Source organism: Clarias gariepinus, chromosome 2, assembly GCF_024256425.1.
Source record: "Clarias gariepinus isolate MV-2021 ecotype Netherlands chromosome 2, CGAR_prim_01v2, whole genome shotgun sequence".
NCBI classification, from domain to species: domain Eukaryota; kingdom Metazoa; phylum Chordata; class Actinopteri; order Siluriformes; family Clariidae; genus Clarias; species Clarias gariepinus.
Genome location: NC_071101.1, coordinates 47,315,192 through 47,381,077, shown reverse-complemented (window position 1 = coordinate 47,381,077; position 65,886 = coordinate 47,315,192). Strand labels below are relative to the sequence as shown.

General features: G+C 39.9%; 2 protein-coding genes and 2 pseudogenes across 2 annotated transcripts; all 4 read right to left on the bottom strand.

The window, feature by feature from the left end:
• Positions 1-15,247: 15,247 nt before the first annotated feature.
• LOC128517801 (E3 ubiquitin/ISG15 ligase TRIM25-like) lies at positions 15,248-23,243 on the bottom strand (annotated as a pseudogene).
• An 8,719-nt stretch (positions 23,244-31,962) lies between these two features.
• On the bottom strand, positions 31,963-38,200 carry LOC128517769 (tripartite motif-containing protein 16-like; annotated as a pseudogene).
• Positions 38,201-42,547: 4,347 nt separating this feature from the next.
• Positions 42,548-51,197, bottom strand: cfap206 (cilia and flagella associated protein 206). Its single transcript, XM_053491051.1, has 12 exons — positions 51,029-51,197; positions 50,749-50,832; positions 50,207-50,297; positions 48,382-48,570; positions 47,606-47,764; positions 46,772-46,977; positions 46,488-46,607; positions 46,182-46,380; positions 45,893-46,033; positions 44,762-44,955; positions 44,511-44,654; positions 42,548-44,363 (listed from the first exon to the last, which is right to left on the bottom strand). The coding sequence occupies exons 1-12, from the start codon at positions 51,134-51,136 to the stop codon at positions 44,094-44,096; spliced, it is 1,905 nt and encodes a 634-aa protein (XP_053347026.1). The 5' UTR covers positions 51,137-51,197; the 3' UTR covers positions 42,548-44,093.
• Positions 51,198-52,561: 1,364 nt separating this feature from the next.
• Positions 52,562-65,368, bottom strand: il20ra (interleukin 20 receptor, alpha). The gene is made up of 7 exons (XM_053511519.1): positions 65,323-65,368; positions 61,380-61,530; positions 60,582-60,787; positions 59,346-59,518; positions 57,875-58,019; positions 56,358-56,497; positions 52,562-54,422 (listed from the first exon to the last, which is right to left on the bottom strand). Exons 1-7 carry the CDS (start codon positions 65,366-65,368, stop codon positions 53,694-53,696), a joined length of 1,590 nt encoding a protein of 529 aa, XP_053367494.1. The 3' UTR covers positions 52,562-53,693.
• Between the last annotated feature and the right edge of the window lie 518 nt (positions 65,369-65,886).

Here is a 65,886-nt window from a genome sequence, read left to right as displayed (position 1 = left end):
AACGCATTTGTACCGGTCCACCTCACACACTGAACCGCGAGTCTGCTCGGTCACTCCGACACTTTAAGGAAGAAACTCAGAACAAATTCGGTTTAAACAGCAGAAATGAGGTGCAGTGTCCGGACTCTGGTTCTGTTTTATCCGTTACTGTATATGAGTATTTTTAACATGATTAAACACTGAGCACGCAGCAGCAGATGTTATAAAAAAAAAAGTGCGAAGTACTGTACTAATAACTAAAGCTATGAAATATAAAGATTTAGTGAAAATACAACATTTCTCTCAGAATTAGAATTGGGAGAAAGTAATATGAAATTAAAATATTGAAGTGAAACATTATGTATGTTCTGATATGTAAGTGAAAGAACCTAAAACTGATTGATTTTGTGTGTGTGTGTTTGTGTGAAACATGTTATATATTTTCTATATCTCTTTCACAGCACCAACACCACTAATGAAGAGAAGTTGAATAGAGATAAAACAGGAGGTAAATGTCAACTTTTTTAAATGTTACAGAAGTATTAAATGTGTAACCATTGAATCAAAGATAGAAATAGACTATTAGTCCTAAAAGTATGTATTTGAACAGAAGTACTATTTTACCAGTCTGGTAGACTTTACAGTAACAGTCACACTTGTACTTACTTGTATACTATTGTTCCTTTTTCAGGTGCCAGTTTATGGGATGGCGGTGTAAGCTCTGCACATTTGTCGTATCATCAAAAGGAATTTCGTATCATTACCGAGTGAAGCATGGTACTGTTGGTCATGGATATTTAGTGTCCTGTCTTCATTTAGACTGTCATTGCTTCTTTAAGACCTGAGAAGGTCTGCACACACATTTGTATGGATCCCACAGTTTGCAGGAAACTGAAGTGTGAAGGTGTGCAATCTTTCAGATGTAAAATGTGACTCATTAGATTATAATACAAAAGTCTACTTTCCATGTTTTAACTGTATAATACTGTACTTGTGGCAGGAGTATTGTTTCTGAAACTGTTTACTAATAACATAAATTCAGCTCTTTGTTTATGATCTTGTTGCATGTCATTTGCAAAGTAAACCAGGTTGAGTTTAGACTTCATGTCTTGTCAAATTTGGCAAATAAATATTTAATTAAAATGAAAATGTGTGTATTGTTTCTTTCATTCAGTTAAAATATTTAGTAAATGTAGCACATGTGTTTATTAAATAATAGTATAATTTTCAGTATCTTCTACCTTCCATTTCAATTATATCTACTCAATTATTTTACTCATTTTCACTTTTCATTAACTTCTAATTTTCATTACATTTACTCAATTTTGTACATCATTGTACTAAATATAGTTATTCAGGTCTACTTAATTTTTTTACTGACTTGTACTCAATTCATGAAGTATATTTTACATGATTTTTATATTTTTTTATATTTACTCAATATTTTTAAGTGTAAAAATGTTTCACCAAAAAAATTGAGTACAGCACAGTTTTATTTTTTAGAGTGATATTGGTGAGTCAATAGTTGCAAAACTAGTTTCTGCTGGAGTAGTCAATGTAAATGCTGAGAGCCAAACCAATTCACCAAGTCACACTCAGACCCCTACACGCACAGAACAATGCACACATACATTTATGACACCACGAGTAACAGTGCATATGAAGTCAGAGAATGACACATTTAGGGGTGACGACTCTGATAAGTACGCCATTGAAGAGTGGGTAGACAGGACAAAAGCTTGCTTAAGAAAACAAATGTGTCCCATTCAAGAACAAGCTGAGGAGATAATGAGTAGACTTACTGGAAAGGCAAAGGACGTTGTTAAAGTCAGTCTGCGTAGTGATTCTACGCTCAACGTCAGACAGAACCCTGATTTAATTTATGGAATTCTCATGCAGTACTTTAGTGAAGCGCCCTCCTGTTTACCACTCACAGACTTTTATGCCACTATCCCCAGAGCTAAAGAGAATCCTGTAGACTACTGGATCCGACTGAACAAAGCAGCTGATTTAGCAAATGAGGGACTAAGAAGACAAGGCAAGTGTTTAGATAACATAGGAGAGGAGGTAACAAGGATGTTTATTAAATTCTGTCCTGATCCCAGTTTAGCAAACATATTTAGATGCAAGCCTATTCAAGAATGGAGTGCGAAAGAAATACAGAGCAGAATTGATGACTATCAGAAGGAATTCAGGAGCCGGGGAAATGCCGGTGTGAACCTACAGAGCCACTCAACTACAGTGTTCAGCAGCGAACCAGGTCTGAATGATAGCCCCAAGGCGGGGTTGCCAGCTTTTCCAATGCGATCATTCTGCACTTTACCCAGCGCTCAAGTATGCTGCCAGCCAGAGTCTACATCAATGCCCAGTCAGGGACAGCATCAGCCTTCCTCCTGCCCATCTCCAATGATATCTCAAAACACACAACAGGCTGACAGTCAAGTGCTAACTCGTATGATGGAGATGATGGAGCAGCTGATGGACAGGGTGCAATTGCGTGATGTTTCCAGCCCCAGACGTGACTCTAGACAACGATGCAACTTTGTCAGAACTGCATGTCGGGTCTGTAACGACAACAAACATACCACGGTGACACATTGCATGACAGACAGATTGTGTTTACCATGCCTCTCCCCAGGGCACACAAAAAAAGAATGTCCTAAACAACCCTCTGCCCAGGCACAACATGAGGGAAACTAGCAGACCCGTATTTGGAGGGAGGACATGCGGGTCATCATTACTGTAACTCCCAAGTTGTTAATGATTGTGAGAATGTTTATCAGTCAGCTAAAGTAAACTGTGATCAATCAGAATTTATTTATCAGAACACACACGTTGTGGGTGGACGAGACAGCCTCTTCTACACTCCTGTGAAGATTGGAGAAATGGTCACGCTAAATGCAATGTTGGACAGTGGTTCGATGGCCTGTACTATAAATGAATCTGCTGAAATGGCTCTGAGATCAGCTGGGGCAGTGAATAAATGTGATAAAGTTGTCGTTGATGTCACCCTGGTAGGCTGTGGAGGGCAGCGTGTCAAACCAAGATCATCATTCAATCTTGCCATGGAGGTGTATGGTATAAAAATGATAGTACCTACATTAGTAGTTCCCGGACAACATGATGAGTTAATACTAGGGACTAATGTTATTAAGCACATTCTTAGATATTTCAAAATAAGTGAGGGATATTGGCAAGCAGTGTCTAAACCAACATCTTCAAACCCTGAGTGCGAAAGCTTCTTGTCAATGCTTGCGGGATTGAACCGTTGGAGAGGAGAGGAGATCCCTGAAAAGATAGGGACAGTACGATGCAACTCAGCTGTCCATCTGGAGCCAGGTTGTGAGTACTTAGTATGGAGGAAGTTGCCCAAATCTGCTGTTGTCTCTCCTGGAAGTGCAGTCATGATTGAGCCTACATCATCTCACTCTGCTCCCAGAGGTGTCATGGTAGCTAGACTGATCACATCACTATGGGGAGATGGATGGGTCCCCTTGAAGCTTATTAACACATTAGGCAGGCCAGTGTTATTAAAGAGGAATGCAAAAATTGCAGACCTCTATCCATGCATTGCACTTGAAGATTTTGATCACACTGATATTGCCACTCCTCTGCTGGTAAATTGCTCAGTAAGGTTGTCGGATGGAGTAGCTGATGCTCCACCCGTGACTGAACGACTTAAGTCAGTTGGTCTGGATACTCTTGACATTGATTCATGTGACATCTCAGATGCATGTAAGCAGTGGCTGGTGAACATGATTATGAGCTATGAAGACGTATTTTCACATAGCCATCTTGATTGCGGGGAAGCAAAGAGCTTTGTACACAGGATACATCTCTCAGACACCAGACCATTCAGGCTTCCATTTAGACGAGTAGCACCCAGCCAGTATCAAAAACTGCGGCAGGTGTTGACCGAAATGGAGGAGAAAGAAATAATTAGGCGATCTACCAGTGAGTACGCCTCTCCTCTTGTTTTGGTCTGGAAGAAAAATGGGGACATTGTATGCACAGATTTCCGCTGGCTGAACAGGAGAACACTAAAGGACGCGCACCCTCTTCCACATCAAGTGGTTTGTTTAGCAGCACTGGGCGGAAATGCTTTATTTAGCACGATGGATCTAACTTCCGGATTTTATAACATGCCGCTGCACGAAGACGACCGCAAGTTCACAGCTTTTACAACGCCCATGGGTCTCTTCGAGTACAATCGTCTGCCCCAGGGCCTCTGCAACAGTCCTGCCAGCTTTATGCGTATGATGACCAGCATATTTGGAGATGAAAACTTCCTCAGTCTCCTGTGTTACCTGGATGACCTAATTGTCTTCGGTCCAGATGAAACTACTGCTCTCAATCGCTTAGAAATGGTGTTTGGTAGACTCCGTGCATACAATCTTAAGCTGGCTCCAAAAAAATGTCACTTGATGAGGAAATCGGTGAAGTTCCTCGGCCATATAATTGATCAGACAGGGGTTTCCACAGACCCAAGCAAAGTTGAGAGCATCTCTAAGATGAGCAGTTTGGATTTGATGGAGCTAGATGGGGTTACCCCTTCCCAGAAAAAAATAAGATCATTCTTGGGAATGGTGAATTACTACCAGCACTTCATTCCAAACTATTCAGCTGTAGCAAAGCCTCTTTTTAGTCTACTAAAGGGCCAGAAGGCAAGTGGGAGGAATCTGGGTAAGCGGGGTCATGTTAATCAGAACAGAAGGCTGAAACTCAGTGACTGGACGGAAGCACAAGACCAAGCTGTCGAGAGGTTGAAAACATTGTTGGTCGAGAGCGTTATCCTTGCTCATCCAGATTTTAATCGCCCTTTTGTACTGGCGACGGATGCATCCTTAGATGGTATTGGGGCTGTGCTCTCACAGGTCCCAGAGGGGGAAATGAAAGCCAGGCCTGTAGCTTTCGCCAGTAAGTCGCTTTCTCGATCGCAGCAAAACTATCCAGCGCATCGTTTGGAGTTTTTGGCCTTAAAATGGTCAATATGCGATAAGTTCAGTCATTGGCTCAAGGGCCATGAATTTACTGTCTTGACTGACAATAATCCCTTAGCCCATATACTTACAAAACCCAAACTTGATTGCTGCGAACAACGCTGGGTGGCTAAATTGGCGACCTACGATTTTAACATCAAGTATGTGCCTGGTCCCCAAAACACTGTCGCAGATGCCCTAAGTCGGGTCCCATTTGTCAAAACTGACGTCAAGCAGAGATTGCTCAAAGAGTCATATGGAGCGCTTCTAGCTGACTCCAAAGGAATGTCAACAAGTTCGGTGCAGGACGCCTTCAGACGTGCAAGTGATTTGGACAAGAACCAGACTGTCCTTAATACGAGTCAAATGTATAAACACAACATCCAACAAATTGATGAACTATTGTTAATTCCTTCTGCAGAGGTCTCTGCCACATTGGATTCACATGCTGAGTGGGACATAGGTGCCAGAGCACGAGCTATGACAGTCATCGATCACCTGCCTCAAGTCATGTCTGTTGGGCAGGACGCGCTTCCGGCGTATTCAGAACGGGAGCTGCGTGAAAAACAACTCCATGATAATCATTTGTCAAGAGTTTTGTATTATGTCAAACGCCAACGTAGACCTTCCAGAAGAGAAAGGGCAAAGGAATCCATGATTGTCATTCGATATCTGAAGCACTGGGAGAAACTCGTTGTCCGAAATGGTGTGTTGTACCGAGTGTCATGTGACCATCTGTCAAGGATCAAACGTCATCAGTATGTTGTCCCAGAGTCTCTAGTAAATGTGATTCTAAAAGGAATTCATGATGACTGTGGCCATCAAGGTCAGTCCCGTACTATTAGTCTTGCAAGGCAGCGGTTCTTTTGGATAAACATGGATCGCACTGTAAGGGATAACGTACATAGATGCTACCGCTGCACTGTAAGCAAAACTATGGATCCTTCTGGGAGAGCCCCCTTGGAAAACATCTCAACAAGTAGACCATTAGAGCTTGTCTGCATAGACTTCTGGTCAGCAGAAGATTCCAGTAACAAGACTGTTGACGTCTTGGTAGTGACTGACCATTTCACAAGACTGGCACAAGCTTTTGTGTGTAGAGACCAGTCTGCCAAACAAGTTGCCAGGGTCTTATGGGATAGGTACTTCTGCGTTTATGGCCTTCCAGAACGAATTCATAGTGACCAAGGGCCATGTTTTAAAAGCAAGTTGATTCGAGAGCTTCTAAGGGTTTCTGGGGTGCACAAGTCACATACAACGCCTTATCACCCGATGGGTAATGGGAGCGTGGAACGCTTTAACAGAACCCTTGGAAATATGATACGAGTTTTGTCACCAGATGTGAAAAGAGATTGGCCTAGATGCCTACAGACACTGACTTTTCTGTATAACTGCACAATACATGAAACGACGGGTTACGCCCCCTTTTATTTGATGTTTGGGCGCGTGCCTCGTCTGCCCATTGATGCTCTTTTTCGTTCAGTTTTAAATGATCCAGCTGTAACCAGTTGTGACAAGTTTGTGACCACTTTAGTCATAGATCTGAAAGAAGCACAGCTTATTGCACAAAAACATGTGACAAAAGAACAGAAAAGGCATGCAGAGCTGTACAACCAGAGAGTGAAAGGACTAGATATCGGAATAGGTGATCAAGTGCTCTTGGCAAATAAAACCGAAAGGGGAAAAAGGAAAGTGGCTGACAGGTGGGAGTTGACAGTTTATACTGTTGTGGATCGTAAACCAGACACTCATACTTACAGGATCTGTAATCCATCTACTGGTCAGGAAAAAGTGGTTCATCAAAACCTGTTGATGCTAGTAAATTTCCTACCAGTAAATGTAGAGAACTCCCTGTCTGGTCACCTTTCAGAGGCATCCAAGTCTTGTCAGAGTCTGCCTTCAGTCTTTTCATCGTGTGCAGTGGAGGATGGATCTTTGGGAAGAGACGCAGAACTGTCAGAGTATGTGGAGGATGGCTGCAGTAGTGTTACGATGGAAGGATCAGTAATGGCAGGAAGCAAGTCGCCATCAGGATGTGATGATGTTGGCATTGGCCATGAGAACGATTCTGTGTCAGTCCAGGACTCTGGTGCCAGAGAAAGAACTATTGGTTGGGTTTCAGACCTGCCTGACAGATGCGTTCAAAGCGAGTCTGATCGAACCCTAAGTGGAATTCTGCCGGTTCCCTCAACTAAGGTCACTACTGCTGCAGCAGAAAGTCACCAATCTGAATCGCCAAGAGATGCAAGACTGTCTGCATCTGGTGACATTGGAAGTCACAGGTCAGATTCGCATGATTCAGAAGCAGAGACGATTCTGTCTGCCCAGCCGCACTTGCAGGCTTCTGCTAATACATATGCAGCTGACACTAGGAATGCACCATTAAGTACTAGCGCAGTCACACAGGTCAGGACTCTTTTTGGTCGCATTATTAGACCTGTTGACAGGTTAATACATGTTATGTCAGCACAAGATATGGTTAAGGACACAAAACATAGTGTTCAAGCTGTTTGTAAGTCAGTACTTAGGGCCTTTTCTGCTTAGATGTCATATTTGATTTCATGTCTCTTAGTATGTTAGTTTGAAATTTGTTTATTAGTCTTTTGTTATCAAGTTTGATTAAAAAAAATAATAAAAAATCTATAAAATCAGAAAGCACATACTTGATGAAGGGGATGCCTCCACAAACTCTGATGGGATTCTACACTTTTTTATTTTTTAAGTATATTTTTCTTTTTGCTTCCGCATTGTTAAGCAAGGTTAAGAATGGAAGGATGTTGTGGAATGTATGTAGATGTTTTACTGTCAGTGGCTGGTGGGGGAGCTTGGCGCTACTCTCCTATCACTTCATCCTTATGGGATAATTGTATTTTTGACAATAGGAACTCCTTTCATGTTGTGTACTTCTTTACTGAGAACTAAGGAGATATTCTGTTACCACTCCACTTATGATACATTTATTTTATGTAATTCAGAGGGGGTGGATGTAACATGGTAAAAAAAAAAAAAAAAAAGAAAAAAAAAAGAAGATTTTATTTAAAGAGTAAGGAATCTTGTGTGAATTTCATAAAATAAAGGTTTTGGTTGTATGTTTGTTGGTGTATGAATGCTCCCCTCCAGTGGCTGTTAATGGTACTGCAGATGTAGTATTTTGTCCCTCTTTTCTTTCCGTACCTCAGCAGAACTGAGTATCAACGCTGTGGGTATGTGTGCTTTTTCATGCTCTGGCTCATTAACAAAATTAATTGTGAAAATAATATGTTTTATGTGAATCTTTTTGACGAAATTGACTGAATGTATGTATTTGAAAGTGTATATAATGTATTTAACACTTTAGCAAAGTTGTTAAGGTCATTATGAATATATTGAAACACGAGTGGTAACAAGTGCATGTCACGTGGTCATCGCGTCTATCTTAAAATGTCGGACAATTAATGATAATGTGAGTTGAGTGAAAAAGTGCAACCTGTTTTGTGCCTCTTTATCTGTTAAAAAGATTTGAGTTGCACTGCTGTGGATAAAGAGGAGTTAAAGAGATCCCATGTGTGAGCGTGTCTTTCCACATCCGTTACACTGGTCGCAGGTTATGTGCTCATTGCAAAGCAGTGCGTGGCAAAAAAAACCTTGGAAATGCCATGTTCCCCTGTGTCTTCAGTTGAACAGAAACTGCTTTCAAGAGTGGCACAGGGATGTGACTGTAAAAATCATACACCCATTTTATCTTGCACTGTTCCTGTTTGCACAACTTGCCTTTAAATGTCTGGGTTTTCAGTTTTTATGTTGCATTGTTCCTGTTGGAGTTTAATCCTGCATGTATGTTTTTGCACAGTTTATATTTTACATTGTTTTTGGTTTGCACCATTTTACCATGAACGTTGTTTGCACTTTTTATTTATTTTGAACTGTTTCTGGAATTTTTGCAAGTGAATCTTAAGTTATTCTAAATAACCCAAACAAAGAAATATGTTTCTGTCTTTTAATTATTTTCTTGTAACACTTTCCTCTGTGTAACACTTTCCACATACCTGACTGAAAGGGGTAATTATACAGCTCATTATGCGGGTCTTTGTCTTCTCTGGCGTGAATTACAGCATTATTTATGATTATTCACGCCTCCTCGCATACTGCCTTTCTAAACATAAAGTGTCTTAAAAAATTTTAATGAATGTATTGTTTTCTGTACATGACTGAGGGAGGTGACTGTCACATAATTTTGAAGTAAAACCTCTAAATTATAAGATCTAGGTCACAAAAGTCTTGTACATAAATGTCATGAATGTGTTTTGTGGTCTTATTTTAGTGAGTTTTTTTTTTTTTTTTTTAATCACGCATAACTGTTTTTTTCTCCAATATACAAACTTACATACATACGAACATACATGCTGCTTATATATGATTGTTGCCCAGTTTGTGCTGAATAAAATGATTAGACTTTAGACATTTATATGTTTATAAGTAACTTGTCACACAAAATGTTTCTGATTATCAAACACATTTAACTATTAGTCAAAGATAACACAAGTAAACACAAAATGCAGTTTTTAAATGATGGTTTTTATTATTTAGGGAGAAAAAAATCCAAACCTACATGGCCCTGTGTGAAAAAGTAATTGCCCCCTAAACCTAATAACTGGTTGGGCCACCCTTAGCAGCAATAACTGCAATCAAGCGTTTGCGATAACTTGCAACGAGTCTTTTACAGCGCTCTGGAGGAATTTTGGCCCACTCATCTTTGCAGAATTGTTGTAATTCAGCTTTATTTGAGGGTTTTCTAGCATGAACCGCCTTTTTAAGGTCATGCCACAACATCTCAATAGGATTCATGTCAGGACTTTGACTGGGCCACTCCAAAGGCTTCATTTTGTTTTTCGTCAGCCATTCAGAGGTGGATTTGCTGGTGTGTTTTGGGTTATTGTCCTGCTGCAGCACCCAAGATCGCTTCAGCTTGAGCTGACGAACAGATTGCCAGACATTCTCCTTCAGGATTTTTTGGTAGACAGAAGAATTCATGGTTCCATCTATCACAGCAAGCCTTCCAGGTCCTGAAGCAGCAAAACAACCCCAGACCATCACACTACCACCACCATATTTTACTGTTGGTATGATGTTTTTTTTCTGAAATGCTGTGTTACTTTTACGCCAGATGTAACGGGACACGCACCTTCCAAAAAGTTCAACTTTTGTCTCGTCGGTCCACAAGGTATTTTCCCAAAAGTCTTGGTAATCATTGAGATGTTTTTTAACAAAATTAAGACGGGCCTTAATGTTCTTTTTGCTTAAAAGTGGTTTGCGCCTTGGAAATCTGCCATGCAGGCCGTTTTTGCCCAGTCTCTTTCTTATGGTGGATTCGTGAACACTGACCTTAATTGAGGCAAGTGTGGCCTGCAGTTCTTTAGATGTTGTCCAGGGGTCTTTTGTGGCCTCTCGGATGAGTTGTCTCTGCGCTCTTGGGGTAATTTTGGTCGGCCGGCCACTCCTGGGAAGGTTCACCACTGTTCCATGTTTTTGCCATTTGTGGATAATGGCTCTCACTGTGGTTCGCTGGAGTCCCAAAGCTTTAAAAATTGCTTTTTTAACCTTTACCAGACTGATAGATCTCAATTACTTTTGTTCTCATTTGTTCCTGAATTTCTTTGGATCTTGGAATGATGTCTAGCTTTTGATGTGCTTTTGGTCTACTTCTCTGTGTCAGGTAGCTCCTATTTAAGTGATTTCTTGATTAAAACAAGTGTGGCAGTAATCAGGCCTGGGGGTGACTACAGAAATGGAACTCAGGTGTGATAAACCACAGTTAAGTTATTTTTTAACAAGGGGGGCAATCACTTTTTCACACAGGGCCATGTAGATTTGGAGTTTTTTTTCTCCCTTAATACTGTAAACCTTTATTTAAAAACTGCATTTTATGTTCAATTATGTTATCTTTGACTAATAGTCAACGGTTTTTGATGAGCAAAAACATTTAAGTGTGACAAACATGCAAAAGAATAAGAAATCAGGAAGCAGACAAACGGGATAAAACGGAGATTTTTATTTTATATTTAATAAAAACACTGTCTTACACCAGCAGCAACTTACAAATGAGGTGTTAATTTGAAAAGATGTACAAAACATAAAAATACCAAGTATTAATCATAGATAAAAAAATATACACCAACAGAAACGTTTTGTACTTTATAACTGTACGTTATGACTTTTAAATATGACCGTTAGAGACGGTTGGTCAGGAAACTCCTGAAGTCAGATGCAGACAGGACACTTACACTCACAAACCCCTGTGAAAAAATACAGAGAGAGATTCAATTAAAATTCATAATACTTAATTGAAAAGCAAATGAACAATATCTACAGTATACTTTGTTTCTCATGAGAACAAACCGAAACCAGAAATGCAGATTAAGCAGGCGCGTATAACCGTTTGTATTTTAAGTGTGATTAAAAATACAAGAAATAGCTTAAACCAAAATAACGTGACTAAACATCGCGAAACAGCAGGTGACATTTATGTTCAGTATTTCGTTTCTATTTAGAAAGATGTGAATTAATTCCTGCTTACCTTGTATTGTGAATAATGACAATGTTTATTTTTGATAAAATGCTGAATGCATTTAAAAAGTAAAAGTTGATTTTTCTAAAAAGAAAACCAATTAATCTTTGTTTTTCTTATATATTAAATTTTTGGTACAATACTCGATTACTATATTCAATAGCTACAGCCCTAATTCCATGACTTAAATGTACATGGACAACTAGTAAATGGGCAGGGGTATGGGTGCCTACGCCCATATTAAGGATGCTTTAACCTATAATGTTTAAGTAACTGACATCTAGTTGATGTCTTTAAACCGCAACCTTTACACTGCCGCATTTAATACCTGTAACACAAGCACACACACACACCACAAGAAAAACAGTGTTTTCAATTAAAAAACTGAAGAGGTTTACACATAACAAGCTCTGCAGCACAGCATACAAAAACGAATGTTTGTCCATCACATTCAGACTCTTAAATTTAAGACTTTAATGGAATCTGGAAAAATAAAATGATCAATTGCTACAGCCAATTAAATCTAAATAAAATAAAAAAAGTAACAAGCTACTCAGAACTAACAAAGGAAATAATCGTGTAAGAAACAGTATTTCCATTAGTAGATGTAGAAGATTGTACCTGTTGTGAGTAAAGCACACCTTTTATTAAGGACCAGAAAAAACTGCAAAGGATAAAAAAAAATGTGTAGAGATGTTAACATTTTAATTAGCATCATTAACATTCTAGTTAACATCAAGTATAGAAAATTGCCCATTATATACAGAAATATATTTTATTTCAAGACCATTTTCATTCTGCACTCCATTATTTTAGCATTTATTTGTGTACGATACCCCTGTAAATACAGTCTAATGTTTAATTGATGGTACCTCAAAACTTATTATACAGTTTAAAGATCTATACACAAGTTTCAGATCAGTTTAAAGTTAATACCAGTGTTGCCAACTTAGCGACTTTGTTGCTAGATTTAACAACTTGTCAGACCCTGTTGACGACTTTTAAAAAAAAAAGAAAAAAAGCACCTAGCGACAAATCTAGCCACTTTTGGACAAACCTTAGCACCTTCCCAAACTTCGCCACTACTGTCCTGTAAGCGCAAGGTCTTGCTTTTCTTTTTGTTAATATGCACATAGTTCGTTTGTAAATTTACAAATAAGCCTAATTCAACCAAAGGTTTATCCACTATGGGTCAGATTCTAATTATTCCAGAATATTATATGCTGTGTGAGAGAATAAGGAAAGCATTCTGTGGCATAAATTATATCTATTTTCATTTTACCTGTAAATATAACTGATAATATCACAACACATATGCTGTCTTTAACTTACCTACAGTAGTGATTTTGTCCAACGCAGTCCTAAATCCGGGTTCTGGAATTATTTTAATTGCAGATAATGTAACTGCTGGTTAATAAGTTCCGTTGTGTTGTCTGATAGAAAAAATGTAACGTAATTGATAACAGTTTTACATTGGACACCTGAGAAAGGATTAGGGAAAACATGCAGAATGCAAATACAACGCAATTATGTCATCAATGTGCAAATATACGCATGATGTCATCTAGCGACATTTGGCGACTTTTCAAACAGACTTTAGCTACTTTCCATTGAAAATAGTTGGCAACACTCATTAATATTGAAGAAATATTGTGTGTGTGAATATTGTACCAATGGAGACTCGAACACTGCTTTTGAATAAAGATATCTTTATAATTACTGATGTACCACCAGCCCTTTTATCAAACATCTTATTACAATGTTGTTTTGTTCGAACCACAGATATAAGTTAAGATACCATAATAACTAACTATTACTATATATACTTATATACTTTTCACCAAATAATGTAAATATATATGCAGTGGACCGACATGTGACATGCGGCTAAATTCGTTAGCTAACTTCAGTCTAAAACACTAGGACTCTCTAAAACTACAGAAGCAGGCCAACGTTAAATACCATATATATATATATATATATATATATATATATATATTGTGGCGTGGGTGGGGCGGCTGCTGACGACTGTCATGCTTTGCGGGCGGTTTTTATGTGTTTACCCTGTTGGGGAAGTTTATTTGGGTTAGTGGCTTCGGCCATGTCGTGTGTTGAGTAAGGTGTGTGTGTGACCTGTTAAATGTGCTCCGGTTCATGATAAGGCTAAGGCTGAATTGGGTCTGTTTCTCGAGTGAATGTGTTTCCCATGCTGTAATGTGTAATGTGCTGTAAAGTAATAAAGTACTCCCAGCCATTTGCAGTGGGGAGCAATCAAGCCAACTCGTCTCTCCACCATCCTTTCCGGCAGTAAAACACTACATTGGTGTCAAAAGTGGGATGGAGATTATCGAGGGCGACCGAAGCGGAGCGGCGAAATGAAGATTCCGTCACTAAATTTTAGGACAGAAGCGGATCCTGGAACGGTCTCATCGAGAATCCCAGCGCCTTCCCTCCTACAACGGCGCTGTCAAACCCTACGCATTCTTTGCGCAGGTAGAGCTAGCCGCCGACTTCGCGGGCTGGTCCCTGGTGGAAACCGTGGTCAGAGTAGCACTCTTGCTAAAAGGCGAAGCGCTGCGGGCGCTGGAAGACCTCCGGGCCAGTGAGCGGAAGGACTGGTCAAAGCTATAAGAGTCGCTCCACCTCCGGTTCCGGAGCCCGTTGAACCCAAAATGGCAGAACATCACGGCGAAAGAGCTGAACGACCTCCCGCAGCGTTTGTGTGTGACCTGTTGAATGTACTCCGGTTTATGCTAAGGCTAAGTTGGGTCTGGTTCTCAAGTGAATGTGTTTCCCATGCTGTATGTGTACTGTGCTGTGAAGTAATAAAGTACTCCCAGCCATTTGCATTGGGAAGCAATCAAGCCAACTCATCTCTCCACCATCCTTTCCGGTGGTAATACGCTACAATATTATAACATATAAAAATATGTACTGGTAAAAAAAAAACAAATATCTGAGTAAAAATCTGCCCTTTTTCGTGTGTTGACCTCCAACTGTCAAAACGGACAAACCTGCAGGGGGTAACAACGCGGGCGGAGAGTCAGTTAACTTTGCACAGGTGTAGTTTGATTCGTCTCGCTCTTCTGTTCCTTTAGCGGTTCATGACAGCTGGCGTCTCGCTACTGCCCCCTGCTGTATGTATGAAATGTTAACATGAATGGTTTGTGATTAGACAACGGATTAGGAATTTGTACGGTCAAGCTGAGACATAATTACGTGAACCTTAATCATAAAAAAATTAACATTTTAAGTCAACAAATACAATTGTTATGAGTAAACTGAAAATAATTATATTATGTAATGTGCACAACCTGCCTTGTTCATTTCTTTGTGTAAATATGTATAAATTATTGTATATGTTTATAATTAACATTGGTTATGATTCATACCATTAACAGGCAAATGTGTTTGTTTGTTAATTTGTTTTGTTTTTATTCAGCTCTTACAGTGTTTTGGATATTAAAGCCTCTTTTATTACTTCAGTTAGAGAGTAAAGGGATTTTGTTCAGCCGGGAATGTTACGCAGGTGTTACATACATACAGTATAAAGATATTTATTTAGAAATTCACTGCATTACAAAAATTTACTTCTGATATTTTTTCACAGATTTTTTAACTGATTTACAAAAAAAGCAAAACAAAAGGCTTTGTCATAATATTTTCAGCTGTGTGTGTGTGTGTGTGTGTGTGGTCAGTTTTAAACATCTACTTTCAATAATGTAAATATACAGTTAAATTACTGAGCTGTTTGTGCAGCTGGATTGTGTGTTAGTGAGACAGATGACTGAGCAACAATGTGACAATGTGCAGGAATTTTACACAAAACACTACACACTTTATTCTGGATCACACAATCTCACAGTAGAGCCGGACCAGTCAAACCCAAACCCAGCGTACAGAGGCTGAGTGAATGTGGTGTGGACTCTGTGGAGGAGCTTCATCGTGTCAGAGACGCTGTAGAAGGACAGAGTTCCTGCACTGTGATCCACATACACTCCTATTCTGGAGGATGATGGAGCTCTGAGATCAGTCTTAATGTTGTTGTGATAGAAAGAGAGAGAAGAAGAAGAACACCACAGACACCAGGACTGATTGTTGCATCCAAACTCACACTCATCACCCCGTCCTTTCCTGCTGAGGTCTTTATATGAGACTGATATGGACACACCACCGCTCCATTTCACCTCCCAGTAACAGCGTCCACACACACTCTCCTTACACAACACCTGACGCCAGTAATCAAATCTCTCTGGATGATCAGAGTACTGCTGCTCTCTCTCACTGTATCTCACCGCTCTGTTCTTCTCAGACAGAATGAGGTCACGATGTGTCGTGTTGGGATCCAGAGTCAGATAACAGAAATCTAAAATAAAAGAGAAAAACAAACTGAACAATGTGAACATGTTGGGTTTAATTCACAGAATACTGTATATTCATGTGAAGAGTGAGACAGCTGTCCTTTGCGCTGATATCGGAGGGAGAAATGTCTCAATGTTCATTCAGAATTTTATTTCAATCTTACTTTTCAGCATTTAATATTTTCTAAACTGCTTTTGGAAGATATAGTACTTAATGAAATAAGACTTAATTAATATTACCATTATTATTAGTGTTTGTATTATATATTTTATGTATTTATTGTGTGTGTGTGTGTGTGTGTGTGTGTGTGTGTGTTTACATTTCAGAAACTCCTCTCTTTTCTGTGGCTCTGGTAGTGAAAAGATCTGAACTGCTGCAGCTGTGGAGAGAAAAATGGAAATGAAGACAAAAAGCATCATCAGGTTGTAAAAGATGGAAACAGTGTAAAGTGATACAGTCAGTTTATTCATTTTAAAACAAAAACGCCAGTGTAACCTACTTATAACGCTGTTCACCGGTCATTTTGACCGCCTATTGTTTTAAATGGGAAGCTGCTGCTGACACACAATGATCGCTAGATGGCGCTTTCACCCAAAGCAAAAAGTTTAGCTCCAAGATCAACTTGCACTTGGACAATGCGCCATTCATTCCCGCGTTGATAATCAGCGATATATATTTTTTAATATATTCAACTGAGAAAATATACCACAGAGTCTCTAAGGGGACAAAGGAAGAGGAAAAAAATAGCAGAAGAAAAAAAAAAACAAGTCATGTTTTGCATTACAACCCAAAGTTTTTGGCATGACTTTTTTCTGTCGTTTTTTTCTCCTCCCTCTGTTACATTTACATTTAGGCATTTGGCAGATGCTCTTATCTAGAGCGACTTACATTTTTATCGCCTTACACATTTGAGCAGATGAGGGTTAAGGGCCGTGCTCAAGGGCCCACCAGTGGCAACTTGGTGGTTGTGGGATTTGAACCTGGGATCTTCCGAACCATAGTCCAATGCCTTAACCACTGAGCTATCCCTGTCATCTAGTGTCTATCTTTCACCCCTTTGTCTATCTAGTAGCGTCAACAAAATTTTTTCACTGTTTATGCTTACATAAGCTCTTCAGCTCGTTGGCACTTGCAAACAATCTTTTGGCGAATAAAACCACCACTATTGGCACAATGAATAAAATCAGACGAGAAATGCCCCCTTGTACACAGGCACAGTCTGAACGATATTCGACTAGGTTTTTGAAGGATGGAAAGGCCACGCTCATGATTTACCAGGCAAAACGAAAGAAAAATCTATGCGTTCTGAGCACAATGCATCAGGCAGTGTCAATTAAGAATGGCGAAAAGAAACTGCCTAAAGTTGGCGTTGATGTTATGGATCAAATGGCTCGGCTGTATTCAGTAAAGGCAGGCACCCGGCGCTGGCCTGTGGCTGTGTTTTACAACCTCCTAGACCTGGCGGCAATTAATGCACATATTCTATATAAACAGTGCATAAATGTGACCATAAGCAGGAGGAGATCTATTCTGGAGTTGGTAAAGGAGCTATGTGCGCACCAGAAAGAGGAACAAAACCTCTTTTATCTGCCAGACCTGTAAACGGCTTGCCTGTGGCAAATGCTCAAAGAATGCACCAAAGCTATGCTTGGAATGTTAATAAAGCGATGCGAGCATCATAGGCAAAATTTACAATGTTGAAGGGAACTTGTGTTTGTAAGCAAATGAAAATCAAGTCAGCAGATGTTCAGGGAACAAAACTTATGGCATCTGCTAGAGATCTAAATTAAATGAATTGTAAGCCCTTGAATGATGATAAAAATACTTGCAAAACATCAGCATACATTGGAGGGAACTTCTGAGGTGGTCAGTGATTTATGGCACGGTCGTTCGAAGGGGGTTGTAATCACACCTTTTGTTCTAAGCTGTCGGTCAAATATCCCTCCACTTGAAATGGAAGCACAAAATGGAGGGGCAACATGCAAGGGATTTCCGCGTCTCGACGCACAGTATAAGCTGTTTATAAAGTAGACACAAAAATGTCGGGAAAGATAGTAATAGTAATATCTTAATTTTAGGAATATATTAACATGTGCCCCTGCGTAAAGCCTTTGCATTCATCATTCAAAGTTATATATATATATATAAACTACATATGGAATGAAACCTGAGATAGTTACATATACACACTGAATGACGCATAGCTAGTATGCGCGATCCCTTGAGCCATCTGCTGAGAGAAATGAGAATCGCAGGAAAAGGCAGGAAACGGCATGACCGGCGCGCAGCTGTCAGCGATTTCACGTAAATAAGAGCAAAATAGCTTCATACTAGCTTTTACTGGTGCGATTTTAAAAATGTAAGCATACAGGGTGATTAAGCTTACAGATCTAGGAAAAGTCATGAAAGGAGAGTCCTGGAATTTGATCGAGTGTGAAGTATTTTTTTTCCCCATAGCGGTCAAATGACCGGTGCTTGGCGCTTCTAGTGTTAAGCTCAGTATTTTAGTTCAAACTGTCTGCAGGAAGCTCAGCAGGAGCATTGCTAAGAAAGAAGACTTCACAGAGCGCGTAAAGATGTCCATCATTGTGTTTCTCCAGCAGGAACAGCTCCTCTTACCATGTGGAGGGATTTTGTTGAATTCCTCCTCACAGATTTCCTCGAGTCTCTTCTTCAGATCTGAGAGAGAATTCCTCACTCCATCAAATGAGAGATGTTGATAGACACTGATGCTGGAGGTCTGAAATGATGGTCTTTCAAATGTAGGAGATTGACGTCCAGAAGCTAAAGCCTACAGAAAGCAGATTAAATGTAAAACACACTTGTGACATCAGAGGACATTCACTGTTCCATTAACAGGAGGTGTTTTAGAGAGTGTGTGAGGAACAGCTGTGTGTGTAGATCAGACAGTGAGTGTTACCTGGAGGAACTGGATGTGATCGTGTGTGTGTGAAAGCTGCTCCAGCTCAGTGAGTCTCCTCTGAAGATCAGCAATCTCCTGCTCCAGTTGCTCCAGGAGTCGTTCAGCTCGACTCAGTTCAGTCTTCTCCTGAGCTCTGATCAGCTCCGTCACCTCCGAGCGCTTTTTCTCCATGGAGCTGATCAGCTCAGTAAAGATCGTCTCACTGTCCTCCACTGCTGTCTGTGCACTCAGCTGTTAGGATGCACACACACACACACACACACACACACAGGATTTATAGCTCATCTATCATTCCCTCTCTTACTGCGACTCTAAATGACTCCATGTTGTCCATGTTGTGTGTGTTTCTAGGAGCAGCTCTGTCTCTGCTCACCTTTATAGTGTTCACAGCCTGTTTCAGCTCCTGCACCTTCTTCTGCTTCTCCTGGATTATCTGCTGGGATTTCATCTGCTTCTCCTTTAACTGATTCTGGAGATAAATAGTTTTCTTACATAAAATTATAAATATGGGTAAATAAAATCCTGCTAAGCCTTAAAATAAATGAATGAATAAGGACATACTTAAGAGACTTTGATGATTCTTGAAGTGATTAATATATTTCAGATCTCAAAATATTTTGCCAAAATTCTAATTAAACTAATTTTTCATTTATTAAATTGCTAAGTGGGTGTAAAAAATATCCAGATCAATATCCTACTGTACATCAATAAAAAATAATAATAAAAAAAGAGATTGAGCCTAAAATTCCTGGCAAGATTGCTGCTAAAAGTAAGAACTGTACCGCATTATTAATAACATCTGAAAAAAAAAAAAAGCTAAGCCACCATCTTCAGAAAATTTTTATTTAATTTTTGTTTATCCAAAAAATTTTAAAAATCACGAAAATACCTGATATTTAGAAAAAAAGTTGTAACGGTCAGGTCTTGTTACATGGTTTGGTGTGTACAAGTGGAATGTTCATCCTGACCACTAGGGGCACCACTAAAATTTCGTTATTTTAAATGAAAGAGGAAGCAGTAGAACGAGAGGCAGATTCAGTCGTTACCTCATGGTAGATGCTACTTCTCTAGAGAATCCTGGTTTGGGAAACATTTGTTTGCTGCTCAACCATGAGTCTGATGTGCATCTTTCTACATTGTTTTGATTCTGTGTAGCAATCAAGAGGTTAATGTTTGAAAAGTTATTTATTCCAATGTTTTGTTGGAGAGTTTGGTTAATGAATTGTTTTCTTTTGTAGATGATTTTTGCTTAACCTACAAGTTTGTGCTACTGTGTGGAGAGTATGATTTTGGAGTTTGGGTGCAAAGTTGCAACTGCCCAAGAACTTTACCTAATGGACTTTTGACCTATCCCAAGGAAGACAACCATTTAAATCTGTGTTTTCATCACTTCATCAATCTACCCTACAACAGATAAGACTGTACCCATTGTCAATGGGTTTTATCTTCTAAGATCTGAGATGGACATTTATATGACCATACATTCATGTTGGACATTGATCATACTGTTTGAAAACGTTTCATATAATTGGATTTTGTATGTTCTCGTACTTGTGTAAAGATTCAAAATGCTGGCAAATGATTTTCATTAATCCTTGTGTATTATATATTTTGGTAATACACCGCCGTATAGGTTAATGCAAAGTTGGACCTCCCTTTATTTTCTTATAACAAAACTGGCTTAAAGAGCCGCAATGGTTATAAAGTAAGAATGATTTATCAACATTCTTAAAATAGGAACTCTACACACTAGTAGGTTCAGTCAGTTAAATTTAGATTTAGGAACAAAATGCATTTTTGAAATGTAATGTTAAAAGACCATGAGGTAAGTAATGTATCTGTACTTAAGTCTCATCAGAGTCAGATTAGGTCCTGTGTTAACTATGCATCTGGGAATAGAAAATCGCTCCTGGGTGGCCAAAATTTTTTCAGAATAATGCCGTTTGTTTTCTATTTTCAGGTGCAGGAATAAGAACTATTTATTTATCAAAATTCCTGAAAAAGGAAACTTGTTTGTTTGTTTGTGTTTGTTACCATGTGTGTTGTTTAACTGGTCCAATAATAAACATGGTATGCTGTCTCCACAGGTGACTGATACTGTACGTTTTTTTTTTTTTTTTTTTTTTTTTGGAACAGTCGAGATGCCGCTTTGAAACAGTAACACAGCCGACAGTGTTGGAAATTATAAATGAAACTTGCAGCACAACAGAATGTGCAGATTCATACATTTCCCCATTGCATTGGATTTGCGCATGCGCTCCCAGTAGAAAATGAGAACGAATAGTTCATGAAAGACCCATCATTAGCACACACTCACACTCACACTACTTCCTGTGGAAGAGATATAATGGGCTCATACATGGTTTTATGGTCTTTTTCGTTCATTTTATGACTATAAAACAATAAAATGTGTCTTTTTGTGATTTATATGGTTTTTGTGATGCAAAAAAATTACACATTTTTTAAACAATTATAACTTTTTTTTTTTTTTTTTTTACATGACATATCCGAAAACCCAACCAGTATGTTTTGCTTTATGTCTCCCTCTTTCAAGACACACTGCCATTACACCCATATATGGTGCTTTTTCTTTAAAATCAGTCATTAATTATTGTTGTGCTTCTGGCACAGATCCGTGCCGCTGGAGTTCTAAGTTTAAACAGGTGTGTTTTGAGCAGTCTAATTAGGATTACGTTATGCTGCTGAGTCATGCATCTATAAGTTTTGTCTGTGTGCATAAAGCATTCAAACAACTGCCGTTGATTTTATCATTTCACTTTTTCACCGTTTAAAACCTAAAAAACCTGACAGATGAACTACAAAAAAACCCACTATAATGTGCAGCCTATTCGCTTTGTTTTTTGGATTTTATTTACCTTTTGTGAGTTTTAAAATGTGCTGGAGAAGACTCTACGAAGTGGTTTGCCATATATACATATATGGCAAGTTTATTGTTATTTCACTAGATTATTGAAATTAGCATTCATCATTGTTGCAGATGCAGGAGACTTTTATTTTGAAATTTGTACCAGGAAAAGTTGCACAATGATGAATGGTCATGTATTCCCAATACTAGTGTTATTTTTTTCATATTTTTCTTTAAATATCTATAATTTTGTATTTTTTTGTTATTGGTTTTGCTTTTTCTTTGGAATGTAATTGAATGGTATGTAAGTGCCAGGGTAGAACTGATGTAATTCCCGGACGCCCTCTCTTGCTCGCGGGATGTCATTGTAACGAGAGGTTACGTTTTTATCAGCTTCCCAAAGGAAACAAAAAGTGTTAAAATACGGTTAATCACTTAGTGTGTATGGATTTTCTGCACCAAATGTGTTCGTTTGTGAGCATTTCATTATTCAGAGATTAGGAATCAAAATGACTTATGCTGTAAAAGTGTGCTTAATTGAAGCATGAATTCACGCACTGGCTGCGGTTCCATGCGTGGAGTGCACATTTATGTTTGTTATATTTTGACACAGTTATATTTATAGTAAATGTATAGGAGTAAGTCCTATTTTCAGAATTTTGATAAAAACTTAAAAATTACTCCTACTCCTAAAATTAAGACGAAAATTGCATCAATTACTCCTACTCCTAAAATTAAGACGAAAATTGCATCAATCTCAGAATTTTTCACCACTCAGGATCGATTTTCATTTCTCAGACGTATAGTAGCCACAGGCTCCGATCTGACTATGATGAGAACTAAGTACTCGTGGTCTCTTAACATTACATTTTAAAAATGCATTTTTACGCTTGACTCAAAATTTAAATACTGTAACTGACTAAACCTACTAAATATAAATGAGAATTATCATTAGGATGAGAATTTCACCTGTTTCTCAGCTCTTCCTGTTGCAACTGCTACAGCGTCATGGCCTTTATGTTCATCCAACATGCACAAGGAGCAAATACAAATCTGATCAGTACGGCAGAAGATTTCAATAAGCTTTTTATGTTCAGAGCAGATCTTCTCTTGGAGTTTTGCTGAAGCTTCAATTAATGTGTGTTTTTTCAAAGCAGGAAGTTCTAGATGTGGTTTCAGATGAGTTTTACAGTAAGAAGCCAGACACGTCAGACAGGACTTGACAGCTTTGTGTTTTCTCCCAGTGCAGAAATCACACTCCACATCTCCAGGTCCAGTGTAGCAGTGAGCAGGAGAAGCAGCTTGGACTTCAGTCTTCTTCTTCTTCAGTTTCTCCACCACTTCAGCCAGCATGTTGTTTCTGCGTAGAACAGGCCTTGGAGTGAAAGTGTCTCTGCACTGAGGACAGCTGTAGACGCCCTTCTGATCCTCCTGATCCCAGCAGCCATTAATACACACCTTACAGAAACTGTGACCACAGTGGATAGTCACCGGATCCTTCAGGAGATCCAGACACACTGGACAGATGAATTGATCCACTGAAAACTTATCTACTGAAATACTGGCCTCAGCCATTTTCCTGAAGTCAGACACTGAGAGAGAGAGAGAGACAGAGAGAGAGATCAGTTTGGATTTCTTTTTAAATAAGGAGTTCCTTCCTGGTTGTGTGTGTGTGTGTGTGTGAGAGAGAGAGAGAAAGGAGGAGAAGGAGCACAAATAAAAATAGCTATAAATCCTCTGTTAACCATTTTATTATTTTACCTCAAGTAGCTGTTTAATTTCATGGAATACACAATACATTTATTGATTCAAACATTATTTAAAAAATGTTATATGTAATATTTAAGTACAGCGATACCAGAACATCAAATCTTCTGGAAGTAAGATTGTGTCTTTGAGAAAATATCTACAGTATGAAGGAAGAAGTGACGATCCGTCTCATCCTCTGTACATTTTTTTTTTAGGAACATAAGGGTTTAAGACTTCAATCAATTCGAGACACGTACTTCATTGGAGTTTAACAAAGCATGATTACCAAAGTACAAAGAAACTTTATAACAGTCATAAATGTTTATAAAGAAATATTTTATTGATAGCATTGCCACATTTATACACATTTTAGAAACATGAAATACAAGCAAATGTGGAGTAATCTTTTCTGAAATACAGTATGTAAATGATTTATCATAATTGTTTAAATTATTTTATACTTCTGTATAACATTGCAAACAATTTTCTAAAACCCTTTTCTGGACAATTTTTATTTGACAAACTTTTCAGAGGACTAGATAGTGTGGAATCAGGAGATGTAAAGTCAGGATTCAACAGGAAGTGATTTTATTACATTGTTTATTACCTGCACAGATGCAGCCTGTGTAATCTAGTCTAAAGGTGAGGTATTAAATAATCGTACTGATACCGGTCTTCTTCTGAGGTGTCCATACATGAACCCAATGGCAAGAAAAGAGTAAACAATAGAATACAATGCTCTGTCTGTTAAGTGCATAAGCAGCCTTATTTCCTCTCCTGCTTTTCTTCTTATATGGGGCTGGTATGGCCGCACCTCTATCAGTTTCCCACCTCCCAGTAATGCGTCCACACACACACTCTTTACTCAACACCTGACACTAGTTAATGCAAATCTCTCTATAATAATAATCAGGATAATCACTGTACCTCTTATAGTGTATTATGTTGGGATCCAGAGTTAAATAGAAAATAGAAATCTGAAATAAAAGAGAAAAATAAAACTAAAGAATGATTAGTGTGTTGGGTTTAACTGGCAGAATATACTGTAATTATGTGTAGACGGATAAGAGAGAATTTATTGTGAGCTACTGTAATTATTGAACAAAAGGTTTTTTGTGTGTGTCTGAGTGTTTTCTTGTCCTCCATGTTGCAGTGTTCATAAACACATGACTCATACACTGCTCATGTGCTTCATATTAAACACAACCCCGATGTTAAAGCTGGCTTTCAGTGTTATTATTAGAGGTAATTTTAAATGGGATTAGTGTTCCTGTAGACAGATTTGTTACTTACACATCATTTAAATGGATTTCTTCTTGATCTGATTATTAAAAAAAACAGTAATTTCTCATTACATTTATTTACCTTTAAACATTACTACACAAATGGTATTTTTTACTTGGATATTAGTTGATTTTATCATACTGGATCTATGGATTTTTTTTGTTTATTTAAATGCATTTAATGTTTATTTAAAAGACACTTTTCCTTTCAGATTGGGTCTTTGCACCAAGCTCCAATCTAGTGCTAGTAGCCAATCTGAGGCTAGACTTTGCCAGACTGTCGCCCAACACTGCTCCACCTCGGGGTCGCCTCTTCTCACTTTCCCAGGATGAAAGAAATGTCATGGACCAATAAATTTCTGAGGCATTAGTCGCTGGCATCATCAGACCATCTTCATCACCCGCTGGGGCAGGGTTTTTCTTTGTGGCCAAAAAACATGGTACCCTTCGTCCATGCATTGACTATAGGGGGCCAAATTACATCACCATAAAGAATCGGTACCTGCTGCCCCTAATGTCTACAGCCTTTCAAAATTGAACCTTCACAGCGCCTATCACCTGGTTAGAATTAGAGAGGGGGATGAGTGGAAGACTGCCTTTAACACCCCATCGGGGCATTATGAGTATCTGGTCATGCCATTTGGGTTGGCCAACGGCCGGGCCGTGTTCCAAGCCCTAGTCAATGACGTCCTTAGGGATTTCATAAACGTCTGTGCCTTTGTATATCTAGATAATATTCTCATCTTCTCACATTCCTTAGAGGAACACAAGATGCACGTCTGTCAAGTACTCCAGAGGCTGCTTGAAAAACCAGCTGTTCGTCAAGGCTGAAAAATGTGAGTTCCACAGCTCTTTCCTGGGCTTCATTGCCGCCCTGTCCAGAATACAAATGAATCCCGCCAAGCTGACGGCAGTCAAACTCGCTTTGGAAGAGTGGAGGCACTGGCTAGAGGGCAGTGAAGTCCCATTCCTGGCTTGGATGAATAATAGGAATCTGGAATATCTCCGAACAGCCAAACGCCTAAACTCTCATCAAGCGAGATGGTCCCTGTTCATCTCACGTTTTAACTTCTCCCAGTCCTACCGTCCGGGATCTAAGAACACAAAGCCGGATGCTCTCTCTCATCAGATCTCTCCAGTCAATGACCAGGCACCTAAAGCCACCATCTTGCCCCCTCATTGCCTTGTGGGTGCAGCACTACTAGAAGTTGAATCGCAAGACTTCTTGGTCAAGAACGCGCTTCATTAACGGCCTGGTCCCTCACAGACACCAGAAGGCAAACTCTTCGTTCCAGAGGCAGAATGGCCCCACATTCTGGAATGGGGACATAGCTCGAAACTAGCCTGCCAACTCGGTGCGGCACACACACTGGCTCTGGTTCAACAACGGTTTTAATGGCCCACCATGAGAGAGGACACTTGCCACTTTGTAAAAGCTTGTGACTCTTGCGCCAGAAGCAAGACCAGCAACAAACCCCCCGCTGGCTTCCTAAGACCTCTTCCGATTCCTCGCAGGCCCTGGTCCCACATCGCCCTTGATTTCGTCACAAGTCTCCCTGATGGTAACACCTGCATGCTCACAGTGGTGGCCTGCTTTTCTAAGGCAGTCTACTTCATTCCACTACTTGGACTCCCTACAGCAAAGGAGACGGCCGAGCTCTTAATCATGCACGTTTTCCGGCTTCATGGACTCCCCACTGACATCACATCGGATCAGAGTTCCCAGTTCGGTTCTGGGTTACCTTTTGTAAGTTAATTGGCGCTACCTCCAGCTTATTTTCTGGCTATCACCCACAGACAAACGGCCAGGCGAAGCGAGCCAACCAGGACCTAGAAATGACCATTCGGTGCATGATCACAGAGGTACCCCATTCCTCGAACCGGATGTTACCATGGATCGAGTACGTCCACAACTCCTAACCCACATCAGCCACATGTCTCTCCCCCTACCAGTGCAACCTCTGCTGTTCCTGTCCCAGGAGGTGGAGGTGGCGGTCCCTTCAGCTCAAGCCTTTATTCGTCAGTGCCGAAGAACGTGGCTGAAGGCAAGATCTAGGATTTGCCAGACCGTTTTGGTCTTCAAAAAACAAGCTGACCGGTGTCGCTCCAGGGCACCGTTATACCACGTGGGTCAAAGAATGATGCTGTCATCTCACTACTTTCCACTTAAAACAACCTCACGCAAACTCTCTCCCCGATTCATCGGTCCATTCACCATCACCAGAATCTTTAACCTCTGCACCGTCAGACTTCACCTGCCCTCCACCATGCGTCAGATAAATCCTTCCTTTGACATATCCCATATAAAACCTCTGGCCTCATGCCCACTGAATGCCCTTCTTTCGTCCTCCCCCTTGCTTACCTCGCCTGATTCTCGGACTGATTTCGTGTATGACCCTGCCTGTGTTAGGAATCTGGTTCCGGACTCGCCCTTCGGTGACCGCGCACCGCGCTCGTACTCCTCAAATAAGTGAGTCCAAGCTCTCTGTTCTTATCCCCTTGATCGCAAAGCGGACCCACGTCAGGAATCCGCATAGCACTTGATCGCACAACTCACGCTTCTCACTACTATAGAGGATATCTTGTGTGCTCCCACTTCCGGGTTCGCAGAGGATTTTCTGACGTCTTCACCCAGTCCCCTCGCTACGTCACAAGGTATTTCCCGAATCCCCCCCCCCTGCGCGTGTCGAATCCATTTCCAACACCCTGAAGGAAACCAAGTTAGACCAGAAAGTCACTGTTTATCACTTTCAGAGATTTTTAGGGTGCATGGCAGCTGCGTCCACGGTGATACCTTTGGGCCTTCTGCACATGAGATTGTTTCAGTTGTGGCTAAAAGCAAGGGGGTTTTACTCAGGGCCAATCCCCGGAGGCAAATAAGGATTAAGCGCCTCTAGGAATCAGGGCTCATTTGACCAAGAGGATTGCCTCATCTATTGCGCTGGCAAGAGGTGTTCCCCTGCAGCAAGTGTGTGATGCGGCAGGTTGGTCCTCTCTGCACACATTTGTGAGATTCTATATTCTGGATGTTCATGCTACTCCGGGCTCACGGGTCCTCGAGTCAGCCTTCCAGAGCTAGCTCTGAGACCTCCTTGGCCTTTGTGCGCACACGCTACACAACCTTGGGGGTCCAGACACTTGCAGTCCAGCGGCGCTGGTGTTCTCATTCCCATAGCGTTTTCACGCAGCATTGAGTGGAGCTTTTGAAAGGGAATGTCTCGGGTTGTCATGCCGCAGTGCTTGCATGACTGGACGTCCTTTCAGACAAAATTGATCTAAGGAATGTTTTCGGTTTACTCCTATTTATAACCTGCAGGTGCATTTCATCAGATGACGTCACCTGACTGAGGTTATATACAGTGGTGTGAAAAACTATTTGCCCCCTTCCTGATTTCTTATTCTTTTGCATGTTTGTCACACTTAAATGTTTCTGCTCATCAAAAACAGTTAACTATTAGTCAAAGATAACATAATTTAACACAAAATGCAGTTTTTAAATTATGGTTTTTATTATTTATGGGGAAAAAAAATCCAAACCTACATGGCCCTGTGTGAAAAAGTAATTGCCCCCCTTGTTAAAAAATAACTTAACTGTGGTTTATCACACCTGAGTATAATTTCTGTAGTCACCCCCAGGCCTGATTACTGCCACACCTGTTTCAATCAAGAAATCACCTAAATAGGAGCTACCTGACACAGAGAAGTAGACCAAAAGCACCTCAAAAACTAGACATCATGCCAAGATCCAAAGAAATTCAGGAACAAATGAGAACAAAAGTAATTGAGATCTATCAGTCTGGTAAAGGTTATAAAGCCATTTCTAAAGCTTTGGGACTCCAGCGAACATTAGTGAGAGCCATTATCCACAAATGGCAAAAACATGGAACAGTGGTGAACCTTCCCAGGAGTAGCCGGCCGACCAAAATTACCCCAAGACCGCAGAGACAACTCATCCGAGAGGCCACAAAAGACCCCAGGACAACATCTAAAGAACTGCAGGCGTCACTTGCCTTAATTAAGGTCAGTGTTCACGACTCCACCATAAGAAAGAGACTGGGCAAAAACGGCCTGCATGGCAGATTTCCAAGGCAAAAACCACTTTTAAGCAAAACGAACATTAAGGCTCGTCTCAATTTTGCTAAAAAAACATCCCAATGATTGCCAAGACTTTTAGGAAAATACCTTGTGGACCGACGAGACAAAAGTTGAACTTTTTGGAAGGTGCGTGTCCCGTTACATCTGGTGTAAAAGTAACACAGCATTTCAGAAAAAGAACATCATACCAACAGTAAAATATGGTGGTGGTAGTGTGATGGTCTGGGGTTGTTTTGCTGCTTCAGGACCTGGAAGGCTTGCTGTGATAGATGGAACCATGAATTCTACTGTCTACCAAAAAATCCTGAAGGAGAATGTCCGGCCATCTGTTTGTCAACTCAAGCTGAAGCGATCTTGGGTGCTGCAGCAGGACAATGACCCAAAACACACCAGCAAATCCACCTCTGAATGGCTGAAGAAAAACAAAATAAAGACTGTGAGTGGCTTAGTCAAAGTCCTGACCTGAATCCTATTGAGATGTTGTGGCATGACCTTAAAAAGGCGGTTCATGCTAGAAAACCCTCAAATAAAGCTGAATTACAACAATTCTGCAAAGATGAGTGGGCCCAAATTCCTCCTGAGCGCTGTAAAAGACTTGTTGCAAGTTATCGCAAACGCTTGATTGCAGTTATTGCTGCTAAGGGTGGCCCAACCAGTTATTAGGTTTAGGGGGCAATTACTTTTTCACACAGGGCCATGTAGGTTTGGATTTTTTTTCTCCCTAAATAATAAAAACCATCATTTAAAAACTGCATTTTGTGTTTACTTGTGTTATCTTTGACTTATAGTTAAATGTGTTTGATGATCAGAAACATTTTGTGTAACAAATATGCAAAAAAATAAGAAATCAGGAAGGGGGCAAATAGTTTTTTACACCACTGTATGCCAAGATTTGGCGTGTTTGATACATGGGCCAGGGGTAGCTCAGTGGTTAAGGCATTGGACGACGGTTCAGAAGTCGGTCCCAGGTTCAAACCCCACAACCACCAGGTTGCCACTGTTGGGCCCTTGAGCAAGGCCCTTAACCCTCAATTGCTCAGATGTGTAATGACATAAAAATGTAAGTCGCTCTGGATAAGAGCGTCTGCCAAATGCCTAAATGTAATGTAAATGATACACGCCATGCTTCACAACTGGCACCACAGAAAGATGTTCCCATAGCGTTTTCACACAGCATCTCATTCCCGCTTTTTCAGGGAACAGGGTTACAGCAAAATAACCCGAGATGTTTTCACACTAGTGATTTTCTGTCAAAGATTAATGAAGACAAGAGATTGTCTAAAAATACAAAGAAAAATGAGGAAGTGATATGCTTCTGTCAGTTTAGAAGTAAGTGTGTAAAGACATTCATGCTACCTTCAAGTAAAGAATTTTAGAGATGGAGTAATGAACAGTGTGGAGTCATTATTTATTTGTTTGTTTGTTTGTTTGTTTGTACGTTATTTTTTAATATTTTTTTTTACTATGAAATCAAGTCTGCTAAAAAACAAAATCCACTTATAAGTAGTTTCCTGAGATGCAAAGTAATAAATTACATTTACTTGCATTGCTGTAATTGAGTAGGTTTTTTGTGTACTTCTACTAAAGTCGGTTTAAAATCTGTAATTTTACTTTTACTTAAGTATGTTCTGTTTAAAATATTGTACTTTGCTACAATTAAAATCATATTTGCTACTGGGGAAGGAAAAAACTGCTCCCCGGAAACCACTGCACTGATTGATTGATGGAGAAGAGACAAACGCGCTAAATTCACAAGAGCGATAGAGACGGACAAAACAGATGCCAGTGATGCAGACACAGCTGAAAGCAAAATGCCATCAAATTATTTTGAAGCAAACCCCTAGCCATTGTAACGGCCACTACTATGTTGGATACCACATTATGTATGTATGTTGCCCTTTTAAGAGTTGCCACCCCTCCTCTAGTGTGTGCACTGTGGAGGTGTGTGCATGAGAAGGAGAGAACAGAGTAGGAGCTCAGGTGTCCTGCTCACTCCCGAAATGATCTATTCTTTTACCCTTTTCTTTACTTTTACTTTATTGTGTTATAATTTTGTGATGCTAAAAGAGGCTGATTAAGGTTTTGTGCTAAACGTTATTCTTAGCGCTGAGCTCTTTTTTCCCTCGGCTATCCGGCACAAAGCATCACACCATATTAAAGTTACCATTTTGATTTCAAGCACAAGAAAGGCAACAGCTTTACTATGCAAAGGTGTTCCTTCAAATAAAAACAACTAGTTTGAGATTTATATTCTCCTGTTGTTTATTTAACTACACTAGAATACCCCATCCCACTCTCGCTGTTAAAAAAAGTAACCAGGTAACTACTTTTTACTGCTACTTGAGTAGATTTTTATAATAGTAACTTTACTTGTACTCCTGAAGTAATAGAACTTGTACTTGGGTATGAAAATTTATTACTCTTTCCACCTCTGGTCGCTTCTTCTTCAAAACTTCATTTGATAATCCAGGCGTAGTTATAAAACTAAAGTAAATGCATATATTAAACTTTAATTATAATAATGCATTTAATTTCTTTATTCACTTATTTTCAATAAAACAGCTAGAAAGTGAAAAGGTTTGAGATTTTCTATTTTTATAAATATATTATATTTTATGTAAAACATTATAAATGGTTTCATTTCAACAAAACACTATTAAAGAAAATGCAAAAAAAAAAAAAAAAAACATGAAATCAGTTTCCTTCCACCAAAGTTAATTTGTAGGAAATAGATATTTACAACAATCATATTCAAGACACTGGTGTCATTTCACAGACATTAAGTAGCAGAAATATAGGGTGAATTGAGTTTGAGGGAAAAGAATATCAAGTCATATTCCACTACACCAGAATGCTGAGCAATTATGACCTCTGTATTATAAGTTTCTATCTCTCTTTTTGGTAAAAAATCACTTCATTACTACATGAAACTTTACTCTGATGTGGTTTAAATTAATTTAATTATGCAAATATTAATATAAATATCAATAATTGGCAGCCAATTATGACAAAACATTATAACTACCAACAGATTCCTTCTTACAGAATAATAATGCTCTATCTGAGTTTGGTTGAACTTAAATATCTTCTTTTTAATTGTCTGAGAGTTTTAGTAATGTAAAGAAACCCTAAAGTGAAGCCCATGCTGAGCTCTAAAGAAACAAAAAAAAAACTTACTTTAGGGTTTTGCGAGCTGTAATGTTCATACTCTGATGTGCCATATCTCTCCACGGTTCTTCACCCAGATACAAATTTATAATACTGTAGATGAGAAACTTTTTCCACAGTTTTTCTTTATTGTTTCTCCTATGTTTGCTCTGTAATTGGAACCATGTTAAATTACTCAGCTGGATTTATGCAGCTGGATTGTGTGCTGGGGAGATGACTGAGCAACAATCTCACAGTAGAGTCAGACCGCCAGTAAAACCCAAACCCAGCGTACAGGGGCTGAGTGAATGTGGTGTGGACTCTGTGGAGGAGCTTCATCGTGTCAGAGACGCTGTAGAAGGACAGAGTTCCTGCACTGTGATCCACATACACTCCTATTCTGGAGGATGATGGAGCTCTGAGATCAGTCTTAATGTTGTTGTGATAGAAAGAGAGGGAAGAAGAAGAAGAACACCACAGACTCCAGGACTGGCTGTTGTTTCCAAACCAACACTCCTTACCCCGTCTTTTCCTGCTGATGTCTTTATATGAGACTGATATGTACACACCAGCACCACTCCACTCCACCTCCCAGTAACAGCGTCCACACACACTCTCCTTACACAACACCTGCCACAAATAATCAAATCTCTCTGGATGATCAGAGTACTGCTGCTTTCTTCCACTGTATCTCACCGCTCTATTCTTCTCAGACAGAATAAGGTGACGATGTGCCGTGTTGGGATCCAGAGTCAGATAACAGAAATCTAAAATAAAAGAGAAAAACAAACTGAACAATGTGAATATGTTTCGGTTAATTCACAGAATACTATATGTGAGACAGAGAAAAGTGAGACAGTGAGACAGCTGTCTGTGTACACTGATATCTGAGGGAGAAATGTCTCAACATTCGATAAAGAGAAGGTGACCAGCCAGTTAATTAATTAATTTATGAAATTTTGTCTTAAAATATGCTATTTTATTTATATTTTAGATTTAAATGAAACCCATGTAATTGCTTAATGTTTTATATCTCATATTTTTGTATTGATTTTGAAGCAAATAATGCATAGATACATCTCTGGATGCACTAGGACACATTTTTTCTGAAGTCCTTGGGTGTTTTAGGTCTCACAACATCAGACACCCTCTTTCAGGTGACCCAGCCCCGACTGATGTCCCAGCAGCACTGACCCACTTTGCAAACCTCTTGATCCAAATCCACCTTGAGGCTCTTTCTGAACTTTCTATGATGGAATTGAAGGCTCCCCTCTTCACAGCTCCTGTGATGACAAGCCTGGCAAAAATCTTGTACAGGGAGCAAGTTGGAAAACCTCTGCACCCAATTTCTTTGGGCTCACAACAAGCCTTCCAGCTCCTCTTCTGGCAGTCTTCTATGAGATCCTGCTACTTGTACCGCTTGCATTCATTTGCCTCTTCCATGCGGTCCTATAATGGGACTGTCAGTTCAAACAAAATAACTTGCTTTGAAGATGTGGATATCAGCACCACATCTGGGCTCAACAAGGTCAATAAAGTATGGAACCTTGAGCTGCCTGCCCAGGTCAACCCTGATGCCGATGATAGCAGGCTGGATGATTTTTGAATCAGAATGAGGTCCCTACATAGTATATGATTGAATACTCCTACTTAGGGATCAAGATGCCCTCCACCTGCCTCCACTGTTCTGCGATGATCCCTCTTCACCCAATCCAGAGGATTTAAAGGAGTTTGGGCAGTGTGTGTACACCTTATATAGTACTCGACTGAGACCTGGAGCAGAACTCACTCTGGCTGCTTTTACCACTTCTTGAAATTCTTGCCAGTTGGATTCTGAAGTGCTGAACTCCACTAGTAGTGTTGGTACCTCCAAAAAGGGCTGTCTGTGGCCCTAGCTCTTGCTCTCTGTCTGGATTGCTCAAAGTGTTGTGCAGGAAGTGATCTACCTCTTTATTGGGGAAATCCAAACATCTGCTGTGCTTCTCCCCCAACAGCCTTTTTGTGAAGCCAAAGTCATTAGCTACGAATGAGGTTCACTTCCTGGCTCTTTTAACTCTATGTCTCCTATGCCATACTGCTCTGCAAAGCTTCATGAGCTTTTTCCTAGTAAGCTGCCAAAGCTCAATAGGAAAGCTTCTCCTCCTCAGCTGCTCTCCTGAACTGCTTTTACAGAATCCACAACTCATATTGATGGATCATAACTATTAAACAATTACTCTGTGTGTGTGTGTGTGTGTGTGTGTGTGTGTGTGTGTACTGTATGTGTTTACATGTCAGAAACTCTTCTCTGCTCTGTGGTTCTGGCAGTAAAAAGATCTGAACTGCTGCAGCTGTGGAGAGAAAAATGGAAATGAAGACAAAAAGCATCATCAGGTTGTAAAAGATGGAAACAGTTTAAAGTGATACAGTCAGTTTATTCATTTTAAATCAGTATTTTAGTTCAAACTGTCTGCAGGAAGGTCAGCAGGAGCATTGCTAAGAAATAAGACTTGACAGAGCGAGTAAAGACGTCCATCATTGTGTTTCTCCAGCAGGAACAGCTCCTCTTACCATGTGGAGGGATTTTGTTGAATTCCTCCTCACAGAATTCCTCGAGTCTCTTCTTCAGATCTGAGAGAGAATTCCTCACTCCATCAAATGAGAGATGTTGATGGACACTGATGCTGGATGTCTGAAACTCTGGTCCTTCAAGTTTGGGAGACTGATGTCCAGAAGCTAAAAGCTACAGAAAGTATATTACATTTAAACCACTTGTGACATTGACAGTTCCCTTAACAAGGGGAAGTTATAGAGAGTGTGTGAGGAACAGCTGTGTGTGTAGATCAGACAGTAAGTGTTACCTGGAGGAACTGGATGTGATCGTGTGTGTATGAAAGCTGCTCCAGCTCAGTGAGTCTCCTCTGAAGATCAGCAATCTCCTGCTCTAGTTGCTCCAGGAGTCGTTCAGCTCGACTCAGTTCAGTCTTCTCCTGAGCTCTGATCAGCTCCGTCACCTCCGAGCGCTTTTTCTCCATGGAGCTGATCAGCTCAGTAAAGATCCTCTCACTGTCCTCCACTGCTGTCTGTGCACTCAGCTGTTAGGACACACACACACACACACACACACACACACAGGATTTAAAGCTCATCTATCATTCCCTCTCTTACTGCGACTCTAAATGACTCCATGTTGTCCATGTTGTGTGTGTTTCTAGGAGCAGCTCTGTCTCTGCTCACTGCTCACCTTTATAGTGTTCACAGCCTGTTTCAGCTCCTGCACCTTCTTCTGCTTCTCCTGGATTCTCTGCTGGAATTTAAAAAAAAGCATAAATCAATTTCTTTAATGAAATTATACATTACAACTGGATAAAAGTTATCTGCCTAGAGCAGTGCCCTCAACTTCACAAAAGAACTGTGGAAAAAGAAAAAAATAACATAAATGTGCATGATCACTTAAATGCTTGGTGAAGTTGCAATGCCAGTAGAAATCAGAGCTGTGTTTAATAGTGAAAGCAAGAGCATTTCCCCACACACAATCTCATGAGACCACACAGGTCTGGGACTAATCAGAAAAACAGGCTCTAGTTTTCTAGGGAGCATAAAATTTAGTTTTTGTAATAATGGATTGACCCTTTTACTAAGCAGTTATTCAGGTTTGTCACAGCTGACACTGTCTGTAATAATAAATTAAGAGATATATATCTATGAGGTTTTTTTTAAAGCATTAATGCAATCTGGCAGTTTGCAACATATACCCCTAAGGAGTGGGACAAATGGGGAAAGTTAAAATTCCATCTATAGAGGTTATGGAAAACATCAGAGTTAAGAGTAGGGCAAAATATTCCTTCAATTATTTATTTTCATTTTACTATCTCCTCTTATTTACTCTCCAGGTTAACTTTCTTGAAGTCATTTTCATCAGATTTATACAGCTTTATTATACAGTAGGGGCACACTGAAACAGTTGTGATTGCAGCAGTCTGATTAGGATAACTTCATGCAGCCAAGGCTCGCAAGTTTTGTCTATGTGCATAAAGCCTTCACCTAACTGGCGCTGATTTTAACATTTTCATTTTCCCCAGTATAAAATTACAAAACAAATGTCAAAACTACAACACCCATTATAATGTGCAGCCTACTTTGTGACTCTCAGTGTATATATCTTATACAAACTTAATAGGTATGAGTCCAGAGGTGGCGCTACCATTAGGCAAATGTATGCGAAAGAAAATGCCTAGAGCCCCGAACTGCCAGGGGCCCCTGACTTTAGCCTAACTACATATTTTTAGCCAGTACTTATGTTTAACATTTAAAAATAATTAAAATCCAGTTGCTGAAATAGCATTAGAATGCCATTACGCCACGCGAGTTGCTTCGAAGCGTTTTTTTATTTTTTTTTATTTTGGGGGATTTTTCCCCGATTTTCTCCCCGATTTTAGTCGTATCCATTTTCTCCCCGTCACTAGGTTGCTCCCACATTAAGCTTCTACTACACACACAACATGGACTATCGCGTGTTTCCTTCGACCCACGTGACGCCACCGACCGCATCTTTTCGAACTGCTTGCTCAGAGATGCCCCTGATTGTCTGTAAAGCCGTCATTAATGTGGGAGCCAGAAGTACCTCTCATCCCTCCCCTGTGAGAGAGCTCGGCCAATCAGCTCTCTCTAGGCCTCCGGCTGTGAGAGGTAACCGCATCACATAGGGATCGAACTTGCGATCTCCGGATGATAGGGCAAGCACTTTACCACTGCGCCACTCGGAGGCCGCCCTTTGAAGCGTTTTTAATGGGTTGAGTCTTCCACCCATTTGAGATAGCCAGTGACTGGAACTCTATGGAGAAGTCATATGCCGAGTGAGAACCTTGGTGGAGCTTTAGTAGCTTACATCCACCCTTTCTGCCATGGCATGAATGGTTAAACACTCTCTTCATCTCCTTGGAGAATCCTCAAAGTTGGAACAACAATGATGATGGACATACCAGAGTGCGGTGCTCCACTCCCAGGCCCATCCTCAGAGAAGTGTGATTGCATACGCCACCTTGGAGCATTCTGTGATGAAGGTGGAGATTTGCTGCTTAAGGAATCAATGAGCACTGGGATAGGAAGGAGCGATTCGTGTCTGGATACCCTTTATAGGAGGGGGGACAGGTAGGCATGGTTCTCAATGCATGTAGAGAGAGAGGAAAGAGTTGGAGCTGTCAGAGCTGGATCATGACATCAGCAAGGGCTCATTGGGTGGTAAGCAGCTTCTGCTGACTCCCTAGGACTGATCTCATGTGAGCACACTCTGCTGGATTCATTTCCCAGCTGCATTATTATAGTCAAAAGAGGAAGCGCTATGAAACAAAACATGAGAGAATTGTGGCAAGAAGGGCACCTTATAATCCTGTACTGAAGCATCATGCAGCACATGCTTAAGTGCTTGAGTAATCAGGATGGAATGTGAGAACGGTGTGCAGATGGGGTGGGAATGAGGGCATAGGAAAGGACACATGACAGGCTAGAGAAAACATGAGCATGTAGGAAAAGTGCCCATGTGGGAAAAAACAGGGCAAACATTAAAAACATTATTTAACTCATAATCTCTTAACATTACATTTCAAAAATTTATTCTTACCTCTGAATCAAAATATTTATATGGTAACTGACTAAACCCACTAAATTTTAATAATAAATATAATTAGAACAAGTTCTCACCAGTTTTTCTGCTTTTCCTGCTGCAACTAATACGATATCATGACCTTTATGTTTATCCAAAATGCACAAGGAGCAGATACAGGTTTGATCAGTACGGCAGTAGATCTCAATCAGCTTGTTATGTTCAGTGCAGATCTTTTCTTGGAGTTTTGCTGAGGCATGAATTAATGTGTGTTTCTTTAAAGCAGGAAATTCTAAATGAGGTTTCAGATGAACTTCACAGTAAGAAGCCAGACATGTCAGACAGGACTTGACGGCTTTGTGTTTTCTCCCGGTGCAGAAATCACACTCCACATCTCCAGGTCCAGCGTAATAGAGTGCAGGAGAAGCAGCTTGGACTTCAGTCTTCTTCTTCAGTTTCTCCACCACTTCAGCCAGCATGTTGTTTCTGCGTAGAACAGGCCTTGGAGTGAAAGTGTCTCTGCACTGAGGACAGCTGTAGACGCCCTTCTGATCCTCCTGATCCCAGCAGCCATTAATACACACCTTACAGAAACTGTGACCACAGGGGATAGTCACCGGATCCTTCAGGAGATCCAGACATACTGGACAGATGAACTGATCCTCATCAACTGAAATACTGGACCCAGCCATTTTCCTGATTTTCCTGAACTTAACACACTATAAGAGAGTGAGTGTGAGAGCGAGAGAGAGAGAGAGATGAGAGAGATTAGATTTCTCTGAAATGAGAAGTTACTTCCTAGTTCAGTGTGTATATGAGTGAGAGAGGAGGAGCACAAATGCAAATAGTATATGAATCCATTCTTAACCATTTTATCATTTTAACTCGTGTATTTCTGTAATTTAATAGAACAACATTAATATTTATCAGCATTTATCAATTCATCAAAATGTATCAACATTTGTTGATACACTGGAACATGATTTAAAAAATGTCATTTGTAATATTTCAGTACAGTAATAACAGAACACCAAATCTTCAGCAAGTGTGGATTTTAGAAAATATCTATAACGGCAGTAGACATCTCCCTTTACATCATCTTTACAATTTTCATTAGTAACTTAAGGGTTTAAAATTTTAATCAAGTGCTAACACATTCTTAAGAGTTCCTTAGAGATTAATGGGAGTTTGAGATGATTACTTAAGTACAAAGATCTTTGTAACAGTCAAAGTTTTATGAAGACCAATTTTAACACATTTATACACATTCAGTAACATGAATGATGAAATATTTCATGCTACTGAATGTGTATAAATGTTCATAAATATATGTGTATAAATATTTAAATGGAATATAAAAATTATTTATATCATAATTTGAGTTTGAATGATTTTATATGTCTGTACAACAGTGTAAACAATTATCTGAAATTATCTGCATAATTTTTTATAAACCTTTCTAGACAATTGACCAGAGGACTGGATAGTCAAGAATCAGGAGATGTAGAGCCAGGGTTCAAAAGGAAGTCTTAGTTTATTGCACACACCGAGGCAGCCTGGATAATCTAATTCAAAGGTGAGTTGTAAAACAATCGTATTTATACCACTTTTATGGTGAGATGCCCACACATAAACCCAAGGCCAAGAGAAGGGAAAACACTTGGCATGAAAAAGCATAAACAATGTGTAAGGGTTGCCCACTTGAGGGCACTGTGTTTAGTTTGTAGTTTTTATTGGTAGACTCAGTTTCCCAGGAGGCACCTCGGTCAGGTGATGTGGGTGCTCACCTGAACAAGGCAGCCAATTACTCTCGTTATAAATAGCTGGTTGTTCTGGAAAACTGGGTTGAGCATTAATTTCTGTTCTGTTAAGTGGGTCTTGTTTTCTCTTGTTATGTTCGGTTTTAGTTTGTTTAGTTGGCGTTTGGTTTATGAAGCTTTAAGTTTATATTTGTCATTATTTAGTTTGTCTCTGTGTCTCCTAGCAGGATTAGCCTCTAGGAGAATTAGCCATGTGTGTTTCTTCCCCTTATGTGTGAGTAAACTCCTTTGCATGTGTAGTTCTTAGTCTGTATAAATACTAACCAGTGCACTACTAACCTGCTTAGATCTAAGTCTGTTTAGGTACTAACCTGTTTAGCCACTAACCTTTAGAGTTCTTAGTCTGTTTTATACATAGTCTGCTGTGTACCTAGTCTGTTCATCCCTTGGGTCTCTGGCTACTAGCCTGTTCAGCAATTAGTCTGTTTAGCTACTAATGTGCATAACAGCTAGTAGGCCTAGCCAAGCCTGTCGTGTGTGTGTGTGTGTGCCCCCTTGCATGTATAATCCCCTGTGTTTAGTCCTCTAGTCTGTTTAGTGTCTTGTCTCGTCCGGTTTGTATCCCTTATCTGTACTATATTAGGTTGTGTAATCCCTCGTCTGTGTATGAGTGTTTAGAGTTTTGTTTATAGCACGATCCAATGTAAAGCCAACTTTCTTTGTTCATTTTTTTTTTTTTATAATTCAAAGACTGTTTCACCATCATCCCCCTCTGTGTCTATGCCTTGCCACACCATGCCCACAGTCCAACACCTGACAGTTCGTGACACAATGACATAAACAAAGACACATCACAATTATTTACAGGGGAATATATATATATATATATATATATATATATATATATATATATGGAACCTAAGATAGTTACATATAAACACTGAATGATGCATAGATGGTATGCCTTGCGCCATCTGCTGAGAGAAATGAGAATCGCAGGTTGGAAATGGCATGACCGGTGCAATTTTAAAAATGTAAGCATACAGGGTGATTAAGCTCACAGATCTAGGAAAAGTCATGATGGATGGATCCACCTGTAGTTGGGAGCAAAGTGGAACAAAACTTTACCTTGTGTTTAGCTTGGCTGACTTAATCAGCAGTACCTGGCCTCTGTGGGTTTTACTGTAGGTTCCTTCCTAGTGTCCTGTTCACTGGTGACAATGGTTCACCATTGAGCACAAAGTACAATGAATTTAAAATTTTAGGAAACATAAAAAAAAGGGGTGTTGGTTAGGAGGCGTAAAGGTGGTGTAGTGGTTAGCATTGTTGCCTTGAACCTCCAGGGTCCGGGTCATCATATGCATTGCCGTTTGCCCAAATTTGGGCCGATGTCGAGGGCCTGAAAAAAGGTTACCAGAAAATCATCCTGATGATCGGCCAACAAAGCAGGGATTCCTGGGATGTTTTTTATAGGTAAAAGATCTGAACGCAGGCAGGCCAATTCAGCAATCTGACTCTTCTACTACGAAGCCATGCTGTTGTAATGCTGTAGTATGTGGTTTTGCATTGTCCCGCTGAAATACACAGGACCTTCCCTGAAATGGACATTGCCTAAAACATTTACATACCTTTCAAGCATTCATAGTGCCTTCCAAAACATGCAAGCTGCTCATACCATATGCATTTATCCACCCGCTTTTGAGCTGAATGCTGATAACACGCTGGGAGGTCTTCCTCCTCTTTAGCCAGGATGACACAGCGTCCGTGATTTTTTACAAGAATGTCAATTTGGACTCGTCTGACCATAGAAATCTGACCACCAAGAAACCTGCCTCTGCCTGTACAGTATGTGTTCGGTCATTCAGCAGAAGCACTGAAGCTCAGCATTAACATTTACAATCCAGCAAAGTAAGATGTAAATGTATGTATTTTATGTACACAGTGTTTTAGTGGGAATACATTGTTGTTTTATAATCATGTCATAATTATTAGGAGTGATTAAATTTGCATGTAAAATGTTGGATAAAATGACTGTTTCAGTTGTATAAATTTCATGGTTATATGGTGATCTCTTGCTGGTCCCACAGGTGAAGATTGATACCATAATGCACCTGGAGCATTCCATGCCCTTTGAGGTCCACCTGGGGGTGGCACACTACCACTGAGAAGATAAAGGAATGGTTTCACTGCCAGGCCTCAACGAGGAAGTACGCAACTTTTGTCAGTGCTATCCCAACTGTCAGCAAATGGCCCAAGTCTGCAAAGGTCATTGGTACAGCCTAGTAATCATTGACTATGCTATATATTACCTTAAAGCGGTCCTGCTAAGGAAAGCTACCTCAAAAAACATAGTGAGGGAGTTCAGCAGAGTCAGCTTCCCAAAGGAAATATTTACCTACTAATGTATGCCATTCATGTCAAAACTTGTGTAATGTGTGCAGGCTGTGCAGATCTGTACGGAAATGTACCACCGACAGTCTTGGCGAATGCTTTAACCAAATACTAAAATGGATGTTCTCTCCACCAACCATGATGATAAAACTCTGTCCAGCGCAGTCATTCACCAACAACCTTATGGAGTTTTGGAGGCCTGCCGTCATGCCATTAATGCTAAGGTGGACAAAATGCTACAGGATGACATCACAGAAGTCAACAAGCCCCTGATCAAGCCCCATCATTATGGTACCCAAGCTTTCATGCACACTACCTCAAGTGGATGATCTCGGAAAGGCCAGAGGCCAAAGCAAAGACTACCTTTACTACATATCACTATTATTGGCACTATACAGTCCTCTCCTTCGGTCCCCATGGCGCCTCAGCTACATTTTTGTGGCTAATGGACATCTGCTGTCTCTGCATACAATGCGGCAACTGCTCAGTGCTGCTGGTCTTACATGCTTTCAACAACCTGTGGGCCTCTGATGACACTGTACCTGCTGAGGATAGACCTATTAAATCGTGAAATTCACACAGACTGCTATAAGATTGTGCTTTCGCTGCACATGGTGTTTTAATTAAGAACTTACAGCTTACAGTGCTGCTTAAATTAGGCTTTTATAAAAAGAACTGTTGTTGAGACGGTGACACTTGCTTTCCATGTCCTCTGCCTGTGTGCCAGACCCATTACAAATTTTTTACTGTAATTGAAAAAATTACAAACATTCAATCTGCAGCTATCCGAAAACCGAGTTTTTTTTTTTTTTTTTTACAATAGATACTATTTATTTATACCAATATCGTGCAGTATAATTACACCAAAAATATGGAAACTCACAGCAGAAAAACCTTTGGTATTTTACTGTGATTAAACTGTAATTGTTTGCCACCATTTCTGCCAGACCTTTTAACATTTCTGATGATGTTTTACAGTGCATATTAATTCTCCCACATTTACATTGATGGACATCACATCAGGCATTTTACCCATTTTTTATTGCTTTCAGTTACATTACAGTAACCATTATTAAACATGTCAGTTAAACACAGTACTAGATACCTCACTACTATCTAGTACTGCGTTGGACTTTTACTTTGGACTTTATCTTGGAGCTCCCAGAATTCACTTCTGTTTTTTGTTTCAGTTGGCCTCAGCTGAAACTTGTTTAGTTTTGTTTGTGTACTGTTTATAGCTCTAGGTTCAGTCATTTAGTCTCACAACTGTTTAGACTTTAACTTACAACTGTTACGCTTAATGTTGTTTTTCTGTGGTTATTATTTCTGCCCAGGTGGTGATGGCACAGGTGCTTGGGCCTGGACATTATTGCTTTGCAACTGTACTTGTTATTGTTTTTGTTTATATTTATTTTTATTCACATCTGTGAATATGCTATGTCTGCATTTATCCCTTTCTCTGACAGAAAGCAAGCTCTGTTCTGTCTTCATAGATCTGATAGCCCTGTCCTCTGAAATGTCTGATAGTTCTGTCTTATATCCTAACTCTGTCCCCGCCTAAGCATTGCTCTGCACCCCATCAGCCATGCCCTGTTTCGCCTGAGTTGTGCCCAAATACTACACCCTATTCACCTAGCTCAGCAGCGTTCTCTGGCACCAAGGATATGCTGCTGTTTTCACTGGCTGAATTTAAGAGCCTTGGCTGGCTTCTGCCATCTGGCTGTGAAGACATCATGCTTGCCCAAGTGTCCAGTTTCAAGAAGACTAGATATTGTGATTAAGACTTTCCTTGATCCACTACCCATTGTGTTAGTTCTGCCAACCAGGTTCAAGGATTCCAAGCTTTATCCCTTTAACAAGAACCAGGTCTGTTTTTGTGCCAAGCCACAGCTCTGTCCCTGTCCCAAGTTTCCGTCTTAGTCACATATCCAGGCCTGTTTAAATCATAGCCACCATGCCAAACCCCAGTCCCAATGCCCTGTATGACAGGCTTGAGGTAGGCTAAAAGATTTTCGGGGGGTTATCTTGGACCACCTTCTTGAAAGGGACTATGTCAAGGATAACCCCTGGAGGGTGCCTTAAACCTATGGACTTTCTTGTTTCTTGGGTCTTGTTTTATAGTCATTTGCATCCAGTTTATTGCCACATATAAGTCTCACTCTCCCTCATCTTTCTGGCCTGATGTTTTGAGTACAGTCTTTCTTTAAAAAGATTCCTTCACTGATCCATGATCCCCATTTTCCATGGATTCTGTGTTTGGACTTTTATTTGAAATTTGTCTCAGACTCTATTCTCTTAGAATGCATCTCTTTACCATGTTCCAATTGGCCTCACCCAAACATTTTTATAGGTGTGTGTGTGTGTGTGTAAATATACTCTATATATATAGCTATATTTACATATAGTTCTAAGTTCAGTCTCACATTTGTTAAGTTTACTGTTGTTGTTGTCGTTCTGTGTCTGTTGCTGTGCCCGCATTTATCTCTTCTGACAGAGTTAAATCTATTTTTGTCATTTGAGTGGTTTGACTCGGTCCTCCTCTCAGCCCAGTCAGGTAGATCTGAGGTTTTGGGACGCTGCTCTGGCCATCTCTCTTCGTCTGGCAGGCAGCGTATTTAGGGGCGAACGTCTGGGTGTTGTTGTCTCTCTTCAAGTAGCTCACGTCTGTCTGCATCGAGTGGGTTACTTTACTGCGCAGATTGGCCTTTGAGTGTGATTAAAAAAAAAAAAAACAATATGATAAACTTATTCAGTAGCCTTGAGAATGTAAACTATATTATGTTCAGTAAATGTAAGAAATATCGAATAATGTCAATTAGAGTGTATATAACTGAACAGATGCATGTCTCACCAGTTTGATGGCTTTGCGTCTCAACTCCCACTCATTCCACTCGTAAGATTTCATGATATTGCTCTCCATCAGGTGTGTGTCCGTCTGTGTGCTGCTGTCACTTTTGCTGATGGGTTTCACCAACAGTCTTTCACTTGATTGCATCTATGAAGGCACATTTGTCACATTAATGAGTGTGACATTTTCTGAAAATTATTATAGAGGAGGTAGAGAAAATAAATAAGTAGGGGTAAATCCCACTTCCATGATACCTGAGAGTGCTGAGTGACTGTGGCAAACTGCTGATGAAGCTCTAGCAGCTGAATCAGCTCCGGAGATCTCTTTGCGTTTTCTGTTATCTGCTCAATGTACTCATCTGCTTTTGAGGCGAACTGATATGCAGCCTGTTTGGAGGTGAAGCTGTAGTATTTCTCCTTGTGCTTCAGGATGCCAATGTTGGGATTTCCTTTGGAAAGATAAAGCAGATAGAAGTCCAGACATATGGACATCTGCATTATACTGTAAATATACTGTAGAGCATGTCCTTTATTAATTACAGACTGATGATATCACTAGTTAACATGAAATGCCTGAACCAGCACAAAGTTACAACCATAACAACATCGTATACTATCAGGTATGACTTCTTATTAAATGTGGGTAGAGACTTTACAAAGAAAAATAGAGTTTGGAAGAAATTAGCATACATACATTTAGGCATTTGGAAGACGCTCCTATCCAGAGCGACTTACATTTTTATCTCATTACACATCTGAGCAGTTGAGGGTTAAGGGCCGCGCTCAAGGGCCCAACAGTGGCAACTTGGTGGTTGTGGGGTTTGAAACTGGAATCTTCTGAACTGTAGTCCAATGCCTTAACCACTGAGCTACCCCTGGCCCATTTAAGGTAGGCTGATCACCACCCCATCAAATGTTGGTATAAAAGCTAGAATTCATGCAAATATTACAATGCTTCTTTTGCTTCAGGTAAATTAGTAACTCCCTAGTAACAAGACAAAATTCAGGTTTTGTAGAGTATACATAGCTGTATGTAGCTAAATCGTTAAAATGAAGAACCAATAAAATGTTTGTACAGGGAACGCAATAAGCCACAAGTCACGTGGAAGTATCCTTTCCTTTGTATATTGTCACCAGTCAGAGGACAAACAAGAAAAGCTAACATGGAGGCCAAAGTAGAATTATTCACCCAGGCTCAACCCAAGTATGATGTTTCACTATTGTAGATAACCTTTAGATTACAAACTTCTACCCTTTAAGTATCTGAAGACATAGTAGTTGAAATGCTGTCTAGTCTCATGAGCACTCCTCAATATTTTGTCACCTAAACCCAGAAGGTGCCTCTGCTAGCATTTTGTATGTAGAAGTAAAAGTTTTGCTATGAACCTGGAAGCAAGAGGCCATTCTTCTCGATAAGAGTGTATCCACACACACCCCTGTACTGCAGGGGGAGCTGCTCAAAGTTAGCTGTGGTCTCGGGCAGAATCCACTCGTACGACTTCATCTCCACCGGATCGACTCGATCCTCTGACGGACACACAAACAACAAGGGGAAAATGGGGTGTGTAAAAGGAATTGTGGAATCACAGGAGAATAATGTACTAAAACATCTCTAAAAGTGATCTGGTCTAAAAAATATTAATTTCACCAATAATGAAAATGTTTGGGAACATACCCGAGCTCTCGGCGACTCTCTCTGCATCAGATTTGATTACCTCCCCCTGGAGCATCTGATCCAGCTGTTCCTTGTTTAGCAGTTCGGATTGAGCCGAGAGGAATGGCCTTAGGCTCAGCGCCGCTTTCCTGAGCATGTTCAACAGGAACATCTCATTCTGAAGTCCCGCCCACAGCTTGGCCAAGGCGGTGAAGTGAGGCTAAAGGAAAGGGAGAAGGAAGGAAATAAGATCAGACTTTAGAGGTTTAGACATGATTTTATCATGTGTATATTTACAACATTTCGGCAGAGCGAGGGAAAACTTACGAAAACTTGGGAGGATGGTACAGCAGTTTTTTCATGAACTGTGGCATTCAGCACCCTCATCCTAGATATAAGGTCAGTTTGAAGAGCCTCCACTTTCTGTGCAGATGTGATCACGTCTGCCTGGTGGAGACAAATGGGTTGCTATGTATTAGCAAATTGATAAGTAAAGATTAAATTTAATTCACACAAATGCATTTAAAAAATGTTTTCTAAACAATAGTATACAGTATCGTATTGTTCTCAAGACAAAAGCCATTTCCTCCTTGAACAACTCTGGAACTCACTAGTATGATCTTGAGAAAGGTTTCATGTTGGCGTAAATTGTACAGAGCCTGCATGAGCAAGTCCCTTTTTAGCTTGGGATCAGTGTCGGGTGCGGAGCCTTTCTCCAGCAGGGTGGTGTAGCGCCAGGTGAGATGCTGCGTCCCTTCCAGTTCACGCTCTACATCTTTGCTGGCAGCAGGAAGAGCGGTGTTCAGGACGGCCAGCACTTTACGAGAGATCCATAACGAGGTGCGCATCCACACAGGAACAAGGAAATCGTTATCATAATTATTTTAAAGAACACGTGCGCTTCATAATATTGTTTTTTTTTACAATCTTTATAAACGCATTAGGGGAAAAAATAATAAAATTCTGCATAATCTTCCCTGTCCCAAAGATCTGACAGGTACAGATTTACCTCTGACTGTTAGCACTAACACTGTAGACTCCTTCCATTAATGTTATCTAAACGTATATACTGTATATTCCCCATGCATGTTGTTTTAGTCAAGACCTTTATAAACCATCATCACTCTATATATCACGCCCATAATCTGTTAACTACTAATACCCCTATCTCTAGCCTTGTAGGATGACTTTCACGCACACACAGTAACGGAATGACTGCTGTCTGGCTCACGGATTACATGAATTGTCTAAATAACGGATTACATTTTAAAAAATATAACTAAATAACTGAGTACTTAAATGTCGGACCTAACGCGTTAGATTACTTGTTACAACAAAAAAGTAATACAACAACAGCAACAGATTATAAAAAGGACAATAATGACTATAAATCTGCACTACTGTCTGAACAGCTGCTTGTGAACGCTAACATCATAAATGCTCACGGTTGTCGATGCTCTCTCCTCCTTTCCCTCTGTCCTTGTTGAAGAGGCGAATCCCGGTCACGATCGTGGTCAGCTCTTTCAGCTGCTGTTCTTTATCTTGTTTGAGCAGGGACATGAAGGCGGCCAGCTCTGATGATGGGAACACGCTCTGCAAAGCGGCTATAATACATGACACATAAACACACATACAACCTCAACTGCATCAACCTTGTGTTTATGACAAACCTTGGAGTTGTTGAGAATTTGGAAAGGTTGTGTACACTGTGAAAAGTATTTCAAGAAAATAAAGAAAGAGGACAAGGAAGAAAGGATTTCCTAGGTTTCTTAAGGGTGACTGGACTAGAAAAGCAGATTTAATCTGAAAGAAAGATGGAGAAGATCAAGAGCAGAAGGTGGCAGTAATGCAACAAAGTGGACATTCAAGAAGAAGAAGAAGAATCAACTGACTGATGTTGTCACAAGCATGTGATTCAATCTGTTTCTGTTATGTATCATTAGATTATCAATCTGACATCTCACAGTCTGTTATAGAACTCGATATTTTATTGTGATCTCAAACTCACCCACCTGCTTCCAAGTCATCATGGCTGTGAAATTACATGCCTTTAGAATTTTATCTCAGTATAGTCTAATAATGCATTACGATGCCCCACTGGAATAAACAGTTAATATTCTTATCTTATATATATATAAACATACGGCATATAAGGCATTTTCAATGAAGCATAGAAAGCTCTTAAACGATCTCTCAGACATCTCACACAAGCATTTCTCACCTGTTGCTTCTTGTATGTTGTTCGGGTCGGATGGCGAGCCGAGGCCGGAACGCAAGAGCATGTAGGTGACGATCCTGCCGTAAAGAGCGTCCAGTTCCTCTCGTCTCTTGGCACTGCTGTCCGTGATTTCCCGGCGAACGGGATTTAGACGCATCTGAACCACCTTCTGGTGCTCCTCCACAAACTCACCTGTCCGAAGGTGAACACGGTTTACACCATACACATGGACAGGATCATAGTGCTGATTTATTAGGGATCTTACTCTAAGATATGCAATCTAGTAACAGTTAGTAGACCATAGTGATCGGAACATGGGTTTGGGATTTGAAAGAAACTCCTGCAAAAGTAATCACACATTATAGAGACATCCAAAACTGCTGCTAATAATGTGAAAATTTTTCACTTCTGTGATCTTTAGATATCTTATTATTTATACATATAATAAAACCGTGATGTTGGCGTGTCTGTCCATTAAAGCAATTTGTAAATAATAATAATAATAATCAAGATGGTTCTTAGAATTTTTGTCTGTCTGTTTGTTTGTGCACGCATCACGTAAAAACTACTGAATTAATTTTAATGCTGTTTTCACAGGTGTATTTGGCTGAGCTTCAGTTAACTTATGTGTGTTATTTCATCGCAATCAGACTGTGGGAAAAGAAGATATCCTAATTTCAAATTTAAATGGAAAATGGCCTTATATCATAAAAATAATCCTTGAAAAATAATTGGTTAATTTCAAAATACAACAGATGGTGCTGTGCATTTTTTTATAATGCGCTTATGAGTGTGCAATTAAATTCCACGCAGACAAAGTCGTCTACTTCTACATCTACTTATTTATAAATCCTTTCATAATGAGTTATTATTGGAAGATTAGTCTTTTAAAAATATTAAATTAATCACAAATTAGAAACGTTTCAATTTATAATACACTGTATGTTGGTATCGCTGGGTTTGTTTTAAGATTATACAATACTGTGCAAAAGTCTTAATCACCCTGTATGCATAGAGCTAGATTTTTTTGCATAGATACTTTTTGTTATTTTACAATTTTATCATCGAGTCTGTACAAAATAAACCTAATTTTCAAACTTTCAGATTTCAGTTTGTCCACAAAAAAGATAAAAGTCACAGAAAAATAATCGTATGCCAAAAAAAGCAAGCAGCGTATTATATGTTCAAGCACTTTTTAGATAAAATAAATAAATAAATGCAACAAAGAAGCTGTGGAACAGCCGAAGAACTGTGATAAAACGTAGTAACGAAGTTCCTTATAAAACTGCACAAAGAGTTCCTGAGACTAAAATGCTATTAAAGCATCGTCACACCAAATACTGACTTTTATTAATATATGTTTACTGGGCTTTACTTTTTTAAGTCAGCACAGCACTGCAAGTTGAAGAAATTTTTAGCAAATAACAGTATTATACATTTTTATATGCAGTAATTTATGAAGTCAAAACTTAAGCACACTTTAAGCAAGGACTTCATGAGAACACGTAACATGATCTGTCTGAACAAATCCAATAACCCTAATTGGTTTCCATGACGACAGAGAGAATTAAACAAGCATGATCGCAATCGGAAAGTATTAGAGGGTGAAAAAACAGGGGGAAAAAAAAAAATGAATGAGCTGGGAATTAATGCGTAAAAACAGAAATAGCCAAGAAGTGAAGACAGAGCAGGCGAACGCCACAGAACAAACAAACCAGTAACAGAAACAGACACACAGCACTGAACAGACCGAACAGGAATTTTTCACATCGCACACACACACACACACACAGTTAAGGAATAAAAAAAATAAATAAACGTGACTTACGTCGAGATGTGTAATTCATATCGAAGTGAACCTGCATTTTAATGGTGTCCAAAGCAGGACTGTTGTGATCCAGCAGTCGCTTCACACACAGCTGAGAGAAGACAAACACACACCTCACTCATGTGCTCATATACAACACTCTGCGGCATGCTCTTAGAGGAAATAAATCAACATCATCATATAATATAAGGAGTGGTTGCCAGTGTCGCCTCGCACCTCCAGGGTCCGGGTTCGAGTTTGCATGTGCAAGCCCCGTGTTGGTGCAGATTAGGCTAATTGTAATTTGCCCGCAGTGTGTGAATTACAATCAGTTGTCATGAAGCTGGAAACTCATCCACTTTTAAACCCAAAGGCAAATGTACGGACCACAATACCAAAAATAAATGGATTATGCTCCTCTAACAGCATGTCCCCAGGTGTTTTATACCTTCAACACCACAGGGATCGGTCCCTGTGAATGAGCTGTTACTATGGCAACGGTAAACTCTAACACAGAGTGCATTATTATGAATTGCTTAATGGTTCATTTAAAGAGGAAATACCTCGACCAGTTTCTCCATGTCCTGCAGGGTCAGAGCCCGGTCGACGATAAACATGTTCCTGGGGTCTAAGACAACAGCTTTAACCTGAGACAGAGATTATAATGTTAAAGATCTCATTATTACATAATACTTTCTTATTAATAAAAAGAGTTAATCGAGTAAATGTTTCACACTAAAGCTGTTAAAAATTTTACAAAATAAAGAGCAGAATAATAATAGTAATAATAATAATAATAATAATTATAACAATAAAGTATAAATAAGACAGTTCAAGGCTCACCATGAAGGCGATGAGGGTCTCAGACACAGTCTGGCCGCGCCTGTAGCACTGCTCCGCTATGTCACGGATTATAGTCTTAATAACGCTCTCGGCCTGCGCTCGAGACATCCTGCAGATTATAAAAACTTCGATTTAAAAGTACTTTTCTCGATCATATGCCTGCACTACAGGACAGCTTACGGTCCAGACAGGCAGGGATCGCGACACTGGTTGCCATGGTGATGTAAACAAAGGCCTAGTGTAGGTCCATAACTCGCCAGACGGGGGCGACAAAAACAACAGAATTAACACTCGAATGATTGTTTACTAAATTACAACTGCATATCTTTTTTAAACAAGCGTATGTACATGTTTGTAAGTGTCTGTGTGTATAATTAAAGCCATAAATATGATATAAATGCCTTTTTTTTTCATTTATTCACTGTTTCACCTGCTTCTCCTTCCTTTTTATCTTATTTTTGTGCTACTTTACATAAGTGCGGAATTATTTTGTACGTTATGAGAAACCAATGTAAGCCATTTCTTACTCCCTATCCAGGGGACATATCCGTCCAGTTAGACTAGGGGACATATCCGTCCAGTTGGACTAGCCAAAAGCCAAAACCTCAAACCCGACCCCTGGATGACATAAATTTCCTATAAAGCTAGCTATCTTTTCTCAACCAACTTCAGTTTGGTGTAACATAACAAGCTAGGATGTTAACTAAATAGTTATGTTTATGGAAATCCATAAGGTTTCCCTTTGGTCTCCATTGAAAGTCTTTGGTCCTCTCCCAAAATCTTTTCCCAAAAAAGCTTTTTTTTTCCCCTCTAAAACTCCTGTTTACCTTTAAAGTTACATTTACCTTTTACTTTTACAGTTTTTACTTGTCCCTTGAAGAATTCAGCTTTTTTTTCTTAAAAACGTTTATTTTTATCTTAAAATCTGTTGTTTTTTCATTGGCATTCTGGAAGGTCAGTCTAATATGTATTAAATCTCTACTCTATAAATGGAGAAAAAACAAGAGGAAGGAAGGAAAGAAGAAAGGAAAGTAATCTAAAGGGTCTGTGTACTTTTTGAAATTTATAGTTCTTGGGCCAAAAAGAAAAGTATAAATATATAAAAGAATAAATATATACCGTATTTATAAATTAAATATACTTTAATGTATGAAGTTTTCCATCTTATACATTACTCATTTTTTAATGCAATCGAGAACTTTAAAGGGGTTCCTCAGGGTGTCCATCTGAGAACATCTTTTAAAAGTGATTAAAAAAAAGCAATACAATGTAAGAAGTGAAACAGAACACCTTCAACAAGACTTGAGCAACGATTTCCACCGCCACTAGGTGGCGACAAAGTCAACAAGAGAACATGAGCCTCAAAACAGTTTTTTACAGATCACACTTTTTTCTGTCCAGGTTTTATTTCTGTGTTGTGTTTATTAAAACTAGTTAAAATATACTTCATGATATTTATGATATAGGCCTATAAATATATATATATATACTTAGTTAGAAAGATGAAATTGTTGCAAATAATTGTCAACGCAATAAAATAACAAATTAAGCTTTTAATATATTTAAAAAGTATACACACACGAATCCTTCATGTGACAAAACTCTCTTCAGCGTTTAGGTATTTATTTCCCTGCTCAGGAACGTTTCACATTAAAGGAGACGATGATAATAAAATAATGATAAATATTCTGAAAACGCTTCTTACATAAACAAAACATGACATCACATGATCACATGCATATGTTAAACATTCTGTGAATAGTTTGTTTGTTGTTTACTCACTTTTTTTTACCCTGAGGCCACAAAGTATAAAATTAACATTTGTTTGTATAATAATTGTGTGTGTGTGTGTGTGCGTGTGTGTGTGTGTGTGTATTAGTTATACAGATGTGTTCAAAGTGCTCTTATGAATGTATACTGTATAAAATCTTCATCCAGATGTTTGTGTGTTTTATGTAAAAAAAATATATATATATATTTTATCGAACCTTCACAGTAATATGGGAAATATTTATGACGCTGTTTAAATATTTCTGGAATGTTTTGAGATTAGACGTTAGCAGAGCTCGCTAAAGCTAATCCTGTCCCTGAGTGTGAGACATACTGTCTGTGATACTGTCTGTATTTACTGTCTTCATCTTGTTGAGTGATCAGTTTGTAACACTACTGTCTCATTCTGTCTACATGTCTCTCTGTCTCTCTTTATTCATATCTCTCTAGCCCTGTCTGTCTGTCTATCTGTCTGCCACACTCTGCTGTATGTCTCTGCCTCTGTCTGTCTGTCGCTCTCTCGCTTCATGTCTCTGTCCACTTTTTTTTACTCTTTCTTTCTCTCTCTATACACATCCAGCTTCTCTTTTCATCTATCTCGGTTAGTTTGTCTCAATGTCTCTGTATGTCTGTCTCTCCCCGAGTGACTTTTTTCTCTGTCTCTCTCCTTGCCTTTTGTTTTAACTGAATTTCTGTAAATTTCCCCAAAAAACAAGTAAAGTGTTCTTCATTACTCTCATGTTTCACATTATATACAGTAAAACCTACTGCATCAGTTACTGCATTTAAAACCAAAGATCTGTCGCCCATCAGGAGGATCCTTCTGCCAGAGAGTGGTGTTCGGTTCTCCATCAGTATCCCAAGGAGATTAATGTAGAGTGTAGATTTGTGGTAGCTACTCGGCCGTGCTCTGGACCTGAAGGTTCCAGTCTTTCTCCATCCTCAGGAGCAGGTCATCGTCTTCTCTCTCCTCTGAGCCCTGCTTGACCACCACACTGGTGAGGACAGGACGGCGTAGGAGCGGCGCGGTGTCCTCCCTCGTCTGCGTCTCTGTGGTTTCCGGGGTCTCAAAGCGGAGCTTCTTGAACAGAGGGAACTCCAGCTGGAGCGTGCCAGTTTCTCTGTCCCAGTCAAAGAACGTCGTTGTTTCTCTGTTTTCTTCTTCTTCTTCTTCTTCTTCATATACATCCTGTGCTTGTTCTGTCCTTCCAGGCTGTGCCATGTACAGGCTGGGACCGATTATACAGTTTACTCCCGCTTGGGAGTTATACGGGCACCTGGCAACCTGGCTCCTGTTTTCATGAAGCACAAAACCGTAATCCTCACCCAAAGAGCTGTGATGGCTTTGTAGACCTGCTGCTGCTGGTGCTTCTTCTTCTTCTTTTTCTTCTTCTGTAGCTGCATTCTGTGCGTCCTGCGCCGCATAAGTTGCTTGTATCGGCGCCTCGCCCATGACAGCAAGCGGAGCGGGCCGTGGAATATCGACACCACCATGACTTGGGCCGGGAAAGCTGGGCTTTGACTCCCCCATGCTGATGATGACGACATTTATAGTGGGCGAACATTTCTCCGGCTGGAACATCTGGACCTCCCTGTCCACGTGCGTGTCCTGCTGAATGTCCTTCTACAGAAAAAGATGGGAGAAAAACTGATTAGTATAAATATTGACAATTATAATTCTAATACAACATCCTAATTTTAAACGTTGATGGTATGTTAAGCGTGTCGTTTTTTTCAGAGGACTAATAGGTGGACCTATCAGTGAAGGAGGGAACATTTAGATGGGGTTGTGGGTTTGATCCTGAGCTGAGAAATCATATCCTGCGATCAAGCTAGGTGAGTTAGTTAATTACAGCGAGGCGTTCTGTTTATTTTCCACGCCTGTGTGAAATCAGCCTAATTACTCTCATTACTACTAAAGAGCTGTGACGTTAGCATGACTGAATAAAACCGTAATTACTCCAGAGTTCAGGGTTAAAGGAATGAAGCCACTGTATATGTATGTCTATGTGTGTGTGTGTGTGTGTGTGTGTGTCTGATCCGAAGGCGTAGCATCAGCCCTCTACCTAGCATGCTGCCTGACTAGCCGATCGAGGAGCGTCTGAATTCCAGAGCGAGGGCTGAAGTGAAACCATGCGGCCGAGCAACATTTCGCAAAGCAAGACACTCCTTACGCCTCATCAGACAAACATTACGCCTCATCATTATTAAAAAATACTATCATTATTATCTCTGTAATCATGTGAATTTGGAATAAAACAGATACACAATGATTCCTAATTCTCTAATATGTTGAGAATGGAGAATTTTTATATAGCTATCAGTTTAGTTTCTGATGTAGTGATACAGCTTTGATGATGTTACATACTGTATCTGTATTAGTTTTTTGTTTATATATATTTTTAGGTTGTAATTCTGTAATTAAATATTTTAATCTTTCCACATTTCAAACACATTTCTGTTCATGTAAACTTGTATTAGTTACAGTAATTGTGATTTTTTAGTAAAGTCAGAATGAATACCGTAATACCTGATACATTAATACATGTTCCTCTAAGGCTGAGCGGACACTGTGCGACTGTTATCGATCGCGTGCGACATGCTTTTTCACGCTAAATATTTTTCCCGCTCGTCCTACGCAGCCTTAAGCCGCGACGTCGCTGCTCACACTCTACACTTAATCAGAAACCCTGACGTTTGTTGAATAACGATTCCAACTCGGTTTTAATTCAAACTAGATATCCAAAGTCAACGCTTCATGTCACAAGAGGAGAAAAGCAGAGTTACTTTTTACAATTTGAACCAAAAAATGAAAGAAAAACTAAATACGTGCGGGTTTGAAAATGGTTAAGAAGATGCTGGAGAACGATCTGTCTGTTTTACGAAGAGATTTGAAGTGTACGCAGACAGACTTATTCGATTGTTGGAAATCAGACTTTAAGACAACAAAAGAAAATTTCACTTTTTTTGCAATTTAATTAAATTGGAGCCAATTTCCACCTGTCATTTGGGCAGTCTGCCATCAAGGCCATAACCTCCAGCAGGGGAAGGGACACAAAACAAACTGCTTGCTCGTGCACCGTAGGGAAGGTACAGCAAAGAGACAACGCAGAGATCGTAGGTGAGCTCACAGACAACCCTGATCGGCTAGCATCACCATGATTGATACGAGAGTGCTAGAATGCCACCCGTCCCTCCCCCTGAGACAGCTTGTCCAGTCAGCTCTCTCTGAGGGTACAACATCATTTGGGATTCAAGATTGCGATCTACAGATGACTCAGGGGTCCGGGCCAAAATATCTGTCACACCAGAAAGCCATCAGATGGTCCAGGAGTCAGATCACTGGTAGTTCAGGTGATTAATCAGCGCCCGGGATAACTACAACTTCGGGCCGGTTACAAAATACAATAAGTCGGATTCAGGACTAAAATCAGGCCAAATGTGTGCGGTCTCTGCTCAGACTAATAGCTCCTGCTATACCTTTACCTGCTTAAAAATGCCCCAAATATGATTCTGTACCAGTGTGTGAGGTGTGTGTTTTACGTTAAATGTGACTCACCATGGTTTTGGGCAGCCGCTGTTTGTGACCGCAGATGTAATAATAAGCTAAACCTCCAACTACGGCTAAAACAAACAGACAAATAGCGGTGGGGACGACGCCTCCTAACATCAGCAGCAGCATCTGAGCTTTAAACGGGTCTGGAGAAAAAGAAAGACAAAAACAAAAGGGTCATTAGGGGGCGAGGCGTGTTATTGCAGTATCACTTGTTTTCCAATTTCTACTCATAACCAGCGTATACATAACTGTATAGGTTTTTTGTCTTTCTTACACTACCAGTCAAAGGTTTGTACAACTCTTCTAACTCCATGGTCGTTCCTTATGTTTATTTCTTTCCACACTGTAAAACAAAACTGAAGGCGTTTATCCAACCAGAAAATACTGTAATCTCCTCTGAACAGTTGATATTGAGATGTATATCTGCTACGTTTGCTATTTAAAGCTTCATAACGCCTTTAGTTTGAGGTCTTGTTTGAGGTTAATTGGTGATTTCTGAGGCTGGTGACTCTAAATGAACGTCTCCTCTGCAGCAGAGCTCAGGTTTGGTCTTGCTTTCCTGGGAAGGTCTTCGTGAGAAACAGTTTCATCATCATGGAGCTTGATGGGTTTTACAAACGCAATCGACACAATACCGTTCTTGCAAGAAAATAAATCCGAACTTGGGTCTAAACACGTTCGCTACTGCACCTCCACTGGTATTATGTATGTGTGAGACAACTTTGCACATGATATGATCTTTATTATTGAAAAAAAATGTATCATGTGCAAGTGACAATACAGACAAATCAGAAATTCTGAAATCTACCTCGTCTACATTCTGTACTCAGTGAACAACCGGCCCGGCTGCATGAGGAAGTGCATTTTATGACATAATTACTCCCACCATGATGAGGTGAGGTTCTCAAGGAATGTTTGCTCTGTCTCTCCTAAACCTGTTCTGACACATTGTGATCACACAATGATGTAGAGATGTACTGTAATACCCCGGGGTAATATACAGTAGTCTTGCTTATCCTCTGATTTCTGAGCTTCTCTCTGGAGCATGAGAACCAGGGTACAGGTGACCATTTTTACAGTCATTGTAAAAGATTAGCTCAAATGATTCTTCTGCACGATCGTATCCAGCGTACCGTGAGATGTTTCTCCAGTTCAGCACTTCAGCTCCTACCTAGGATTAAATCTGGAGGAAAAGCTCAGGGCTGTGGTTTATTTTATCCTGTCGAAATCATATTAAATGTCTGTAGAGACACTCCGAAGGAACATAAGTCTTGGAGTTTAAACTGGGTGAGCGTTGGTATTTAGTATAATTAGCATGCGATAAAGCTGATCCATTTGTTGTTACAAGAGACACTGAACACAGAATTAAAACTCAAGGCCGCACCCGCAATAAACAACATTAGCGGTCGCTACGCACGCCAGCGAAGACAAACAAAGATTCACACTTATCGTGTGCTAATGTAAACGTAGGATAATTGGTTGGTAGCTGTGACAGCTGAATATTAAGTGGAGGGCGTTACCGTCAGGGGTGGAGACGCAGATCCAGTCCGAAGGAGTGCTGGTTAGGGGAAGAGTGAGCGAGAACACCTCTGCTCTCACGCAGTACTCGGTGTTGTACTCCAGCGGGCCGTGCTTCAGGAGCCCTTTCCTCTGTTGGATGGATTCCTGATGAACAAATGAGAAAGGAAAAGTAAATGATGTGTTTCGTTTTTCAAACCCAGGTGCAATTATAGGAAATGTTACAGGTTATAGGAAACTAAGTGCAGTTACCGTTACCGCCTTGATGCGGCGCTTCATGGGTGTTTTCTTCTTAAACATATTTACATACTGTACATGTTTATTCATGTAACTATGGAAACGATAACGATAACGAATTAGAGCGAGCAGGTTTATATACGTGGAGAGAGCTGATCAAACTAATCAACACCTTCTGACCAATTAGGACTCTGTCAGCACTGTGGCGTGATTGGATTTAGTCATCGCTAGTAATCCTACTGCGCATTTAGCTACACACATACACACTGCTCAGGTGTCGATCTTCACCCGGGAGCTCCACAGTCTAGATTTCTCAGCAGGATTCTGTTGCACGCCATTGTTGTTGTCTTCGACACTGTGTCCCGGATCAGCTGAACGCCCCAGTGAGATCCGACACCGCTCTTATTGTCCATGAACCCAGGCTGATCTTCACACGACCTCGAGGGTGGGAGAGCCAATCCGCAGTCCTGAAGTTTCTGGAGTGTTTTTTTCCTTCATAAACCCAAACTTCCGTAACCAGATCCTCTTTGTGTCGGGAGTGATAACGAGGACGCTGTAAACCTCCTTGCTGTAAACAGCTCCCACATGGAGATGCCTGTTTTTTCCCTACTTTTCATAACTCGATTTAACATTCAATAAAAGACTTACATTTTCGATATACTGTATATGGTGTTTAATATCCCTGGTGTTTCCACACTTCTCATTGGAGTAAGAGCCGATTAAGAAAACATCTGATTTGGTCAAATGTTCTTCTGGAAAATCAAAAGGGCTTTGCTGTTTATGAAACAGTTTGCACAGTTTGACAGCAAAATGAGATAAATACCATTTTCTGACTTTTGCTGTTCAGTCTGGCAAATAATTATTCTCAGACACGCAATGTTTTCTATAACAAAACGTTTCGTATATGCACCTCCGTAAAACCTTATTACACAAACTTCAAACTTTAGACACGACGTCGAGCCGCCTGATTTTCAACCAGAAGTTAACATCGAAATCGAAATATCGAAATACTTCTTTCTGTCACGGGATCAGTGAAGTGAAGATACTTCCTGTGCGTCTGCCGCCAGTGAATTAAATGTGTTTAAAGGGTTTTTGGAGAATGTTGACGCCAAGACAAACAATGTTTCAGCTAACAAATAAATAAATAAAATATTATAATATATAAATATAGAGATATATATAATCTTATTATCTCTCTGATGAATAATCCCGAGTGTTTGTAGCTCAGAGCCCTACCGTGCGTTTGCTCCTGTTGTTGTAGACGGTGATGTTGTACATCATGTAAGGGAGGATTTTGAACATCAACTGCCGCTTCTTTCCGCGAGTCCTCCATCGGAACGGGCCGCTCAGCCTGACGTGCAGCTTGAGTTCCACCACGCTAACGTTCACCTGCGGAGCGCCTAAAATGGCTAACGGAAAAAGAAATACATTTTCTTTTTTTAAAAACATTAATAAATATAAAAGTGAAAATATCTTGATTCTTGTCAAAATTTTTAATTAATTCTTATTATGGGGTAACAATCAACCAAATCTAAGACTATTAATCAGAATTCTAGACAGTTTAATTTTCTAAGTATAAATTGCTTGTTAATGTTTATTAACAAAATTTAAATTTATTTTATTTTTAGAAAAAAGATTTAAAGCTATCTAAATTATAAAAAGTTCATAACGATAACCCTGTAAACACTGTAAGTTTTAAAATGCAGGTAATTTTTAATAAAACATTTTTTAAAAATTAATTTAGATTTAATCATAAATTTCGAAAATGTAGATATAATTGACTAGATTAAAGATTTGACAGAATTGTTGGATCAGATTAGTTTTTATTTTGTGAAAGGGCTCTGACAGGTTTATATTAATACATTCTCGTTTCCATGGCAACACCTCGTCCACTTTATGGTAAAACTATCAAAATATTAACACAATTTTTTTTTTGTTGTTAACGTGGGCGTGCAACAGTACAAATGGCATAAGATGGACTTTATTTCTGGCGGTATGGCACCGAACATTTCAAGTCTTATTATTTAGCGACTGTAGTATATTCTTTTTAAACCGATTGGTAGAGATGACTCAATCGAGTTAATCTAAACATATTGTGAAACTAAATCCTGTGGCATGAATTTTTCTTCCTCAAATCTGTACTTGACTGATTTTTTCTGTATCGAGACGCTGAGGGTTTATTGAGGGTCAAAGTGCAGCGACGTGGCCGAGTGATCTACTGTATCTGTGTAAAGAATAAATCAGTGACAAGGAAGCAGGATTTAAGACATGATAAGCGGCGCATAATTACTGCAATCAGTGCGGCGGGATTTGCATTGGAGTTCTTTTTAGGTTAAAGAGCTTCCTGGAAATGATCAAATAGATTCTAGGAAATAGAAAGCAATAATCCAAACATTATCTTCTTCTTCTTCTACTACTACCGCTGTTAGTACTTCAGCATGTAGCTATCTCATAAGTTCCTGCTGAACTCACTGTCGCTGAGACCCAGCCTGCTGTCGGTCTCGGTCCACTCCGAGCGCCCGTTCGGCCCGTTGGCTCTCACTCTGGCGTAATATTTCTCCTCCGTGTCGCTGGTCTGATCCGTCACGTCGCACTCCGTCTGTGTGACATCAGCACACTGCTCCACCGTCCTCCACTTCACCTGCTCGGTCCCTCCCACATCCACAGCATCGCCGTATCTATACAAACAGGACGGAGTAAATGAACACACACGCTATAGAGTAGTCTCACAAGTTCCCGGGAAAATGTTTGATACAATATGTTTTCCATTTTAACGATTCATTTATAGAGACGTGTGCGAGATTTTAAAAAATAATGAGATTTATGTAAGTTAAACAAAAACAATTAATTGAGATTATTGTAAGGAGGCGTTGTTGTAGTAGTGTTTAGACTTCCTGTTGCCTCACACCTCCAGGTTCTGGGTTCGATTCCCGCCTCATATCCTGGGATAAGCTCCAGGGCCCCCACCCCCCACCCCGCGCAACTCAGAATACAGGATAAAGCGGTGAGTGAGTGAGTGATATTTTTGTAAGGAGTCTCCAGTGTCAAGTTTTTTTTAATCCTCAGGTTTGCAATTTTTGCGTTGTCTTAATAACGTAACAATCTGAGACTGATTCTGTTAATATGAAGTAACAGTGTGTGTGTGTGTCTGTGAGCTACACAAGGAGTGTGTAGCATGAGATGTAAATAGAGGAGTGTGTGTGTGTGTGAATGTGATGTAAAAGGAGTAGTGAGAGTGGCGTAAGCCCTGTTGTCTCGGGGTTGACTCACATGGCGTACTCCACCGTGTAGGTTGTGCCTGGGCCGTCGCCGCGTGTTCCTGAGCTCCAGCGCACCGTGTTCCTCAGGTTCACCGAGTGGAAATGAACGTCCCGTGGTGCAGCAGGTCCAGGCTCTTCAGCTACTGCCCATACACCAGACACTAACAGAGATAAATTAAGAAATGCACCTTTACTATTTTAACTGAATAGAGAATTAAAGTAATAAAAATAATAACAATAATAATAATAAATCTGAGAAGACAAGGTACAAAGCCCTATTTTATCAGCTTGAACAGAAATATAAAGATTAAGACATTAAAACATAGTGTAGAATTTATTTTAATTAACTTTAAGATACATGTCGACAGTGTGGGCAGAAGTGGCACCAGGTACTGTACACCTTCAGACCACAAAAAAAAAAAAAAACTAAAGTGCTGGACGCTGCTCTTGTTTCATACAAATCACAAACGGGGTGACCAGTTTTACTCGCACCACAGCTACAAATGAACTGATGTAACACGTTCACACACACACACACACACACACACACACACCTGCACAACAGTGACTGGGTGGATGGATGGATGGTGGATGGGTGGATGGTGGATGGGTGGATAGTGGATGGGTGGATAGTGGATGGATGGATGGTGGATGGTAGATGGATGGATGGTGGATGGATTGATGGATGGATGGTGGATGGATGGGTGGATGGGTGGATGAATAGATGGATGGATGGTGGATGAATGGATGGATGGATGGATGGATGGATGGATGGATGGATGGATGGATGGTGGATGGATGAATGGTGAATGGATGGTGGATGGATGGATGGATGGATGGATGGATTGATGGATGGATGGATGGATGGATGGCGGATGGATGAATGGTGAATGGATGGTGGATGGATGGATGGATGGATGGATGGATTGATGGATGGATGGATGGATGGATTGATGGATGGATGGATGGATGGATTGATGGATGGATGGATGGATGGATTGATGGATGGATGGATGGATGGCGGATGGATGAATGGTGAATGGATGGATGGATGAGTGGATGGATAGACCGATAGTCAGTCAGTCTAACTCTAAGCCATAATGTTTGCAGTGTATTTCAGTCAGAGCTTCAGAAACAACATCTACACATCAACATTCAGAGATTTCAGCAAACCACAAGAAAAACCCCGTCTGTCTCCCTGATCTGATCTCACCTCGGCTTCCTGTGTAAGCGTGTGTGCGTGTGTGTGTGTGTTTTTTTTTATTTTTTCTTTAAAGAGAAAAATACACTAGAGCACAACTCACATACTGAGTGAGAAAAATAAAAACACCACAGTGAAGTTGTGTGTGTGTGTGTGTGTGTGTGTGTGTGTTCAGGTGCACAAACTGAGATGAAAGAGCATGTTGAACCTACAGTGGAAAAAACACAACTCTAGCCGTTTGAGGACAAAAACTAAATGTCACGGGTTCAGTGTGATACAGACAGGACGACTGGACCGCCGCTAAAGAAACTCAAATCATCAATGAGACATAAAACTTCTGATTTTCTGCAAACAATTAAACAATTAATGCTTTCTTTTTTTATTTAAAAAAAGGATTTGTCATTAAATTATTAACTTTAAGTATAATGAACAGATTTACACTCACCCAAAGGATTATTAGGAACATCTGTTCAATTTCTCATTAATGCAATTATCTAATCAACCAATCCCATGCCAGTTGCTTTAATGCATTTAGGGGTGTGGTCCTGGTCAAGACAATCTCCTGAACTCCAAACTGAATGTCAGATGGGAAAGAAAGGTGATTTAAGCAATGTTGAGCGTGGCATGGTTGTTGGTGCCAGACTGGCCGGTCTGAGTATTTCACAATCTGCTCAGTTACTGGGATTTTCACACACAACCATTTCTAGGGTTTATAAAGAATGGTGTGAAAAGGGAAAAACATCCAGTATGCGTCAGTCCTGTGGGCGAAAATGCCTTGTTGATGCTAGAGGTCAGAGGAGAATGGGCCGACTGATTCAAGCTGATAGAAGAGCAACTTTGACTAAAATAACCACTCGTTACAACCGAGGTATGAAGCAAAGCATATGAAGTGAAGCCTCAACACGCACAACCTTGAGGCGGATGGGCTACAACAGCAGAAGACCCCACCGGGTACCACTCATCTCCACTACAAATAGGAAAAAGAGGCTACAAGTTGCACGAGCTCACCAAAGTTGGACAATTGAAGACTGAAAAATGTTGCCTGGTCTGATGAGTCTCGATTTCTGTTGAGACATTCAAATGGTAAAGTCAGAATTTGGTGTAAACAGAATGAGAACATGGATCCATCATGCCTTGTTACCACTGTGCAGGCTGGTGGTGGTGGTGTAATGGTGTGGGGGATGTTTTCTTGGCACACTTTAGGCCCCTTAGTGCCAATTGGGCATCGTTTAAATGCCACAGCCTACCTGAGCATTGTTTCTGACCATGTCCATCCCTTTATGACCACCATGTACCCATCCTCTGATGGCTACTTCCAGCAGGATAATGCACCATGTCACAAAGCTCGAATCATTTCAAATTGGTTTCTTGAACATGACAATGAGGTCACTGTACTAAAATGGCCCCCACAGTCACCAGATCTCAACCCAATAGAGCATCTTTGGGATGTGGTGGAACGCTTCATGCCCTGGATGTGCATCCCACAAATCTCCATCAACTGCAAGATGCTATCCTATCAATATGGGCCAACATTTCTAAAGAATGCTTTCAGCACCTTGTTGAATCAATGCCATGTAGAATTAAGGCAGTTCTGAGGGTAAAGGGGGTCAAACACCGTATTAGTGTGGTGTTCCTAATAATCCTTTAGGTGAGTGTATACACCAAGGAAAGCAGCTTCGATCAAAGTGTCCAGTATTATCATGTAAAAAACAAACACATTCAAATGAATTTATTATATAAATACAGTATATATATATATATATATATTGGGGGTTAAGGAAAAAAAATCCCTGCGACACGTTGAGACAGATTTATTTTAGTTTGATCCCAGATTAAAATTTTTGTTTGTTTGTTTGTTTGCTTTTACTGTAAAAACAAAAACCGGTACTCTGCTTATGTTCTGTCACCTCATCGCTTTCACTTACGGTTTGTTCACAAATTGAAACACTGTATCATATTATGTATCGTGTATTAGTCTTTGAGTATCATGATGTAATGTTTCTGGCTTGTCACTTACTTCTAGGTGGCGTTATCATAGCGAAAGAAGAAGAAGAAGAAGAAATGTGATTTAGAGAGGAACACAATCTTAAAGTACCTATATTATTAAAGATAAATATAAACAAATAATTAAAGATAAAAAGTTTAAAAAGATAAGAAAAAGTACTTATGTAAAAGATAAATAAAAAAAATATTATAATAAATAAAAAAGATACAAAATAAAAGTTATTTAGAAGTAGTACTAAAAGAGGAAAAAGTTGAAAACTTCAACTAAAACTGAGAAAACAGTGTGAAAGCTTCATTTCACCCATAAATAAATAAAAAAACAATAAGTAATAAGATTTTTTTTAATCAAAACTGAGTGGAAAAACATATTCTTTGGCTTTAATGATGATTTCCGTCATTTTCACAACCTCAAGGCAGTCATTGTTCTTAAAACATCCCATCTTTTTATTTTTTTTTAGCGTATTACTAGAATAAAGATAAGCTGCATGGTGTTTGCATGTTCTCCCTGTGTTTGGTGGGTTTCCTCCGGTTCTTCCTCCAATAGTCCAAAGACATGCAGATGAACTGCCTGCAGTGTGTGTATGAGTGTGTGTGAATGAGTGCTGACTAGAGGTGAATAAATACCTATGGTCATAACCACCATTAGACAACCATCGGAAATTAGTTACACAAAAAATACTTAAACTGCTTATAGAAAAAAGATCATGTATGTATGTGTCTATATACTATATATACTTTTTGTTCTTACCTGGGGACAGGAGCAGCAGGAGAGCAGCTGTTAGAAGGTTAGACATGTCTGCAGAAGGAAACACATCTGTACACCGCCATGCCCCTGCAGCTGGAGTCCTCTCCTACTTCCCTCTGTTGTTGTTTTTCTTTTAAATTATAACAATAAATAAATAAATAAAAGAGACATAAAAAGAGTGTTGAACTACTCCATGTTTCTTCCTCTCTCTCTCTCTCTCTTTCTCTCTCTCTCCCTCTCGGTCACAGTGTGCTCTCACTCACCACCCAAATGGGCGGAGCTACAGGTTGCTATAGTAACACTCGCACGCGTCAAAGGTTGCCCTTGATGTTTAAAGATTGAAGGCGCACTGGGCTTATTCTCATTATGTATCGTTTTACATCAAAGCATAACATAATAAATGTATCAAATCATTACACAGATGTTAAATGTTCAATTAAATATGATGCTCATTATTATTATTATTATTATTGCATTTGAGTTAGAAACACGAATATCTGAGACAGAACTGAAATAAACAGAGACAGATTCTGTAAAAAGGAGACATTAAAGTTTTAATCGAAGCAA

What these genes read in the sequence shown, in the direction of transcription:
- il20ra (XM_053511519.1), bottom strand. Translation starts at nt 65,368, where the DNA reads ATGTCTAACCTTCTAACAGCTGCTCTCCTGCTGCTCCTGTCCCCAG. An exon ending in CAGGCTGGGTCTCAGCGACA is followed by an intron (nt 59,519 to 60,581) that starts GTGAGTTCAGCA and finishes TTTTTCCGTTAG; the next exon opens with CCATTTTAGGCGCTCCGCAG. An exon ending in CTGCGTCTCCACCCCTGACG is followed by an intron (nt 56,498 to 57,874) that starts GTAACGCCCTCC and finishes CTTTTTCTCCAG; the next exon opens with ACCCGTTTAAAGCTCAGATG.
- cfap206 (XM_053491051.1), bottom strand. Translation starts at nt 51,136, where the DNA reads ATGTCTCGAGCGCAGGCCGAGAGCGTTATTAAGACTATAATCCGTGAC. An exon ending in AGGAGAGAGCATCGACAACC is followed by an intron (nt 46,978 to 47,605) that starts GTGAGCATTTAT and finishes TCTCTCGTAAAG; the next exon opens with TGCTGGCCGTCCTGAACACC. An exon ending in GAGAGTCGCCGAGAGCTCGG is followed by an intron (nt 46,034 to 46,181) that starts GTATGTTCCCAA and finishes TGTGTCCGTCAG; the next exon opens with AGGATCGAGTCGATCCGGTG.